Source organism: Thamnophis sirtalis, unplaced genomic scaffold, assembly GCF_051295495.1.
Source record: "Thamnophis sirtalis isolate CommonGarterSnake01/CBP01778 unplaced genomic scaffold, rThaSir2_p1.2 scaffold_1, whole genome shotgun sequence".
Classification (NCBI taxonomy): domain Eukaryota; kingdom Metazoa; phylum Chordata; class Lepidosauria; order Squamata; family Natricidae; genus Thamnophis; species Thamnophis sirtalis.
The window spans coordinates 114506310-114569938 of NW_028261381.1; the positions used below are offsets into that span (position 1 = coordinate 114506310).

The window sequence follows — 63629 nt, forward strand, 5'->3', positions numbered from 1 at the left end:
TCACACTTGGTCAATAAAAAAATTCTATCTACCTGTGAAAATTATCAGAGAGACTTTGCTCCAGATGTTCCTGACAATAGGGATTACTTAGGAAGACACTTAAGAAGACTACCACCCTCTTGTGGTAGTCTCTGAGATGTGAATTCAATATATTTGTAAGGCCAAACTTCTTAATATTGGACCTACATTACAAGTAAAAATCATTTCTTTTTTTATTTCCATACAAACCTCTTCCTGCTCTCTGCCAGGCAGAGAGTCTTATTTTTTCAAAGCTGAAAACCTGATATTGTGAGGTTATACTTCACTTTGTTATCCTTTAATTATTTTTTTAATGATGTGGCCAGCCATTTAAAAAAAAATGTACATTGGTGTACGCATGTAACTGGGAGGTGACTTGTTGCTGAAGGAAATAAAAAGACATTTGTGGTTGAAAACAACTATGGAACATGCACTGCTATTTGCAAGTTGGCTAAAGGTGTGCAAATGCTAATCAGTTTCTTAAATGGTTTTCTACGGTGCATTTTCTATCATACTTGTTTGACCAGTTCTTCAAGGCTGTAAAACTTTTTATTTTGACACCAAGGGTCAAAAAGAGGTTGGGACTTGAGGATTAGATTTGATGTGATTAGAGAAATACTGTAGACTGTCAAAAAAAATGAAGGAAATATTAGATCTGAAGATGAGCCTGGAAATGTTTTTCTCTTGAGAATGTCTTTCTTTTACAACCCTGCATTTTTCTGGCTACATATTGCAAACCAAACTCATAACTGAATTCTGAATATGAAAGAAACAAAATCTCTATTAATCCTGACCTCTACTTTTCCTATTTCATCAGCATCTATATTCTCAAAATAAGGCCTCATGGGCAGACTGACCTGAACATAAAAGCAAATATCATATAATGTTAAAACAACAAGAAAAGTTGTTATGGAAAAATTCAAGAATCTGTATGATATTAGATGTTTTCCCACTCTTTAGAAGGAATTGTCAAATTGGGTGATGCAAAGGTGATACAGCCAACTTCACTAAGTTATCCTCACTAACTTAATCTAAGCCAGTGTTTTTCATGCTTGGCAACTGGAAGATGTCTGGGCTTAAACTCACACAATAGGAATTGGGTGGATTGTGGGAGTTGATATCCATACATCTTAGAATTAGAAAAAACACTGTCTAAGCTGTAACAGCAACTATAGATAGTCCTCATCTTATGACCACAAATGAGCCCAAAATTTCTGTTGCTAGTGGGACATTTTAAAGTGAATTTTATGACCTTCCTTGCCACAGTTGTTAAGTGAATCACAGCGGTTAAGTTAGTAATGCAGTCGTTAAGTGCGCCTGGCTTTCCTAATGGCTTTGCTTGTCAGAAGGTAGCAATGTCCCTGGGTCACTGCAACCCTCATGAATATGGGCCAGTTGCCAAGGGCCTGAAGTTTGATCAAGGAACAGTTGTAAAATGGTGAAAAACAGTCATAAGGCTCTTTTTCAGTACTGTTGTAACTTCAAACAGTCACTAAATGAACTGTTGTAAGTTGAGGACTTGTAACTGCTGTCCAATCTTGAAAAGCTAAGTAGGGCTAGATTTGGTTAGTACTTCCAGGAAGATTGGCAGGCAATATCAAGACTCGAGAGAAGAGAATATTTGTATCTCAAATCTGAACTGTAGAGTCCTTTGTGCTCTATGACCTTGGTTGTTTCCTTGCAGATGTTTCATTACCGAACTAGGTAGTATCATCAGTAGTAATAGGAAGTTGGGTTTGCTCTCATTTTGTACACTAATGGTTTGCCCTGCCAGTGTTGGTGGTTCCTCTATTACAGTGATAACAAACCTTTTCGTCAACGAGCGCCCAAACCGGAATGTGCATGCATGCACGTGCACTGGAGCACTGGAAATTTGAAGACCAGCTGGCCTGAAAAATAGCCTGAAAACGGCCTGAAAAACAGCCAGTTTTGGGGCCGTTGTTTGGGCCTTTTCGGTCGTTTTCTGGCGCTGTGGCACCCATGAAGACCAGCTGAAAACTGGAAGAGCGGCTGGCGATGGTGCACTTGCCCAGAATGGGCTCTGTGTGCTACCTCTGGCAAGCGTGCCTTAGATTCGCCATCACGGCTCTATTAGATAGTTGTTTACTGTTAACTTGTTTGTTTAAGTTGGTGGTTCCTTGATTGGGACATTGTGTACTTCTTGATTGCTAGTCTAAACATTGTTAGTGTTAATCTCTGCTCAATTAGATGTTGATTGCTGGTGAGGAGGTGTTTTGGTCTGTTTGATTCCTTTTTGAATTTTAGATTTGTATTTTGAATGGCATGTAGATGTTGTTTATCTCCATGTGCTGTTGATGGCCTATATGTCTAAATGTCATGCTTTCAGGAATTCTCTGATGTTTTTGGACTTAGCTCGATCTTGGATGCAAACAGTTTCCCAAATGAAACTATGGTTGAATCTGTCCATGAGTTATAAAATTAAGTTTTCAAAACGTCTTCTGATTCCTAGTTAGTATTCATCAATGCTCTCTGCTAGTCTTCCCCGTTTGTCCTACATAGTGGCTATTTGCAGTTCTTACACTGTATATTGTAGATGATTCCTGTTTTGGGGTGGGGGGTTGGTAGTTTTTTTTTTTGTTTACTTAGGATGTTTCTGGGGGCTTTAGTTGGTTTGTGTGCTATGCTGATTCCATAATAGTTTGTAGATTGAAATAGTCTGTTGATGTTTTCTGAGATGTTTTTGATGTATGTCAGTGATAACCTTTTCAGTTTGTATTGGTTGTGCTATATTGGATTGAGTGATCAGGTACTTTTTGATAAAGTTGTTTTGAAATCCATTTTGTTGGAAGATGTTGTTTCCTTCCTGTTTCCTTTTGCTGACGTTCATGGTTGCTGCAGTGTTTATGCTTGTTTAGTGTTCTTGCATAGCTTCTTTTATGCGTTGTTGATTTGTTCCTCCCTTGTGAATTTTATTGTTATATTTTAATATCAATCCATAACTGAGTGATTTTTCCAAAGCCCAGTGTAATTATTGTTGATTTTTTTGAAAGCTTATTTATTGGTTTCCTGGGGGATTTCAATGATTTGTTCATTGATTTAATCTTTGTGATATACTTTTAGTGTTCTAATGTGCTTAAATGTGTAAGTAAATTATTAACTTTCAAACTAGTTTCCACAAGCATTGTAAAAACTTGCCATTATTTCCCAATACAGAACCATCAATTAAATATTTGCCATTTTTATGTGACACATAAAACTTGCTGCTCTTTGAAGTATTTATTGTGCCTTTGGAAGATATCCAAACCTGATAATACGTACATTGCTACAATGCTAGAAATTGTGCAGGCATTACTGGATTTATTTATCTTGCAATTACCATAGAACCTGGGACAATTTGAATGAATCTCTTTGTCTGTCCATATCTAATTGCATTGAGATTCTTGCTAAATTCATGACTTGGCATAGAAGGTTGTCCTTTAATTCACCCAAGTCACAATTACATGCAAAGGACAAAAGTTTCAGTGAGGATATTATTACAAGATCAGCTACTGATAGATATAAATTAATGCCAGAGTGTTTTTGTTGTTGTTGGCCTTTTAAGTTGCTGAACACAATCTTAACTTGTTAAAACAGATAAATTTAAGAGCCAAGGTGGCACAGTGGTTAGAGTACAGTACTACAGGCTACTTCAGCTGATTGCTAGCTGCAGTTTGGCAGTTCGAATCTCACCGGCTCAAGGGTGACTCAGCCTTTCATCCTTCTAAGGTGGGTAAAATGAGGACCTGAATTGTTGTGGGCAACAATGACTCTGTAAACAGCTTAAGAGAGGGCTGTAAAAGCACTATGAAGCAGTATATACCGCATAAGACGCACCTGTTTCCCTAAAAAAAAAGCGGCTGAAAATCTGGGTGCATCTTATATACTGAATACAGCATTTTTTGCCTCCTGAAACCCCGCCCCTTCACCAAGATGGCCGTGCAGAGCCTTTAGGAGGCTTCCAGAGTGTTCCTGGGGGCTGGGGAGGGCAGAAATGAGCGAAAACAGGCCATTTCCCTCCCCCAGCCTCCAGGAGCACTCTATAAGCCTCCTAAAAGCTATTCATGCCCTCTTTTGAGAAAAAATGGGCCATTTTTTTTGCTTGTTTTTGGCCCCACCCCCACCCATTTCCCTCCCCCAGCCCCCAGGAGCACTCTACAAGCCTCCTAAAGGCTATTCATGCCCTCTTTTGGGGGGGAAAAATGGGCCCATTTTTGTGAAAAACAGGCCATTTTGGGGAGGTCTGCAGGATGCAAAACCTTTTTTTTTAATTTGCCTCTTCAAAATCTTGGTGCATCTTATACTCCAGTGCATCTTATACTCCGAAAAATACGGTAAGTCTAAGTGCTATTCCTATTGCTAAATTCAATTTCTGCAGTTGTCAATCTGGGAAGAAAAGTTAGTTTATTGCCCTAAATTCAGATATGTAGAATAATTTGGCCATATGGATTCATATATTCAAGACTAAGTTAATTTGGAGAAAAGCAGAACAAAAAAGGGACATGTAAACTCATTTATTATTTTGTGTGATTGTCATAGCAATAGCAATAGCAGTTAGACTTATATACCGCTTCATAGGGCTTTCAGCCCTCTCTAAGCGGTTTACAGAGTCAGCATATTGCCCCCACAGTCTGGGTCCTCATTTTACCCACCTAGGAAGGGTGGAAGGCTGAGTCAACCTTGAGCTGGTGAGATTTGAACCGCCGAACTGCAGCTAGCAGTCAGCTGAAGTGGCTGCAGTACTGCACTCTACCCACTGCGCCACCTCGGCTCCTTTCATCTGAAATATTCATTTTAAGGGCTGCTTTAACCTTTGAGGAACATACTGAAGACCTTACCACAAGACAGGAGGGGATAAAGAAAATTTAAAAATAGATAAAATAATGAAATTTAAATAAAATGAAAAAGAATGACTTAGTTTAATTATTTAAATTGAAAGTGCATTGTATATTGGAAATCATACACTAATGGAAATCGTTTGTTGATTCCCAAGTTTAAAACAAGAAACAAATCACTAACAAAACATACATCCCATTCTGTTCTATAAGCTATACCTACAGAGAGAATCTCTCATATAGAAGAGATGACAAGATGAGGAAATAACTACAGCAATATGAGGTTTATGGTTAATTGTCAAGAGAATTTGGAAGGGTATCAAGAGCCATCTTGGCTCCCTCCCCCATCCCATATATTGTGCATGTATCGTAAGGCCAACAATGAACATCAATGAGGTAGCAGTGGGCTGAATTAATACTGTGTTTCTCTGAAAATAAGACCCAACTGGAAAATAAGCCCTAGCATGGTTTTTCAGGATGTTCATAATATAAGACCTGCCCCCCAAAATAAGCCCCAGTTAAGATTGTCAGTCAGGCACATTTAGTACTGTATTCCCCCCATAGTAAGACCTAACCTGAAAATAAACCCCAAAACATTTTTTGGAGCAAAAATTAATATAAGACCCAGTCTTATTTTTGGGAAAACATCCTAGCTGGATGTTTATGCCTTCCGATGCCTGAAACCTGGAGGAGAAAGGCAAGTGGACACAATTCTCTTCACCAGGTGCTCCAGGAGGAACAATTCTAGTGAAACCTGACAGTGAGGAGAGGAATGACATACACCTGAAATGAAAAAAATGATGTCTCAGGAATTAAGTATCTGAAAAGTCTCAATTTCATAGTTTCTTAAACACCTTTCCCCATGTGCATTTCAACAGATGATTGATATAACTGAAAGAAAAAAATAGTGAATGGAGGCATAGTTGGGTTATGAGAGCAGCATAAGGTAACAGAAGCCCTTTTACAGATATCAACCTGGAATGGCACTGACTATTTCGCTTGGTCTCTGCAAAGACTTTTCCATATCCTGTAAAGCCCCAAACACTTCATGATCTTGAGGAGTCTCAATGGGAGGCATGCTGGAATGTACATGAAGCAGATGTGAACCTCAATCCAATTAGGCAGCCTCAGGAATGTCAGTGGACTGCCTAAGGCAACAGTTTCTTTCTGAGGACAGTACATAATTTTTAAAGTGACTTAATTTTTTTTGATGCTGCTAATAATCAGAAATATAAGGCTCTAATTTTTTTTGTAACCGAGAAACAGAGTACAAGTTCATTGCACCATTTTCTTCGTATCCTTTATTATCTTTTTAAATATTCATATTATATTTTTCCACTAATCATAGTCCTCAGGAGCACAATAACCTTCCTATTTAACCATATCCCTCTCCATGGTTTATTCACAAAACAAACCAGCTTCAGTGTCTCATTTAACTTCATTGCGAATGCTTGTTCTTGCCAAGTGTAGGTGTGTCCTTCCTCAGGATTCCACAGTTGATTTTTGTGGCCCAGCTGATGCACAGAGGAAAAATTTCTGGCTGATGCCTTTTTCAAACCTTTCCCATCCTGCTCTTTGGGTTCATTTTTGCTGGCGGGGAGGACGATAGCCAGATGTTCTGTGCTCCTTCCAATCATACTCATCGTGGCTTTCCCTAAAACCAAAACAGGAAATTTAGCCAATATTGGGCAAACGTTGGCTATGCCAATCAGAAGAGTCGAGTACTATAAGCAAAGTAACCAAACGTTGACTTATGAGACAAACATATGAAGGTAGTCTGTAGTTTTAACACTATATATTCCGGCAATTATGCTGATTCATTTATGGAGTCTTCAGTTCAAGAGGTTTGCTTCAGCCTTTCTTTGTCCTAAAGAACTAGCAAGAGAACTTGCATCTTACCCAATAACACTTGGTCTGTTACCTGAAGCAGCGCTGGCAATAGAGGTCATCATCACAGCTGTGGCAACGCACAGTGGCATCTTCATTGCAGATACAGCACCAGGGTAATTCTTCCTCATCACTGTCTGGTACTTTGGCCGGCCAGATTAGCTGTTTAGCAATAGCTGGAGCTGGGGCCTAATGGAGGAGATACACAAATGCGACCACATTATGAAAAATCCATAGTAAGGGTTCCTCCTGGTTTTAAAGGACCAGGTGTGGACATAGGCATCACTGTCTTCTTCCATACATTTCCACTACATCTATTCATCAATGAAACCCAAAATGTATTTCCGAAATAGCTATTTGTGTAACATGAGTGGACATTTAACAAGAGGTTGTCATTTCATATTTTATTCCATTCAAAAATAAATGCATTAATCAGATGGTAGGAAGGAGAAAGATGAGCTGGGTACTTAGAAGGTGTAGGCCAGGGGTCGGCAACCTTAAATATTCAAAGGGCCATTTGCATCCTTTTCCCACAGAAAAGAAAACACCAGGAGCCACAAAGGTCCTAACCGGAAGCCCCCTATTCAATTCTGGAGCCGACTGGAAGTCCGGTTCCCCTACCATTGAGTCTCCTCCTAGTGCAGTGTCCTTTTCCTACCTGTCCTACTGAAAGCCCTATCAATTGTGGAGCCAACCGGAAAACTGGCCCCTTGCCACAGAGTCTCCTCCTGGCATGTTATGCTCCCCACCCCGCCTCCACAAACTGGAAGCTCCTCTCAAAATTGTGGCGCTGACTGGTGACAGGGAGCCACAGCAGAGGGATGAAAGAGCCACATGCGGCTCCAGAGCCATGAGTTGCCAACCTCTAGTATAGGCTGAGAAACCAAAGTCAGAGGCAAGAACATAGAAGAACAGAGAGTTCAGGAACTCTGGTTTCTAATGCTACGTTTACCTACTCAGAAGTAATTTAACTGAATACAGTATAAGATTGCAGCCTAAATGTATTTTGAATGTATGCTAAGCAAATATCCAGGTTGGGTATTTGACAGGAAAAGCAGTCTGCATTCTGAGCCAAGATGCCCTGCTTTAAGGCTTGCATCTCTTCTACATAGCCTCTATCCAGTGCAGTTGTAGGATTACTAAAATACCTATAATAATTCTTTAGACAACTGAAATGTACCTGTTTTTAATGCCTGACAATTCAAGAATGCATTCCCATTCACTTTCCCGTGCTTACATGAACATCAACCATACTATCCAAACCTGGCAGGCTGCTGCCAATTCTGTATAGAAACTGACCAGCCCTGTGCAAAATGACGGTTAAGTATTAAGCTTGGGTCAAGTTGACCCTGGGGAAACTATTTGTCTTTCAGCTTCAGGATAAGATCCACGGGTATTTGAGGGATCTGACTATTTGTTGGCTCTTAGTTGCCGTCCTGAAGATACAAGCTTCACAATGCTGTGCCTGCGTGTATCCAGGGGTGTTGCTCACCTTGGTTTTCTCAGTAGATTTCGACTGCACAGTTGCAGACTGATTTGGGGAAATATTGAAGCCGCTTGCTTCATCCAGAGCTGCTTCTTCAGTAAGCTGGTAACAAAAAAATAAAATATACAATAAACTTATTTATTAAATTTATTTATCATTCATCTCTCTTTCAAGGAACAAGTTCCCTCAGAGTCTGCTCCCTTCTACTCTCTTAATTTTCAGTTTAGCAAACGTCCATCTAAATAAGCATTTCAAATTTCAAATCCTTATTCAGCTATAAAACTTAAGGTAAGGTATGTGCTACGTTCCTGACTCTAGGGGGCGGTTCTTATCTCTGTTTCAAAGCCGAAGAGCCAGCGCTGTCCAAAGACGTCTATGTGGTCATGTGACCAGCATGACTAAACACTAAAGGCACACGGAACACTGTTATCTTCTCACCAAAGGTGGTTCCTATTTTTCTACTTGCATTTTTACATGCTTTCGAACTGCTGGGTTGGCAGAAGCTGGGACAAGTAACGGGAGCTCACTCCTTCAGGCGGTGCTAGGGATTCGAATCGCTGAACTGCCGACCTTTCTGATTGACAAGCTCAGCGTCTTAGCCACTGAGCCACCGCGTCCCTCTGCAAAACTTACAAAGCCACATTTTATCTTCTGAACCCACTCAGGAGGTTAAAAAGGTTAATACACAGGGAAAAACCAGGCTTGGGTGTGAAGTAGATTAATTCTGCAGAAGTAATGTCAGCTGCAAGAGACCTGTTTCAAAACTCTCTGGATGGCTTCCTCCTCTTCTTCATCACTATTAGGGAGTTTGTAATCATCCAAAGTAACTGTTGAAGAAGGAAAAAGAAAACTAAAGATATAATAATGATTTCATAAAGGTAGCTTTTCAACATTTCATCATTTTCATCATTTCAAGTTACTGCAAACATTCACAGATCGTGCTGTACAACATACTGCCTTGCCTTCCATAAATTCTCTCATACAGTGGGACCTGTAATCTTTCAAGTCCTTATAAAGCAGAAGAGAGAATAAGGGACAGCCCAACTTCTATCAGTTCTGATTTGAAAGGTCCTGAAAGATCTTCAAATAATCTCCATCCCATCCTCTGATACACACATTCTTTGGTCTCAAGGCAGCCAGTCGGCCATCCTCCTCATCTTTGTTTTCCTTGATCCTTTTCTCAAAAACATTATTTTCTCCTCTGTAATTGATCTGTTCTTATTTATCCTCAAAAGCGTTGTGTTACTTTCTCTTTCCGGAAGGATTCAGAGTGGTATATCACTTCTGACACCACCTTCTCAAAGCCAGTGTGATGTCTAAGCATCAGAGGTTTGCCTTTTTCCATTGCCAGAGATAATCTAACATATTAATGTTGGCAGCTCACTGTACATGTGCCACTCACAGTTTACCTGCAATATCACAATTCATTTTAGCTCTGTATTAATTAAAAAAATCCCTCCATACAGGATTAGAAAATTTTGGTATTAAATATTATGGATGTTTAGCTAAAGCAGGATATGAAGATATAATGTTAATGGAGGATTTTATAAATAAGCAAATGAAATGCCAGCATGTGGTTATGTATTAAATCTTGGTATATTTTATGATGAAGGAGTTTAAATAAATATAGTCAAATAAAAGTGGAGGTATGATGATGGTAATATAATAAATATCTGAGTTAAAATATTAGAATTAATATGCATTATATTTGATGACGGTGGAAGAGATGCACAAAAGCCTTTTGTAACCAACTGATACACTTTCTACAGTATGTAAAGGAGGATTTGTATGTTTGTTTTGAAAATAAAAAAAAAAATTATAAAAAAAAATCCCTCACTATACTGATTTCTACATATTAGGTTTCTACTAAAAGAAAAGGGCCAGCTTTGTTTTCTTCAGTTTCTTGGCTTCGTGAGTGAAATGACTGTGGTATCATGTTCCCCTGAAAATAAGACAAGGTCTTATTTTATATGACCCCTGAAATATGGTCATGGCCTTATTACTGGGGGGGGGGAATGGGCTGGGTCATGAGACTTTGCTTCAGTTTCTGAAAACCAGCACTGCCAAGCGAGCGAGGCTGGCTGGCTGGCTGTGATGGCTCGGACTCGGCGGAGCTCATCAAAAAACAAAAAAAGAGAGAGAGAAGGGCAGGAGAGGAAGGGAAAGTGTGTGTGGGGGAGGCGCAGCTTAATGGGGTATTCAATATCCTGCAAGGTGCATTTCTTGCCCTTCATTTCCAGGGACTTAAAAGCTCCTAATGCACTTCCTCTCGCTAATGTCCACAGAGAGTTTAATGCGAAGGCTGATCGATGGGGATTCTTCTCTAGTGTCTGGGACTTTTTTCCCCCTCCTCCACCCCTCCTTTTCTTTTCTTTGCAAAAAGCAGAGCCACGCCAGCTGAACAGGGTGGAGATGAGGCAGGTGGATGCTTGGCATCGGGGAGGTGGGGACGACTGTTAAAGAAAAAGAGGACTTTCTTAGCGCCTCTCCCCTCCTTTAACCTCCAAGCTTCCCCACTCGCACAGCCTCCTCCTCCCATCGCTGCAACTATCCAGCATGGGACTGAAGGAGACCAGGGTGCAAAATATGACACATTTAAACGTGCAAAAAAACAACAACCACAACCCTCTCCTTTCTCCTCACCCATGCCCCACACCTACCCTACATTACCCCTACCTTTCGGATTTGGTGAATTTCCGAAAAGCCTGCCGTCTCTAGTTGCTCATGTGTTTAAGTAGTTTTTTTTGGGGGGGGGGGGGTTATTCGGAGGGCTTATTTTTACCCATGTACTGAAAAGTCTGATTGGGATTAGTATCAGGACATGTCGTATTTTCGGGGAAACACAGTAGTATGCTGCTGATATGCCAGTGGGACAATTATATGAGCAATATTAGGGGTTAATATTGAAGTGAAGCTGTTTTAAAGAAAGTATACTTGAGATGTAAAAATCAATAAACTTTAGGGTGGAGGAAGCATTTGCAAAACCTCCTGTGGAGGATTAACCCAAGGTCAGAACCTCCCATTTGGATATAGACATATCCTACAGAAAACAACAGCAGTGAGCCAATCAGTTGTGCCACCATGATCACTATGCCCTAAACTGACAAGTCATCAGGATGATTGCATAAATCATAATCCAAATCTTGAAAAGCAAAAACAAAAGAGCGCAACAGCCCATCAGCTGCTGAGCAATGCCGCATGCTGGTGCCAGGCTTGGAAAAACCCCATGAATGTACTCTGTCTAGCCCGTTGGAACAAAGAGAGCTTTGGTTTCACAGCTTTACTTCTGAAACAAACAATTTCTGTTAACATCTCTTCCCAGCTATCAATACCTATTAATTATCTGCTTTTAAATGAATCAAAATCCTAGCACCAGGAAATGGACGTTCTTCTGAGAATTATGACTATTAGTCAACCAAGATTTGTTGTCAAATAAACTAAAGCAGGGGTGGGATTCAACTGGTTCGGACTGGTTTGTGCAAACTGGTAGTTCTGGCGATCAGTTGATCCCGACCACACACTCCAGTGCTAGTCTGTCTTATATTTCCTTTGTTTGAAGCCCAATTGATAGGCATGGCAGAGTGAATTGCCATGCCTCAGCCGTTTTATTCACCAGGGCTACAGTAGAAGGTAAGTTTTAGAGCTGTTTTCAAATACACTGTGCACATGCTCAGCAAACCTATTGTTACAGCAGCTGAATCCCACCACTGAACTAAAGTCTTCCAGAGCTGACCTGAATACCTTTTTGTTACATACTGTACCTGTCTCAGGATCTTTGCCTTTCAGAACTGCCAATCGCTTGGCCACTTCCAAAATCTTTTCCTCCCTCGTGTTCTCCTCCCTGAGTTCAGCAGCAGCCTGTGCCAAGAGTTTAGTTTTCTCCTCCTCCAACTGCCTGAGAGACAGATCGGAAATGCCCGCAGTGCCATCTGTTTGATTTAAATCATTCCAGTTCTGTGTCCTCACTTCTGAAACAGCAGAAACATAGAGAATTCATAGCTGCACCACAATCACTCAGCCATTACAATGATTTGCCAAAAATAAAACACGTCAGGGTCTAAACATTCTTAATTATGCCACAGTTTAATCATACTAGAGTCAGTTTATTCATTCAATTGCTACTTGTCTCATAATAAATTAAGTTAGAATATGAGATTTTAAAAGACACGAGATAATTCAAAGGTTTATAGCCGGTTCACCCGTCTCTTCTGTCTTTCCCATACAAATTTGAATAGTATTTTTTTAATCTTCAGTCAGCCTCGATCTAAGAGTTTTCCTCCTGTCAGCACTCAGCACTCAAAAAGGCTGTGTCAAACAAGGCAGGAAACAAGAATCCCTATAGCCTACAGAAAGAGTTTGTCTTGACTGGGGATAAGACTATTAATATGATAGCTCTTTTCAAATATCTGACAGGGTGTCACATGCCAAAGAAAGTAATAATCTACTCTCTACCTTCCCTGAATGCAAGCACCAAATAATAACCATGTTAGGAAAATGCAAATTTCAGATGAGCCTTAGGAAAAAGTTTTTGACAGTGAAGTGCTCTTTGATAATGGAGCACAAGATGGCAGATTATTTTCTTGCTGGGTGTCTTAAAGCAGAGACTGAATAGGCAATTATTTGATTCATCCATTAATAAGTAGTGACATTATCTCAATAAAATCTGAAGACAAATAGAAACCGTAGGATTTTAGTGGCAATTCTTCACCAAAATTGAACTGAGTGCTAAAGAAAAGGCTGAGGTGGCATTCAGCAGGTTCTGACCAGTTTTGGAGAACCAGTAGCGGAAATTTTAAGTAGTTCGGAGAACAGATAAATACCACCTCTGACCGCCCCTGCCCCCATCTATTCTCTACCTGCTAAGTCCCATCTGATCAGAAGGGAATGGGGATTTTGCAGTAACTTTCCTCTGGAGTGGGAAGGGAAGGGAGATTTTACAGCATCCTTCCCCTGCCATGCCCACCAAGCAATGCCATGCCCACCAAGCCACACCCATAGAACCAATAGTAAAAAAAATTTAATCCCAACAATGGGAGGAGGGCTTGGAATCAATGCAAAACTCTGGAAGGGCCATCATTGCAACCCCTTGATCAAGAACAGTGGGGGGGGGGGTGGCACTTTGTTGCACAAGATTTCAGGACTACTTGCTTCCATTTCTACGTCAAAACTAAGAATCCATATTAAAGCTAAAGAGAAACCTTGTGTTGTAATCTTGAAGCCTCCACTCTCATCAATGGCGACTTCTTCAGCCATCTGGTTCAGCAGGTCATCTGATTGCTCCACCTGGGTCTTGCTGTTGGAGGCCTCGTATACCTGACCAAAGCAATAGAGGTAATTACATTTAATTAATTAATTAGTACAGTTAAAAGAATGACTGCCTGTATATGAATGATTTTCCTTTCTGTCCCATTTAAACATAGCAATCTGGGGGAAAACAGCCAGATAATTTTCAACCATTTTGCCTGGCTAGAAAAACTCTGGGAAAGGTTTGTTTTTAAGCAATGGTAACTTACGGGTCTGGGGGCTGCAGATGGAAGGGTTCTGCCTTTCAAGGCTGCCAAACGGTCCTCCATCTCTTGAGCTGTCGGAATGGGTCTTCCAGAGTTCACTTTCAGGGCCGCCAGCCTAGATTCTATCTCCGCTTGAGATGGAATAGATTCTGCGCAATTTAAAAGCAGATGTATTTGCTAATAGTGATCAAAAGAAGCAAAAAACTATTTTGACACATATAAGCCAATGGCAAAATGGCACGTTTTAAAATGAAGAAACTGGCAGTGTTGATTCTGGGTTACGGAACTGTCAATATTGGCCACACCATGCACCCATCAAAAATCTTCTCTGTTAAATAGCAAGTTGCTCAGAAAAGGGCACGTAATCTTTCAGCTGTAAACAGAAAAAATTACTGCATTGTTCTCTCCACTCCCCCCTACACTGATGATGTTACTCAGCCCAGTAACAAAACATTTTCAGAATGTAATACAAACTAAGAGAATAGCAACCACCCAACATTAAGTACTTGTAAACAAAAATTTACGGGGGAAAGGAGGGAAGAGAATATATGTATCTAATTTCACATGCTCATTGTTAATCTGCTATGGCAAGGGTGTCCAAACTTGGGAACTTTAAGACTTGTGGACTTCAATTCCCAGAATTCCTCAGCCAGCCATGCTGGCTGGGGAATTCTGGGAGTTGGTCCACAAGTCTTAAAGTTCCCAAGTTTGGACACCCCTGTACTATGGAAATTCTGTTTCTGAATTCTGAATTCTGTTCCATCTGCAGCAGACCCCAGCATGAAAATATGAGCAACTCACTAGGCCTTGCTGCCTTCTTGAGCCTCTCCAGTCTCTCTATCAGAATCTTATCCTCTTTTGATAACCCTCGATATCTGGCGTCTGTCTGACTCTGAGATTTCACCAAGCCCTTCTGAGGGTTCTGCGTCTGGTTCTGCTTAGCTTCAAGAGCTGCAATCCGCCTGCAAAAACAAGTCCTGAATTAACGGGATTATCAGAAATGCTTCTCTAAGACTTGATTCGCACACACACACAAACAGAGTTTAATCACTGGGTGACAAATAACATGTGAGCCTTGCAAGACACAGAAGCAGAGAGATGTTTGCCAAGTTCATCCACATGTTTCACTGAAATAAAACAGCACTGACTCATCCAGCAACCTACAAGCACAAGTGAATGGATCAGTCCTTACAGATAGCAGTTGCAGTTAGAATTATATACCATTCCATTATGCTTTACAGCAATCTGAGTGTTTACAATGTCAGCCTATTGTCCCCAACAATCTGGATCCTCATTTTACTGACTTCGGAAGGATGGAAGGCTGAGTCAACCTTGAGCTGGTCAGGATCAAACTCCTGACTGTGGGCAGAGTTAGCCTGCAATACTGCATTCTAACCCAGGGGTGTCAAACTCAAGGCCTGGGGGTCGGATCCAGCCCACGGGGTGCTTAGATCTGGTCTGCAGAGCTGCCTCTATCAGCGAAAACAGAGCTCCATTTTGCTGGCAGAGGGTTGCTAAGACGCTGAGCTTGTCTATCAGAAGGTTGTCAGTTCAGCCGTTTGAATCTCTAGCGCCGCCTAAATGAGTGAGCTCCCGTTACTTGTCCCAGCTTCTGCCAACCTAGCAGTTTGAAAGCACGTAAAAATAAAAGTAGAAAAATAGGGACCACTTCATTGGGAAGGTAACAGCGCTCCATTTGCCTTCGGCATTTAATCATGCCGGCCACATGACCACAGAGATGTCTTCGGACAGTGCTGGCTTTTCAGCTTAGAAACGGAGATGTGCACTGCCCCTAGAGCCGGAAACGACTAGCACGCATGTGCAGGGGAACCTTTACCTTCACCTATAGTGAGAAAATTGTTGAAAAGTCGTGCTCTAGTTATTTTGAGAAAGAAATTACATTTTTTTGGATTGTTAATACAAGGAATTCAAATCCTGCAACAAGTAAAGGAATTTTAAAAATGGCTATTAAATGGCTAAGGCCACTGGTGATTCATCACAACACATATATACACTTTGCTTTACAAATATGTAAAGATCACGAAGCAAAACTGGCTTTGTAATTATTGGAACTCACTTCTTATAGTTCTCTGGTGGAGACCATCGAGCTGAATTTGACTGTGATGGTGCGCTGAAAAGAAAAATAAGAATATCATAATATAGAGGCTAAAACTGCTTCACTATAAAATGTATAAACATTAGTACTAATTACCAATGTTTTATTTGGCTGAATCTATTTCTCTAACACTTGGATGTCAGAATATGTGCAAAATAAATATATTTATAGTGCATTAGTATTGTATATAGCACAACCTTGTCTACATTCCTTATGTCACACATAGTCCGGTATCATGAAAGTTGATATATCTCATACAACCCACCCACCCCAAATGAGAAAGAAACTCTGAGCCAATAAGCATCTGAACTTAATTCCAGAATTCATCACCCAGAAAAATCTTTTAGCATTGTAGAATAAGAAATATGGTGGTGCATTTCCAAAACGATTGTGTGGATTTCAGCTAATGCACAGAATGCTAGTGGCAACTCACTTGAAAGAAGAGCCAAGGTGGCGCAGTGGTTAAATGCAGCACTGCAGGCTACTGCTAGATCAGCAGGTCAGCGGTTCAAATCTCACCGGCTCAGGGTTGACTCAGCCTTCCATCCTTCCGAGGTGGGTAAAATGAGGACCCAGATTGTTGGGGGCAATATGCTGACTCTCTGTAAACCGCTTAGAGAGGCCTGAAAGGCCTATGAAGCGGTATATAAGTCCACTGCTATTGCTATTGCTATTGCTATAATTGATTGAGCTCTGTAATTTTGTCAGTCCATCATTGGATCAGAATTCAGTTCTGTTCTTACCTTGTTAACTCTACATGGCACTGCTTGCAAACCTTCTGCTGAGTGTCCCCACAACGAGGAACAGTGGCACTGAATCCAAGGCAGCTTGAGCAAAATACTCGACCACAACTCTTGCAACCATTCTGAGAGGGGGGGGGGAATCAATGGAGGAAAGCACACTTATCAGACTGCTGCAGGACGACTGGAAGGTTCCTCCTTATATAAGACTAGCTGATAACCTGGCATTGCCCGGGTATTTATTCATCCTAATCCATACATTTGTCCTCAAAAATAATCCCAGACCAAACGTAATTTCTAATGTTGGATTTCTCCCCTTGCCTCATGTGGAGTACTGTAAAGCCGTTACCATGGCAACTCCACTGCGCTGTAAAGTAGAAGCCATTTTAAGGCACAACAGGCTGTATTTTAACATAATGCACACTCTGAGGTGTTGGGGTGTCTTACCCCCACAGTATTTGTTTCATATGTGGCACACAGTCATATGTGTACCAAGTTTTGTTGAAATTGCTCAATGCATTCCAGAGTTATACTAGAACACACACACAGCCATTTTTAGGTAGGTAGGTAGGTAGGTAGGTAGGTAGGTAGGTAGGTAGGTAGGTAGGTAGGTAGGTAGGTAGGTAGATAGATAGATAGATAGATAGATAGATAGATAGATAGATAGATAGATAGATAGATAGATAGATAGATAGATAGATAGATATACTATCTATCTATCCCATCTATCTGATAGGTTAGACGGAATAGATAGAAGATATATATAGATATAGATATATAGATTCATAAGGAGGTACTTCCATACTGTGGTGGTTACTGGAGCTGGGTCTAGCTTAGTTATCTGGGGAGAGTTTGATCCTGTTCGGCCTGAGAAAGTGACCAGGGTCCTCAGGATGGATAGGACCTTGTATTACATTTACGTCACTCCTGGCTGGTTAAGGCCTCCTGGGGAAGAAAATGTGGGTCTTTGTGCCTGGGTTAGAGATCCTGGGCATGGTTAGAGCTCATTTCCTGGTTGTGTGGGTGATTGATTATATTATGCCTGACTGCTATATGTTTTACTTTGATTTTTTATATTGTGTATTTTACATTTTATTTTGATTTATTGTAAACTGCCTAGACCATGTAAAAGTGAGATGGACAGCTATAATAAACAAACAAATAAGCAAGCAAGTCAGCTTGAAACCGAGTTCTCTTGTTGTAGAAAGCCAATATGAAAACAAGGTTTTTTTCCCCCTCCAGGCTCCTTTAAAGCACATGTTTGACGTACAGGAGCACGGAATATAACACCTGTATGCTATATTGTTTATTTTATTCTGTTCACATTCTATTATTTTTTAAAAACAAGTAATGGCAAGAAATATTGAAACAGTTATCGATCAAAACAACAATGCAAACAATAAACAAAGAGTAGGGAAAACGAAAGAATTGAGGTGACACAGCATATACTATAGTGATCATTAGCTAATCAAAATTCCCCAAGACATAGAGATTTTTGGGAAGAAGTCTTTTCATATTTTCCTTAGGGAGAAGTTGGTGTCATATGCTATTATTTAAATTATTTCCCCCCACCATTTATGAGTTCCTCCCACCTAGTTTTAAGAAGGATAAAACATCATTAGTGATGCACTGGCAGATAAAACATTGATATTTACTGGATAACTTCTTAAAAGCAGTAATATGCTTTCAAACTCTTCTCAAAATCTAAGTTATTTTCATCCATGTAACGAAAAAGATGACATGGAATCATGCATCAGCATATTTTAGCATTAATATATGTGTTCATCATTGTACTTCACATAACCTATTTAATTCATTTTATGTGAATTCTCCACTCACTGTGCATCAAAACAGACAGATCACTCTTCAAAGTGAAACCAGAACCATCCTCTGGGACCTTTTAAGGAAAGATCCCTTATTGGTTATTTTATTATAGAAAAACAAAACAATCAAACAACTGAAACTGAAAGGTAGAGACTTTGCTCATTTATTTATTAATTCAAATTTGTTATAGCTGCCCAACTCCAACAGACTCTGGGCAGTATATAGGACCAAACATCCATAAAAACAAATACATATAAAATATTAAAGTAACTAGAAATATTTAAAATATCTAAAACTGATTACAGGAACCAAAGGAAGCATGAATCTGAAACATGAAATCTGTATGAATTCTACTGGAAGAGAATTTCATATTTTACTGTATGAGATCGCATTTCTCTCGACAGATTTATCAAGTTACATTTCTGGAAGTGTTGACACTGAGTAGTGAAGAAAAACTTGCCTGTTTCTTGAAGACAGTAAACTTTGATGCACAGCCATAACACCTCTTCTCCATAATGCCAGCTGAGTTGGTTCACAAAAAATACCAGTGGAGACGTGATTCTATTTTGTCTGCAAGCAGCTATCCCATGGTTCGCTATTCAGAGATAGAACAAAGAATAAGAGTGAAGTATAAAATGCTGATAATGATTCGATAAAAACATGATCTACTGAAGAGGTGACAGTAGAACTTGATTTTTTTTTATATTAAAAAAATATACCATACATTTGGTTACCTAATAACAAAATCATGGAGAAAGAAACAAAAATGCAAAGATTAGGCTTTCTCAACCCAGTGTCTTTCAAATGTGTTAATCCTAAATTTCCTAATTATTAACTAGAACAATTCCTGTAATTCATTTTATCTTTACAATATTCAAAAGCATGCCCATAGCAGATCAACATACAACAGTCTTTTCCAAAAAGCAGGTTCTATTCACAACAGAATAAAACAGCACAAAACTTTATTAAGTGGGGAATCATTTATGATCATAAATGATAATTTATTATTATTATTATTACATTAACTCTTTTGAAAAGATACAAGTTTACTTTTGGATATTTTTTTCTCTCCCTTCCTTTCTTGATTGACTGCCACGGTCAATTAGGGAAATAAATCAGCACACTCCCCTATAAACAACTTTTCAAGCCTGTCACCCCTTAAAGATGCAGATCAAATCCCCACCCCGTCCAGTTAGGTATGGAAAACTACAATCACATTAGGAATTATCGGAATTGTAGTACAACACATCAGGAGAGCCTTGGATTGGGGAAGGATTACCCCAAGATGTTTACCCCCCCCCCCCAAAAAAAAAAGATTAAGGAAACTTTATGAAAGGAATGACCTGATACTCTAGTCTAGTCTAATCCAGCAGGCCTTTTCTGCCTTTTTCAAAGTCTGGCTACTGCTCCTTTTACCGCAAGCGACGACCAAGTGTATACTTACAGCCCTTCTACGACCCTGGGGGGTCTAAGTGGGTGACATGCAATACAATACAGTACTGTTCTGTGATTACATTTCCTAGAGACTCTTCCACGCCCACTATACCTGACGCAACGCTTGCCGGGGGTTTCGGCAAGTTGTCCAATCGCGGCTCCGGAAAGTTCTAATGGCATCACGATGACAAGGGCCGACCAAGGCATGCTGGGAATTGTAGTTCACTCGACTTCCATCTTCCGCCCGGAGAAGAGGCGTTCCTAAAGGGAAAAGCCCACGTTTCCCAGAAGCCAAATCGCTGTCGGGGTCGGGTGGGAGGGGCGAGTGGGGGGACGGACGAAGGAGTGGAGGAAGGGAAGGAAAAAAAAAAAAAAGCTCGAGCGAGAATCATCCCGGTGGGGAACTGTCTGAAAGAAGCGAGCTTTGAGGGGAAATGGCGGTCGATAAAGAACTGCTGGAGTTGGACCTCTACGCGCTTCTGGGAGTGGTCGAGAAAGCGACGGATAAAGAGGTTAGGGAGGCCCGAGCTGGGGGAAGGGAAACCATAGTTCCGAGCCCCGTTTGATAGACGTTGGAGGAGGTTCGAGTTTCGTTTCCCAAGCCATGCGTAAAACCCGGCGTCTTATAGATAGAGGTCCCTGCCGATAAGTGAGCTCCGGGGCCTGGTGTCTGAGGCTGGGGCCTCCAGATGCATTGGATTCCAAGTCCCATCGTTCCCAGTTGTGGTAGATGGTCGCGGGTGCAATGCACGTGGAAATGGTCCACGGGGTGTAAAGCAGCCCTGAGTAAGCTTTACTACAGGAGTAAATGGGGCTATTCTGCATATGTTTAAAAAGTGCCAGGACTGGTATCAAGGTCTGTCCATTGAGTCCAGGATAGGGATTCTTGGTTTGTCCTAGGCTGATGGTTTTCCTGTCTTCGCTAAATGTCTGTGGAGATTCTCAGTCATCCAGGTCATGGTTGTCCCAAAGGTGCTTTTTTCAAGAGGCAACTGGACTTTCTGGTTTTTTAATTTTTCTTTGAAGACTTTTCGCTTCTCATCCAAGAAGCTTCTTCCGCTCTGACTGGATGGTGGGGAATATAAATCCTTCTGTTCCCCGTCATCCAGTCAGACCCGAAGAAGCTTCTTGGATGAGAAATGAGACGTCTTCAAAGGAAAAAACAAGAAAGTCCAGTTGCCTCTTGAAAAAACACCTTTGGGTTTTCCTGTCTTCCTGTGCCAATATTTGGTTGAGCCTTAAAAGGCTTGAGGAATAAGACCTCAAGAACAAGCTTTGTGGGGGAGAAGCTGAAGTCACGACGACAGGATGTGCAATCTTGGAGCTCCAAGATCGCAGTCGATATTTCTGCCGCTGGACGGTCTTTTTGGACTAAACCGTCTCACAGAGACGGTGATAGAGAAGAGTACGTCCAGCTGATCTCAGGGATGCCGCAAAGTCCCTGACTGATCTAGGAGAAGCTCTTATTTCCAATGACAGAAACGCAACCATTGAAGCTGCTGAAGTTGGGACAGCTCCGGAACGAAAAGGAAGTGGAAAGAGAAAAGTGTGTCGAATTGGTGAGGAATTTTTTATTATTAGAAAAGAGACTACCCCAAAAAATAAAGCTAAATTAAAATTAAAGACAGAAGAGAGCAAGTGGCGAAATTAAACCACATTAAACTTAGTGTGTTATCTCTTTTTTATTTTTATGGATGGATTTCTTGCAATGTTTCCTATTTTTTAAACTGATGGATTAGTTTTTCTTCTATTTTTTATCCTTTTCTATAACTATAGATTAAAAAATTTCTTTTCTTTTTTTTACAATGCTTCATTGGATTATTTTTTCTCTCCATTTAAGAATCTTTTTTTTTTAAAGTTTGGAACATAAAGAAGATATAAAGAGGAATACAAAGAGGGCTGTAACAACAGAGGGAAAAGAAGTAGCACTGCCACTTAGAGGCTGGAGGCTTGGAAACATTTTTTTTTCTTTTTTCTCTTTGATCATTTGACACCTCAAGGCTTTTCAGCTTGTTTACTGAGAGTGGTAACAGGAAGAACACAGGTTGTTTACACAGGTGTTCTTTGGGAGTTTTATCAGCAGCTGGATTGGAGGGAAGACAAAGCCTTGACTTGAAAGATTATAATGAACTTGCTTGAAATATAACAAAAAGCCTTGAATGCTATAGTGGCAGTGTTTATAAATTGGAAGAATGGCGCAACAGGAAAAAGACATTTTAACATTGCAAATGATTATGTTTAAAATTCAAAAATTATTAGTAGTAACAGAGAAAATTGAGAAGAGATTGGAGAATATGGAACACAAAACAGAAAAAATTGATGAAAAAATTGAGGATGTTTATCAAATGAAGAAAGTGGAGGACAGCATTCTAAAAATTGAAGAAAAAAATGATCAAAGAGATAAGAAAATTGTGGATACTGACAGCAAATTGAGTGTGGTTGGAAATGGCAAGAGTGGAATATGGAAAGGGGAGATAGAAGGACTGGAACTCTACCCCAGATTTCAAAGCATAGAAGAAGAAAAGAGAGAAAAATTGATGGAGGTAAGGAGAGAAATCTTGACAGAAGCACCAGTGATAACCAAAGACAAGCTGATGGAAGGAGCAGATGGAGGGTTTCGAGTTTTCATAAGATACGAAATGAACAACAAGTTGCAAAGAGAAGTCCATACAAGACTTACTAAGAAAGTAATCAGAATATTAATGCTACAAATGGCAAGAGACATAAGACTGCACTATTACTAGAAAGATACAGGCTGATGTAATGAAAATTAGTTAAACTTAGTTAAATTTAGAGTATTATGTATAAAATGAAGCGATAATAATTATAGTCAAATAAATGATTAATAATGATAATAATGCATATATGTGTCTGTTTGATAATATGAAATTTTATATAAACTATAAATGGAGACTATGAGAGGAGGTTTAAAAGTTTTATTATTAAATATAACCAATTTTTATTTAGAACATGTTATAAAGATGTAATGTTATTCGATGATTTTAGGAGGATCTAATGGAATGCCATTATATAGTTTTACCTTAAATTTATAATATTTTATGTAAAAGGATGTAAAAACAATCATAGTCAAATGAAGGTTGAGGTACAACAATAGTAATATATATAAATATATTTGATTTAAAAATATGTGATTGATATGAATTGTAAGTGATGACTATGGAAGTGATGTATAGAAATTTTGTAACCAATTGATACACTTTCTATAATTTGTAAATGGAAGATGGTTTTAATTTTTTTAAATTTTTTGTTCTGTCTGTTTTTGCTTGTTTAAAAATAAAAAAATAATAATAAAAAAGGACAAGCTTTGTGGAGAAGGTGTTAGTGATTGGTGGGAGCGTGGGGACAGGGCTAAATCCAATATTTACCTTGTCAAAATTGCAAGGTGACGGCTCCTGTTCCTATGATGCCCTGCACTTGAGATCAGCATTCCTGCGAAGCTATGGTTGATCCAAATTTCAGTGGAAAACATTTCTTTAGCAAATGTATATACCCCTCCCCATCTCATTGAACATGGCTCTGGCCTGCCTCACTGACAATCAGAACAATAGAAGAGTGATTAAAACAAATTGAACACATTTTTAGAAAAATAAATAAAAACTAAGATAGCGGAATAATAACAATCACTAAATAGAGTACAGTCACCTCATAGGCTTCCTGTGGGATCCCTAAAGGTGTAGGAGAAAACTCCATTTTAAGAAGAGTTGTATGGGATCAGATCAAAAGTCTCTGATCCATCATTCTGTTTCCACAATGACTGATGATCCTTGTAAAAAGACTAGGAGTCATAATCTTGTGTCCTTTAGAAATTGTGTCCTGCAATATGTTTCTTGATGTACTTGCAAATGTACTTAAAAAACTGGCAAATTAATGTAAATTGGAATATATAACAATCATTACCATTAGAAGTCGTACAGTGTTGGTGGTTTCGTGAAATGAAGTAGATCTGCAAAAATATATATATGCTTGTTTGGGTTTAAATTTGCTTTAGGATGGAGAAATCAATTTTCATCAAGTCATTCATTAGGAAAAGCCTGTTTTTCTTATCTCCTTTTTCACTGACTATATTCCATGGATATATAATTAAAAATAAGCTTTACTGAACATTGAAATATTAAGGTCCAAGAATTGTTTTACTAATTTCACCCTTTAAGCATCAAAACAAGTGGTGGGGAGATAGATGAATGGATAAACTTTTTAATCCTTTTTTCCATGTTAGTTTTTTAAATCGATTTCTCCTGCTTCTAGCAGCCCTGAATATTTTACAGTTAGGGCAAAAACATGTAAGATACCAATTTGTTTTATCTTCCATAAAATATAGGTCTATTATTTTATCTCATCAGTTCATTGAGTCCTCATCAGATACGTCTCAGAGCTCAGCTGCCTCTTTTTTAGATTTCACTAAATTGGAACACTTCTGTCTACAATCACATTTTGTTCCACTACTCAGTTTTGTCAAACACCCCTCCCCCCTGCACTTGGAGGTTTTTGCACTTGCAAGAGCTTCTATGGACATGGGATATGCTGTCTTCACTCTTCCTATGGTAGTACAGAGCTGGAAATCTGCAGTGTTCTCAGATATAGGCTTCTCCCTCTATCCTGTTGTAAATTACTAAAGTGAAGGAGATTATGCAAAAGATTTCGGTTTGTAGCTGACTTTCTCCTCAATCTTTCTCCAGTATTTTTTACCTCTGAACATGTATGAGAAGAACAATAGTGTGATTGATAAAGTTTGAAAGAGAGGATGTATATGACTGTACAAAAGAGATTAATGTGCACTCCAATATTAAATGCTTGCTATGAATTGTTATATCATGATCATACAAGTAGTCTTTGTTTACTGACCATCGAGTTGACAATTTACAGTTACAATAGTGCTGAAGTAATTTCATAACCCATTTATGACCTACGGTATTTATATAGTCCACTAGATGGTGCTACATTATCATAAACATTTGGATAGTATATTGGTATTAATATCCCATTTCTGAATAATTTAATTTCCTTTCCTGTTAGCTGTAATATTAGAGAACATTACAGTTAATAAAATAAATAGAAGTGAAATTTTAATTTATATTTGTATTTTAAAAAATCGTAGTTTTTAATCTCAGAGAAGCACAATGCTGGAATTGAGATTAAAAATATACCGGTAATTGGATCCATCAGCCTAAACTGAGACACAATTTTGGACAGACATAGGAAATCTAAATTCTTCTGTATATTTCTTTTATAATTCTTATAAGGTGCATTCATGGCCTTTGTGGATTAGGAAATTTGAGAGTATCTCCCTTATAAAAATTAATGAAATAAATGTGATTTTGAACTGTTCCTGATTTGCCCACAGATATGTAAATACGTTTTTTAATTTATTTACAACAATTAGATTTGTAGTGCTGATCCATTATTTGCCAAATATATATTGCAAAACACCTCCTAAATTTCTTTTCAGGCAAATACAGTAATTCTAAAAAGATATGTTGAAAGCAGGCTAGATTGAAAATTATTCATACAAGTATACCCAACCTTCATTATTCACAAAAGCTGTTCCAGACAAATATGAAATGAAACTTAATTGTTGCATTTAGTAGTTTTGGATCAAATGGCATTACTTTTTTGAGTTATTTGTCAGTATCAGATATAGTACTAGATAAGAAAGTTGCCTTCTTAAATATTTTATGTATTTTCCTGAACAATTAGTTTGGATGGTTACATTATGCTCACTTATGCCCCTTGGATTTCTCTGCAAGAAATATTTATATAAGATAAATAAGTCACATCTTCACAAATATTTATCAGATACTTGAGTCCGTGTGCCAAGGACATATTTACTGTAGTACAGATTAGTACTACAGTTTTGCCTTCAATCTCAGGTTTAATGTTTGAAACATTAAAAAAGTGTTAAGTAACTTTTATGGAGATTGACATATTTGTCCACCTTGATTCATCCCATTGTAAGGGAGTAAGAGTAAATATTAAATGTTTCAGTTTATCCTAAATATTGTAATAGATCTAAATACTAATCCATTTAAAAAGTAGATTTTCCATTGCAATGAAATCAGATATTTGTAAAATGTTGGTATTTTGTTTAATTATGCAGATATGTTTGGGCAACAACAATACATGTTTGCCAATTTTTGAGATTATTTATATCACTTTTCAGTCAGTAGTTGTTTACCATTACTTTGAAAGTTGATACACTAAGATGTTCACACTGTTCATTCTATCTTCTTTCTGTTACAGATTAAGAAAGCCTACAGACAAAAGGCCCTGACCTGTCATCCAGATAAACATCCAGATAATCCCAAAGCAGGTATGGAGACTTGTGATAAAAATCTGTCTGACTTTTCCATGTGATCCATCAGGAGAAAATAGGTCGTTTCCCCCCCCCCCAACATATAATGGCATGTAACAATTCTTCTGAAATCAGTAAGAGTTAGGCAAAATGGTAGTTTCTATGAGACAGGTTGCAAGATAGTCACTTGATATAAAATGGTTCTCTCATAGCATTACAAGTCTGATACTGATCTCTCTCTTACTCAACACCATTATTTAGGTGTTTACATTCCCCACATGTGGACAGTAGGCAACCCAGGGTGTTGACACTTTTGCTACAAATTCACTCTAACAGGGGAGAAACTTCCACTGATGGCTAAGAGAAGAGCAGAGCCAGTCTCAGTGTTGCTGCCATGAAACATTTTGAGCAGCAGCAATTATCTTTGTAAGCTGCCCAGAGTCAGAGTAAATTGGGCAGCCATGGAAATTTTGATAAATAAATAAATAAATAAATAACATTAATCTGCATTGTTGAACAATTGATTATCAGTAGTTTAGTTGGTGTATCTCCATAGCTTCCCTTATTTACGAGGGAGATCCAGTTTGGTCCTTAGAGTAGGTCCTCCTAATAGATTACCTCTGAGGCCTACCTTGGCAATGATCTTTACTACAGATGTGATATGATGCTTGGTCCTATTGTGTTAAATCTTTTATCCAAGTAAAATGAATAAATGATATGTAGCTAAAATGATACTAAAAGTACCTACTCTTTTTTTTAATGTTCTATAGCTGAACTCTTCCATCAATTGTCTCAAGCATTAACAGTTCTAACAGATGCAGCAGCAAGGGTAAGGAATTTGATTCTGTGTTATAAATGCAAAAAAATGTTTGATTTTGTCATTGCAAATTAATGCTTGAGCAAGCAGATACCTTTATAGGCACGTTTTTCAGCTGCTGAAAATCTATCTACCTATAGCTATTATGCAGGAATATCCATTTTCCTGCACACTTTTCAGGAAAGAATATTAGTTAGAGAAAGGCTCAGAAAAATATAAAACAGGTAGACAACATTTTCTTTACATCTCCCTCCCTCCAAGCTTTCTATATTTATTTAATGTTTTCATATGTGTAACATTCCGTTCTGTGCCATAGATGTCTAAAACTAAATTTATTAGTGAATCAAATATGTACTTAAAGGCTGTATAAAAATAACACTGTAGAGAATACATCTACACTTCTTCCTTCACTAATATATTCTGGATCACTTCCTTTTGATCTTTGGTAATGAAAGATACTGAAATATATAGAACTATCAGCAATTCAAATGGATCAATTTTATATTTTAAATAGGTGATTATAATTCTTACCTCTTTCAGTATGTTTTGTCCTGTTACTTTTTTTGTAGGTAGCCTATGATAGAGTAAGGAAAGCCAAGAAACAAGCAGCAGAAAGGACCCAGAAACTTGATGAAAGAAGAAAGAAAGTCAAACTTGGTATGTTATATTAGACTGTTTATATTGAGAAAATAAATTCCAAGATTATAGGATCTTTACAATAATATCAGATGTATAGTTCATTTACAAATTGCATATTTATATACCATTAAGACTATAGGTACAGTGAAGTATGCTTACAATCAAAATAGTTTTTATCTTGTTCCATTTTTAAAAAAGGTAAGTCTTAATTTTCTATACATTTTAAAATTATTTTTATTGAACTTTTTGACATAAAGATAAATATATCCATATAAAGAGAAAATAGAAAAGGTAAAAGTGTTAGATACACTTTTACATTAGATAAAGAAAGAGAAAATAAAGTTAAAATTATGACTTCCAATCTTTACCACAGATACAAAACAATTTTTTATCATTTCTCCCCCTTTAGAATTATATGTGTCTTATGTTCAATACTTCTTAATGCAGAAATCACCACTACCATTTTTGTCCATTTTCAGTAAAAAGGTTTCCAATCTTTTATAAACGTACATATTGTTTTGTCCCTAAACAAACAGATCAATTTTGCCATTTCATCACCTTCACAGCCTATTCCTCCAGTGTTTATACTTCTATATTTTCTCATCTTTGTGCTATAATAACCTTGCTGCAATTACAATATAGAATACTAGTTGTTCATGAATCTTTTCTAATTGTTTATCAAGAAATAATAGTAAAGTTTTTACTTGATTTTACCTGAATATTAAATTTTAAAATTTGTGTCATATGCACCTGTTTCCAGTACCTTCTCAATTTTTCACAGGTCACCCATGCATGATAAAATGTTCTTTCATGCTTTTCACATTTCCAACTGTAATTAGAATTACCTTTATCTATACTACACAATTTGTCTGGTGACACATAGAATATCATTTCAAATTATAGGACACTGAATTTCAAACCTTTTTGACTACATTCTCTTTCATTGATCCATTGTAACTCAAGTTCTTTGCCCATTTTATCATACACTTCTTAATTTTCAGTTTCAAATCTTAACAAAAGTTTATGCATTTTAGCAATTACATGTTAATCATTTGTATATACTTCATTTTTAAATTGTTTTGTGGTCTATATGTGGTACTTTCTTATCTGTATTGAATTTTTCTCTTAATTGTATATATAAAAACCATTGAAATTAAATCCCTCTGCAATTAATTGTTCTACTTTGCTGTAGATCTTGAAGCTCGTGAAAAAGAAGCTTACTCCCAGGTTAGCAAGGAAGAAGAGATTGAGATAACTAGGACGTTAGAGCAAGAGGTAAAGTTATTGTCGTAAACAGATATTATTTTATATGAAATACATTGGTTGATATATTCATGTTTAGGAGCACCAATGTAATTATTGAATTATTGAATTCTACAAAATAAATAAATGATGCTGGGATCCTAGTTAAAATACATTTGCTTTTCAGGCTTCAATGCACAAGCAAACAAGCAGAGAAATCTATTATTTAATTCAGAGGAAAGCACTTGCAGATGTCAGTTTTTACATCTTCCAATATAATTTTTGTTTGCAAACCTAGGAATTCTCCAGTAAATGTAGAGATTGTTTAGCAAGATGATAAAATAATCTGAAGATATAGACAATTTTCTATGTTCATACTTCACACGTTAAAAAAAACTCTTTAGCTTGTTTAATTGTGATCAGTAAATAGAATGTGGAGCTAAATAAATGATAGGTCAATTTCTTATGACAGTTCCCCCAAAAATTGTAAGTAGATTTTTTTTTATTAGAGACAGTTCTTAAAGCAATATTGCCATGATTTTTCTTTTCTGCTACTCACCCCAGATCCAACGGTTACGTGAAGAGGGATCTCGGCAACTGGAGGAACAACAAAAACTCATGCAGGAACAAATCCGGCTTGAGAAAGAGCGAATACGAAGTAAGGCCAAGCATTCTTTTGCTTGCTTTTTAGAGCTTGAATGTTTTGCATTAATTTTGATATGAAGCTTTAAAAAAAAGAGTTAAATTGGGAAATCCATCAAAGAACCTTTGTGTCCATTCAGAACAGTGGTGTGTTTCTATTTTTTTTACTACGGTTCACTTGTTTGTGCATGTGCAACTCTTCTGTGCATGCGCAGAAGCATCCAGGCAGGTGGGTGGAGCCTCCCACCGCCGCCACTACTGGTTTAGCTTGGTGCGAGCAATCTACCTCTGATTCAGAAGTAATTTTCCTTGAATTCACTAGAATGTTTTCAAAGCTAAATGCACAGGATTGCATCTTACGCTGTAACATTACTTTAGACAGTTGTTTATTTCTCAAGAACTTTATACCTATCATAAGAGTGTGGAAGTGAAAATTAGTTTAACGAATGTTAATTAAACAGCTTTGTGATTAACTATTTGTTGCAGCTTCTCCAGTTCCGACTGACATGAGATATTTGCTTTGCAGTATTTCTGTCAAGGTTTTTTTTTTCTTTATTCTTACTGACAATGATGCTTTATTTCTGGGTGTACAGAGAAAATTAAAACATCTGTTGACTTGTACATCAAAATAGTATGCATTTGGTCTTTAATAAAATAGTTTAGATTGGGAGATCAAACTGTAAACTGAACTAGAACACTGGATTTTGTTTAGCCAAAAGATATTATTTTTAGATTCAAAACTATTGCAACCATAATTTTCATTTTATTTTATTTCTTTGAGGTAAACAAGATGGGTATGGAGGGAATGGCACAGGAACACCCAAGCTCAAAGTAAGACATCCCCAAAAATTTGAGCTATGAAGAAAGATGAACAACTAATTTATCATTCCATCAGTAGAAGCCACATGGATCGCCTGCAGCCTCCCACACAGTTGGACTGCCCTTGGCATCCTCGGTCCTTATGGGAATTGTCACTTACTTCACCTTAATGTGTTCCTTGCACTTTAATCTAGGCTCTAGGCTCTAGGATAAAGGTAATTAGAAGTTAAGTCTCTGTCACTTGGAATATTGACAGATTTCCAGATGCTACTTGGTGTATGTAATAAGTTTTCGTTATTCTAAAATGTGAATGCTTCCATATGCCTCAAAGTTCATTCAGTATCTGTACAAATTCTAATCTATTGTATTTATAGCGACATTAGACAACCTGTAACCCATTGTTTTCTCATTCTGTGGCTTTTGTTGTCTTCTGGAGATGTCCAGAACTCTCATCCTTGATTTTTTCATCTTCTTTGCTCTTTGTTTTTTTGTCTCTGTTCCTGAAGTTTACTCCTTTGTCTCTTCCCTTCTTCTCCTTCTGTGCCTTTTGTTATTCTGAAGACATGCATGCCTCTCTCCCTCTGACTCTCCCTCCTTCTCTCATGTTATTTGTGATGACTGTTTGATCCTGGAAACATATGGCCCTGATCTCATCCATTTTTGTATGCTCTTCCACCTTACAGTTTCTCAGTGACATTTGATGTCATCTGTTGACCATGTTGTTCCCCCTCTTTCCACATGGCATAATGAAACTGACAATATTTAAAAGAAAATATTTTATTTTTTAACAACAATGCTGTACGGTACCATCATCACCTTAGAAGAGTTGCAATTTTTTGCTGGCTTGCAAAAAGCTGGCAGAGTGTTTTGGAAATGACAATCACCTTACTTTGGCTGATTGTGGCAGTGCAGTAGCACAGCTGACTACAGCAGTGTAGCAGTGCTGAAGTGACCACAACTTTGCCAAATTTCATTCCCATAAGAGTAATGGAGCCCAAATTTTGGATATATTCTTTAAGTTAATCTGTTTGAGATACATTGGTCCAAAAATGGTTGCTCTTATGATGCACCATTTTTCCCAATTGAAGGTTGAAACAGACAAACAGAAGATTTTTTGGAATATATAGATAGAAATGAAAGTAAATTGTGGGTGTTGATATAGTAGGTCTTGGACCCTGCACTATGTGAAACTAATTTGTGGCTTTTCTCCATCAGCTTCGATGGAAGTGCAAGAAAGAAGATGAAACTAATGGAGGTTACTCAAAAGAAATTCTACTGCAAATTCTACAAAAGGTCCTGTTCTAATGTCTCCTTACCGTAATTGGCCTTGCTTAATATTATTCATATTCATATGGAGCAATAAACAAGGCTTGTGGTACATTCTGCTGTGGCTTGAATGAGCTATATGTGGGTGCATCCAGTTTAACCTGGTTCACCGACAAATGCGCGATAGACATGTGCACTGACAAAACCGCGACGGACAAATTAGCGCCGTCAAAATCGTGAATTGATGTTCGACAAAATCGTGACAACAAATGTGTGACGGCAAAATCACATCATCAACAAACTATAGACAGCCCAGTGAGTGTGCTGGGTCTTTAACATAGTGGGACGCGTATACGTACGTTATAACCCTAACCCTAAAATTTTTCCGATTTTATTGTGCTTGTCATCGCGCTTTTGTCTGTGCGATTTTGATGTCGCGAATTTGTGGGCGCGATTTTGACATCGCGTTTTACTCGGTACTATTTTGTCGCCATGCCTATGTCTATCACGCAATTGTCGGGTCACGGTTTAACCTATCATTTGAACTAAAAATCCTGGTTTATTTTCTTCTGAAGAAAAGCTGAAGTCCAGGATCTGGTCTTAGAGAAATCTGGGGATTGTTTTAACTATATACAGTAGTAGGAATAAACAAAAGCAGACAGACTAAATTCATTAGCATATGCATATTGTAGAAGGGTCACCAGAATGCCACATTCTGTATAATTATGGCAATTATGTAAAAATAATAAAGACATTTTATATAATTTTGCATAAACCAATGAGAAGATGCCATGATCATTATAAATCTTTTCCAGACAAGTTAACAAGGATAGGCATTGCTTAATATGTATTAATATCTAATGTCACTTTGGTTAATACAAATTCACGATAGGCCTGCTTCATAGAATCCTTTGCTTAATCTAGCAATTCCTCTTTAACCAAATATTCTAGCTATTGATGCAGAAGATTTTTTTTCTTCTTTTCTCTTAAAACAAAGATGCTTCTCTTAAAAGCAATAATAGCATGATCTCACATATAGGCTTTATAACTGTCCCATACAATATGTAGAGTGGGTGACTCATGCTGAATTTTTAAAAAATAAGTTTAATTATATAATACAACTCAAAAAGCTATCCTCTTACAACAAAGAAAAACTAAAATATCATCTTCCTTGAACTGGCTTAAGCTTTTAAATTGAAGGCTTAATGTGACCAAATATAAGAAGAGGATGCATGGAAAAACCTAAAACAGTCCAATAATGAAGAGGAAATGAAAAATAATTTAGTCAAAGACACATTGGTTTGTGTGTGTGAGAGGTGGTGGGGAGAGAGCACATATAAATTACCCAATATGATATGGACTGTTAGTGAAGCAGAATTATCAAACATTAAGGTAAATATTTAATTTACATAATAGTTTGCTGTGTTACTATTAATACTTAAGGAGCAACTGCTCAGACAACTTATAGTTCTTCCTGATAATATACAGCTGTCCCTCTGCCCTAGCTAGAATAATCAGTAGGAGTTGCAGTCCATTCAGTTTTAAAAGGCCACTTATTGCCTATTCTTCCACTAGAATAATTTGACTGGTGCCTTTGTTCTTAGAGTCTGCATCACTTCTGGACTATACTATTTCTTTTGTGAACCAGTGTTCCCTGTAAAATCTCTGAAACCTCAGCCTGTATCTTACATTATGTTTCTTCTTGATTCTGATAGTATGGTGAAGTTCTTAATTTGCTGATCTCTAACAAGAAGACTGGAAGTGCAGTTGTGGAATTTGCAACAGTAAAAGCTGCTGTAAGTTACTTTAGTTTGTTTTTTAACTTGGAAATATGATGGTGTACCACAGGAGCTATAATAATGCAAGAGGTTCTGCAGACAATTATTAAAGAAGGTAGCATTATAAAATACAGATAGTTCTTGTTTAACAACCACTCATTCAGCAAACATCCAAAGTTACAATGCACTGAATGAGACTTACCGCTAGTCCTCAAAGTTGCAAGTGTTGCAGTGACTCCATGGTCATGTGATTGCAATTTGGATGCTTGGTGACTAGTCTCCAATCACGATGACTGCAGCATCCCATAGTTATCACCATTTGTGACCTTCATGAGCAAGGTCAGTGAGAAAGCCAGCATGAGATCCAATGGTGGGTTCTGGATCCCAATGTAACCGGTGTGGTGCAACAGGGCTCGGCGTCCACCACATGAACATGCGCAGCAGACGCGTGCAGCGCACACATGCATCCTTACTTCCTGAGATGCTCCGCAATGCTCCAGCTGCTTGGCAGAGTGTCACGCAGATGCCGTATGCTCCGTGCGCAGAAGCTCCAAAGAGCTCAAATAAAGGTAAGGACGGTGGGCAGACAGGTGGGCCCTCTGGAGCACCATATCAGAACGGTACCCAGTGCTCCCAGCAGGCACCAATATGCCCGTACTGGGGCGTACCGCCTACAACCCACCACGATGAGGTCCCAAATGGTGATCATGTGACATCACAGCTATCAGAAGAATATAACCCCAACTTTGAAGAAGGTTTTCAGAACTCAACTCACAAGGAAGCTGGTTAAAAAAAATCTCATAGCCCTTTTCTCCTCACTCCCTCATCTTTTGGTATGTTAATTCTGGTGCTAGGATAATTAGCAAGAAGAGAATTAATGTTTGAATTTACATTCATTGGAGAGGAAGATATTATAGCAGTCAGGGCACTTAATATACATTCAAAGGAATGCACTAGCACTGTTGTTTGCCTAGTGTGCTAGTGGCTACAAGCAGTGAGTTGCTTAGGAGGCAATCAAAAGCATTTTGTAAAACTGATTAGGGGTCCCCTCCATGTCAGACAGCAGTGCTAGCTAGCTGGAGGGTTCTAATCAACTAATTAAGGTCACAGAGCTGAGCTTATTAATTTGTCTGTAGAGCAGTTTAGCTATGTGCTACACAGAGAAAAGCAGCTCTGGAGAAGATAGCTTGTTTAGGCAATCTGTTATGCTAAAGAGGAGAAGGAAAAATGGGCCAGGCACAGGACAACACCTATTAACTGACTGTAAGGGTGAATACTTGATGGAGAGAGAGAAAGCTGCAAAGGTTGTAAAAGCAGGAATTGGATGCAAAGTTTCCTCAGTGTTGTAACTGCAAATGGTCACTGTCTGAGGCAGTTGCTAAATGAGGACTATGTGTATAGAACTGGTCTTTAGTGAAGTTACTGCATGTAAAATACAAAATGTTTACAATAGTTGAGAAACCACTCTCAAGTACCTCTGTGGGTGAATGTCGTTACTGTTATTATTCTTTTTTATCTGTTTGTAAAATGCCCTCTTGTTTGATATAGGTATCTATTGATATTTATTGATAGATATTGTGGTCTATTGAAAGAATTACAATATATTGTAAAATGATACATCCAACTGGATTATTGTCCTACTGTCAGTTGATATCCTATATCAAGTGATACAAATTAATTTGGCAACTCGGGAGGGAACTCAAAGCAAGCCTGGACTGAACTTCTCAGTTCCTTTTCACACAGCAATTCATTATTTGCCTGCAGCCATTCTTCTGTTTGCTCAAGTTAATTACCAAAGTAGAGTTCAATGAAATACAGATGATCACATGATGCTGTTTGTTTTTATCTGTTAGGAGATGGCAGTGAAGAATGAAGTTGGCCTAACATACAATCCTTTAAAAATCACCTGGCTGGAAGGTCAACCACAGAGTAGCACAGTGTTTGCTGATGGCAGTATTCACCCACATATATCCCAGGTAACACCAATACAAACTGCTTCTATTCTGTTTTAAAGTATAATTTTATTTTACATGTATTTGAGTGCTGCCAACATATTTCTTATATTTCTGATTTGGAAGACATTATTTAAGCCCCAAGTTTTTCTTTTCAGATTTATTCTAACTGAAAAAAATATACATTTGTTTATAGTTTGGAATTCACATACACCCACTAGGCTAGAATTCATACAATTACTGCTAATTAGGAATGTGGAATGAAATATCCACAGTGTTTACTTTGTTGGGGTTACAGAAGAAATAATAGCAGCTGAAGAAATGGGAGCCTTTGAAATAGATAAATGTGGTAGTGTTTTTCTGGTAAGGGAATTAGGATAAACAAGTAGCCCTCAAAGGTTCCTTATACTGGGAGCTCATGCTTTAGACAGAAGTTGGGCAATCTATTTGATGCTGAGAGCTGCTCATGTTATCAGATTCAGAGCTACATGCATATGCATGTGGATTGCAGATCTACCTCCCCCTCCCTTCCCAGCTATCTCAAGCAGAATTGCTAGAAGGGAAACAACATAGCTTCTCTGTCTTCTGTGGACCATAGTTACCTTGTTCCTACACTCAAAATAAAAATTATGCCTCTAATTATTGGAAACACTCAATATTTTTAAGCAACTCATTAATTTAATACTTTTTTTTTTGCAAATATGCAGTATGAAATATCTCAGATACCATCTCCCTGAAATGTAATTCCTCTTAAATATCTTAACTACACTTTCAAATCTCCACATAGACTTGTAGACTTTAAAATAATATTTAAAAAGACAATTTTGTTCTATGGTTTATAGCATGATAGTTTTTTTTTTCTTTTGTTGATGGCAAAATGTGTTTTTGTGAAATATGTCTGCAAATACAATGTTTTATTTTTAAGTGTTCATTTATTTTGATTTTATATCTTCCATCTATTTGACACAATTAGAAAATAATCTGTTAAATAATTTACAGGCACAAAGCCAGATAGGTGTCACTAGGTGATGGTAGGAAAACTAAGGAGAATCTGTAGGTACATTGTAAATGTGATCTTTATTATATTATTGTAAGCTGCCTAGAGCAGCCACATAGCGAGATAGGCAGAAAAAAAATAGTAAATTAATAAATAAAAGTAATTCTACAGTAGCCTTCCCCCCAATTTGATCCTTCCTTGAGTACGACTCCCATAATTTCCAACAAGAATTGTACATATGTGAGCTGGGAATATATTCCTGTCCCCATTTCCCACCTGAAGTGTTGTGGCCTCTGCTCAAATGTAAACAAACAAAATTAAGAGATTTTGGTCTTAGTTTGGCCTCCTTTCTGGCAATATGTGGGTGAAAAAAAAGTTGTTATGTACTTAATGAGCAGGTATATTGCCAGCTTTTATTAAAGAAGCATTTATTATGTGTGATAATAAGTAATAATTACTGATTACTTTGTTAATAGGGAATTTGGTAATTTGGGCTTAATTCACAGTGACTGGTCCTGAGAAACTGCTTTGCAATGACCCTGAGGTTTATTGCGCCCTGTGTAGCTCCACCTTGGACATATTTAGAGCTCTTTAGAGTGATTGCCTTTCTACTCCTATTCCACAGGACTGCATTTACTGCCATAGCTTATCTTGACCAGAATGCATTAGAGAAAAATGCTATGGCCAGCAATACTCAACTGGATAAAATCCATGAGAAACCCCAGGTTATATGGGTTATTTGTTACTAACTTAACAACTGCAATTATTTACTTAACAATTGTGACAAGAATGATTGTAAAATGGGGCAAAACAGCTACACTACTTTGCTGATCAATGGAAATTTTGGGCTCATTTTTTTTTAATGTTCGAAAGATTGGCAGAGCTATCGCAAGCAGTCCTGATATATATTGTTGGTTCTAAATCCCATTCTTAAGAGTGAAAGTGGATCAACTGATTACAATTAAAAGTTTTTGCTCATGTTTTGGTAATAGAACCCTGGTGTTAAGTAGAGGTAGTCTTTGACCTATAACCTCAATCGAACCCAAAATTTCCATTGATCAACAAAGCAGTTGCTGAATTTTGCCCCAGTTTATGCTCTTTCTTGCCACAATTGTTAAGTGAATAACTGCAGTTGTTAAGGTAATAACACGGTTGTTAAGTGAATCTGGCTTCCCCATTGACTTTGCTTGTCAGAAGGTTGCAAAAGGCAATCACATGATCCAGGGACATGTAACTGTCATAAATACATGCCAGTTGTCAAGCATCCGGATTTTGATCATGTGACCATGGGATTGGTGCAATGGTCATAAGTGTGAAAACTGGTCATGTCACTTTTTTCAGTGCCATTGTAACTTCCAGTGGCCACTAAAGAAATGGTTGTAAGTCAAGTACTACCTGTATTGCTTGTTATGTCATTGAAGATGGCAACATCTAGCTGAATTGGCCTGAACTCAAAAAAGCTAACCAAGTCAGATCTGATTAAGATTTGAATGGGATTTAACCAGATTATCTCAAGAGTACAGTTTAAAATGAGAAATTCAAAAAACATTACAGGAGAACACAGAGACAGATCTCTTCCATATGTTGCCAAAAAACATGGGTGTGTATCCATGGAGTCACTAGGAGTCAAGAATGATTCACGAGAGACGTTAGCCATTGCTTCTTATGAAGTCTTTTCTTTATTACTTATTTTGTTTTTTCTTCTTTTCAAGGGGCCATTGGACATGTCTTTGCTAAAAGGTTTTTTTTTAAAATTTAGACGCTCCAATTAAGTATATAGCTTATAGTGGCGAGGTAGTTGTGCTAAATAAATAAAGTCCTTGTTAGATCGCGGAGGTTGGACTGTTCTGTTCCAATATTATTAGGTGATCCATTGCTGAATTACGTTTTTGACTACACAGCAGCAATTTAATGCAATTATATTGCAATTTATATCAGGTCATGTACAGTGGGGCAAAAAAGTATTTAGTCAGCCACCAATAGTGCAATTTCTCCCACTTAAAAAGATGAGAGAGGCCTGTAATTGACATCATAGGTAGACCTCAACTATGAGAGACAAAATGAGAAAACAAATCCAGACAATCACATTGTGTGGAAATAAGTATATTTTATATCAGTATATTTTTAGATTAAAAGAACAGTATTTTATCCTGAAGGAATATCTTGAACCTGAACCAACTGAGAATAATTAAAGAGATAAGCCTCTGTTCAGTGCTGAGTTAGTTTGGAAGATCGGGCTTCACTTAAAATTGCAGAATGGCCCTACATTCAATTAAAATATCCTTTAATCACATAGTATGGACTGTATGTGCAAGCAGTTTCTGAAATCCCTAAATTACAGGTGGGCCTCTCATTTAGTGACCAAAGTTACAATGACACTGAACAAAAGAGACTTATGACCAGTTTTCATACTTATGAACATTGCAGGAACCCCAAGTCAGATTTGTGTAATAACTGCATGATTTGCTTAACAGCTGCAGTGACTCGCTTAACAGTTGTGGCAAAAAGGTTATAAAATGGGGTAAAATTCACTGCCTTGCTTAGCAACAGAAAATTTGGGCTCAGTTGTGGTCATAAATCAAGGATTATCTATATTAGAATAATTGAAAAAGAATAACTGAAAAGATTCTATACCTATTGTTTATTTTTCCAAACAATTGAAGAATATTATCCAGATAGGAATTAGTTTTGCAAGAATTTCAGAAGAAATAGCTAACATATTCTAACTAACGGATTACAATAAAATCAGTAAAACATTAAAGATTAAAAGGTGGCAACTGTGACTAACCAGATGGAATTAAGCGAGGGGTTTCTGTCTCTTGCCAAAGGCCTGGATGAACAGCCGAGTCTTCATGGCTCTTCTGAACAATCACAGAACAGGGCCATCTGGATCTTGGGAGGAATCTTGTTCTAGAGGGCAGATGCTGCTACAGGGGCGGTGTCCCTCCTGCATCCTGATAGAGGACTTTTTTTTAATTGAAGGAACTCAGCACATCTGCTTTGCAGGATTGAGTTGCCTGGGCAGATGCTACGAGTGACAGATAACATAATAACCAGGTACTATGTTATATATAGGATTGTATAGGTAACTACATCTTGAATGACACCCAGAACTAAATGGCAACCAATGCAACTTGAAAAGCAGAGGTGTTACATGGGTATATCAAGGTATTACTGCACATATCGTTGCATTCTGGACCAGTGGAAGCTTCAAGGGCAGTCCCATGTAGAACATGTAGTACCGTAATCAAGTTCTGAAGAGATTAGAGCATGAGTGAACATCTGAAGGGCCCTGTGATATATTAATACATTTTTTTCCTTTTGTGTTGCTTTATTTGGGTTTTGTTTTTTATATTTACTCTGTTTTTTTAATGTTGTGGTAGTTTTTTCAGTCTGTTAAGTATATTATGGCAAAAAGAATAAAAACTAAAATAAAAAAGGGCAACAGATGTCATCGATTTGTTTTGTAGTAAACCACATTTAGTCATGTTTATGGTAATCATTTTGGTGGAATAGGTGAACATCCCCTATGGATTTACAGTATTGTGATGACACATGCCACGCAATATGTTAAAAGAGCTCAGTAGCTAAAAATAATACTTTCCCCCAAGTCATTCCTCTTCTGGGCATGCAAGTTACATTGTGCTTGGAACTGGAGCAGTTTGTTCTACCTTAATTTTAATGAGAGGAAAATGTTTTACAGTTACACTGCTCAAAGAAACCAGTGGGAAAGTACCTTCCTACAACTACTTGTTCTAGATTTTGTGAGGTAGTTTCACTACAGATTCCTCTCTTGTGCCTCCTTTTTTTCTTGTCATTCATGGGGTTGATTTATCAATTTGATGGCAATTATAGGCCTATATTGTATAAATGTTGTCATTCTCATGCATCGAGGAGGGAACATCTTGTGGTTTGAACCTGTTTGTCGGCAATACTTTGAAGTATATAATACTATTGATTTTTGTTTGTTTGTTTGTGTGTGTGTGTTAGAAAAATGAGATAATTGCAAAGTCTGGCTATATTTGTTCTCAGTCTGAGGAAATAAACGAGCTCATTTTTGACACTGATATACTCATATCACCTTGAAGTTGAAAAAACAATGGAAGCCCTTCTTGTATCACATATTCATGTCACAATTCAGTTTTAAGCAATAGGTGGAGTTCAGAATTCAGAAGTATTAATAGCATTAGTCATCTGCCTGACGCAGCTGCTTTAATTTAGCAACAAAACGGCTGTGGGACTCTGATCCAATTTGGATGAAGTCCCTTGCTGCTCTCTTCTGAAACTATGGTTTCCTCATTCCAGCTGTTTGCTTCTTTAATTGATGTTACTATAAGCCACGATGATGTCTGCAAATGATTGCTAGTAGAAGATACAGTACTTCATATAGTAGGATAACCTACTATAAGAGCCAAGGTGGCGCAGTGGTTAAATGCAGCACTGCAGGCTACTGCTAGATCAGCAGGTCAGCGGTTCAAATCTCACCGGCTCAGGGTTGACTCAGCCTTCCATCCTTCCGAGGTGGGTAAAATGAGGACCCAGATTGTTGGGGGAAATATGCTGACTCTCTGTAAACCGCTTAGAGAGGCCTGTAAGGCCTATGAAGCGGTATATAAGTCTATTGCTATTGCTTCCCCCCCCCCCCCCCCAATTTAACATCTTTCAGATATGTTTCATCACAGCAATGATCAAATTGGTTGAAACTAGTAGAACCAAATAATTTTGAAGATGCCAGGCTAGAAAGGGTAATACTAAGACTTTCCCCATTTATCTATTAAATGAATACTGGTCACTGGAAATTAAAAAAATGTGCAAAGGAAATAAAGCAAATTGGTTTAATAAAGAATAGCATATGCATTCACATTTTATATTCATAGTATGATGTAATTGCAATTATTAATTCTCCCAATCAGTTCCTCCAAATTGAAGGAAGAAATTAGAAAAATTCTGTACTGGCACAAAAGAAGATAAATTTCATATTTAGAGTTCCCATTTCATTATTAGTAGATCAGGACTCTTGCCTCCTGTGTCCTATCAAAACCTTATTTATAACAATTGAGTTCTGAGATATTTAAGATTATTTTACCCAAACAAATCCAGAGATGCAGCGTTCCCAGCCAAAACCATCGTCTTCTTACACATACTCATACTGTCTAGAATTTCTGATTGATTAAATATAGCAAGTATATTGCCTGCTTATCAAAATGAGATAGAAAACATAATTTACTTAATAGCAACTTCTAACCTTCTTTGGGGAAAAAATATTTTAAAAAGAACCAAAAATAACAGTCCATGAATCAGATGAGTCAGTATGATTAATTTCTTGGTTTTAGTGAGAATTCCAGCTAATTTAATAGTAAATTCTGTTTTCTGAGTGTTTGTAAAACATCATCCAGGAGTGAGGGTCCCAAATCTAGTGTGAAGGAAAAGAAGGGGTCTGATGGATCAAAAGGAGACTTACTGTTCCTGGAGAGTGTTTCAGAGTTCATGGTTTGGGCTTTGTATAATAGATCAGGTTGCGTTTGAGTAGCCTTATGAAAATGGCAGGAAGTGCTTGAAAAGGATATATCTGTAGAGGAAGATTCTCTGTGGTCTATTATATTGGGGCAGCTGGCAGTGTCCAGATATAAGCGAGGTGGTTTGGGAGGTGGTTGTGTTTTAGTGGTAAGATTTTGTTCACTTTGACATGGAAAATAGTCTTGCTTGTCTTTGAAATTTCTTAGGAATCTCTTTTTGTCGTACTGTTCATTGGAGTCTAATGTTTGGCTGTTCTGGTTCAAGATAATAGTCTGGTTGCCCAATTTCTTGTTCCTTCTGAATGAGAGCCGCTTGAAGAAACCTGAGGACCTAATAGATCCTCTCCGCCATGTGTCCATGTTGAGAGAAGCAATAAAGTGATGTTTGCTAACTAATCAATGGTCTTCAGGTAAATTGAGGCTCCTGGAGTAGAGAACTTCTTTCTTGTTTGCTAGAAGAAGAAAAGAGACATTAACAAGCAGGTATGTGTATTCAAAGTTAGGATTTGCTTGCATACTTAAAGAAAAGAATGTGTACGGAATGCCCCAAAAGTAATTTTCACAATAAGTCTCATTGCTAGAGTTCTGCAACCCTCCAAGTAACTTAAGGTTTTGAGAAAAATACTGAGTAAATGTAGTTTCTGATATCAAAGCCCAAATGTAAGAAAATGCATCTCCATCTTAAAGAGAAATTTATCTCAGAATTAAAAGTTTTATTATTAGTATTTTTATTTGGTACAGCTTTATATCTAAGCACAGTACAAGACCTACAAAATATTTACAATTTATACATTCCAGATTCTTTTATTTTTTATACCCCTGAATGCTTATTCAAAGTCCAAATTTACAGAAGTACAATAGAGGCGCTTTCAAGTCAAGCTTGTGGTTGTTGTTGTTGTTGTGTTGTGTTGTTACATTAGCCAGGAGTAGTAGTTTGGCTGCCAGTTTACTAACTGTGTTGTGGTACACGCTCTCATGTTTCTCAAGATGCGCCACAGGAGAGCAAGCTGGCTTCACACCAGAAAGAAAGCTGCTCCTCCTGCAGGATCATCCAAGGCGCCCCTCCCTCTACTGGAGCTGCCTCATAAACAGACATTGCAACCGGGAAAGTTCAGAGCCTGTAGGAATCTGATAGCCTGCATGAAGCACCTATTCTGACCTAGGTTTTCCCAGCAGCACGAAGCTTCAGGGATGGGTTTCAGCAGGCACTTGCTAGTTTGCTTGTGTGCAGTAAAAATTGTTCTGTGCATGTGCAGAAGCGAAAAACAAGATGGTGCTGCCTATGGCACCGCCTGGAGAACCAGTTTGGGGGTGTGGCAGGCCTGGTCACTGCCAGTTCCCGCGACCCAGGCTGCCAAATCACTACTGGTTCGGCCAAACTGGTCCGAACTGGTAGGAACCCACCACTGCGAAGCCCTCATCCCGATAAACCCCTTTTATTTAATTTACAGTGAATTCCTCTCTAGCAAAGTCTTTTCTCTCTCAGTCTTTCAAGAGAGTTCACAATTGCCGAACTTTATCAGGCTTGGAGAATGGCCAGGCCTATATCTTTCAGATGCTGCAACATTTGGCAAGAATGCTGGAATGGATTAATTATCTTCTGCAAACACCCCTCCCCCTTTTCTCCTCTCTTATTCCCTATGGGAGGGGCCATTCACCATCCACCTGTGGCCTTACTCCCAAGTCAACCCTTGTTCCTTAGCTGTTCCCTTTGTCTGGCAACTCTGCACCTGCGCACACTGGGAACAAGCTCCAGCTGTTCATCTGCCTCACTGATGTCTGACTCCAAAGGTAGCTAATAACTGTCAGACGGCCTGGCCCCATCTCTGCCTCCGATGCAGAGCATTCATCAGAGCCTTCCCCAGACTCCAGGAGTGGCCCATGTTCCTCCCCAACCTCCTCCCAGTCCGAATCTGCTGCCAGCTCTGCTGGCTGCTGGCGGGCCACAAAAGCACCAGCTCATCTCCCCACTCAAGTGGTACCTATTTATCTACTTGCATATAACTTGCTTTCAAACTGCTAGGTGATCAGAAGCTGAGGCAAGTGACAGGAGCTCACCCCATAACGCTAGGATTCGAACCATTGGAACAGACACCACCTCCAGCATTATTCTTAAAACCACTGAACCATGGTGCCTCTAAGTCAAACTTGATTCTTTGTGACTTCTTGGATATATCTATGTAGTTTTCCTGGCAACAGTACAAAAGTGATATGCTATTAATTTCTTCTGGGTTATTTTCCTACTTTCCTGTTCAGCCCTATTCAACCTGACAGTCTCTCATCTAATATTAACTAGGTTCAACTCTACTTAATTGACTAGCTGCTGCCATCTAGCTAGATATTTATACTATAGTTGGTCCAGCTCTTACAAACTTTAGATAAACATCATAGCTTTAAATTCTACCTGCAGCGGTAAAAGTATGGCATTTTTTGGGCGTGAACTTATTCCACAGTTTATACCCTGTTGGTATGGATCCTTTTGCATTAGTTTGCGTCATCTTTCTGTTTCATTAGATTATATCTCCCCTATTCAACATCCAACCCTCCTCCTATTATTCCAGTTTCGATGCTCGCTCTCTCTTCCACAGCTTTCAGTAAATATCTGCCTCTTTTCACTTCCTTACACTCAATTCAATTCTTATTTCCTCTTTTGTTGCTTATTTCGGCCATAGCTTTACTTGTTTTTCTCATCAGGCCTTTTGCATTTATTCACATTTCTTATTTGGGTCAAGAACTAATACCTAACCTGGGCTTGCTCCATTTGATCGACCTATCAGTAAGCTGTCTTCCCCGTGTTCCGCTTTTCAGTCTTCATTCACAAGGACCAGATGATGCCCATTGTATATAGTAACTAGGCAGATGTGGAAGATATGGAAATTTGCATTGTTTCTTATTTGTGGACTGCCATCCCTACATTACCTATCTTTAGTATGGGAAGTTGTTCTGTATCTTGGCTTCCAAACTGTGCTGATATATCGAATTTGAATGAAAGTATAAATACTTGTAGAACGCTACACCTGGATCGCAGAGTTGAACTATCACAATAATGAAAAGCATTCAATTTCCTACTGTGAAAAAGTTCTCTATGGCCCCCCGAGAGACAGGCATCTATTAGCAAAAATAACCGAAACATTTATAAATGAAGTAATTGTGGCTTAGAGCGTTAAAACAAAACAAAATTTAGAATTAATACTTACAGTGAGATGGACCAATAGAGAAGCAGCCAAGTGGGAAGCATAGAAGGAAGCCCATCCAGTTCAGTGCACATTGTGGTTTTATTCCTTGGCAGTTGTTGAAAGATCATAGCATATTTTCAGATTTCTTTGTTTCAAGCACCTTTTCTTCAGCACGTACTTTTCACTTCTCGCTCAGCCACTCATATGTTCTGTGGGTGGTAATTCCTTTGTGTGTGTTCTATGCCAAGCCCTTGCTGACTCAGTGACATCAGAAACTGGGATTTATACTATTACCTAATTGCCTAGGTTGCAGGAAATAGGTGTGAATGACTCTGAAGCCTCAGCCCACATTACTTTGCCTCAAGAGAAACTAGAGCTTCTGTGGAATCTTGGAACCACAGATTTTTATTCTTCAGGAGTGTTAATGGAAGAAGGTACAGATACGGAAATAAAAAAGGATCTAGCAAATTTAGTTCTGTTGGCCAAGCCATTAATTCAAGAGATTTATGTAATTCCACATATGGTTTCAAATAGAATGTCTCTTCCTCCCTTCCCCTCCCCTCTATTGAAATGAGGATGGTGCAATAAAACACAGAATTCTAGTGCTGAGGACTTACATCAGAAACAACATGGCAAATGGTTAGGAAAAAAATTATGGCCTGAGATATTTTAAATTGTCTTTGCCTGTGTTTTTGTCTAATGCTTTTGCTTCTCCGTTGAACTTGATCTTATCTTTGTGGAATTAAAAAGCAATTTTTTGTAGATTCTGTAACAATTTTTCAACTGTTTCCCCCAAGTATTTCCTTTCCTCTGGTTTCATGGCTGTTTTTAATATTACCCTTTTTGTAAGTATATTAATTTATTTTCCTAAAAAGTTATTTTTTCATTCTTCTTTTATTGTCAACATGAATCAAAATAAGACTTGAATCAACATTGTTGACCTATCAAGAAGATAAATTCTAATTTATTTTTCTGTTCCTGTAATCACTCTTGCCTTCATTAACCTATGCAGACATATTTTTCCAGACATCCTAATGGTGAGTCAGTATGATATACTACCTGATATTTGGGTAGAGGTACCCTGAAGTCTGTTTCAGTTCCTGCTTATCTATGAAACTTGCTGTGCTAGTTAAAGTAAAATCAGGGGTGTCTGCAGTATAGTGTTGTGTATAAAGGTCTAATTTCCTTGGAGCCTGGAGAAACTTCATGTTACTGCAGTATAATTGGAAGCACTAATGCAGTTTCCTAATAGCTGTAGGAGCAGAGGATTCAGTACATTAAATTTAACAAATGAATATCAGATCACTTTCATTTATCATAGCTAAAATGGCTGTTATAAATATTCATATAAAGTTTCTCTTTATATGAATATTATAGCTGCTTCTTTAGATAACAAGATAAATTGTACTATCTTTCAATCTTAGAAATAATGTTCCTGCATTAAGATTTCCTACATATTTAATATTCAATGAAACAATAAAATCAACATTCTGAAACCTATAATTCAATTAGTGAGAGATGTAGAATCCTACAAGCCTACTCGGACTTCTTCACTTTATAATTTCTATAACAATACTTTCTTACAAGTCCATATGAGTAAATTGGGAACTGATACAATCCAATTGCTTCTCTGTGTAGAGTTTTCCAACTAATCTGATTGGCCAGATAATTTAAAAAAATCTTACAACACTATATAGGTATACTTTTGCTTATGTAACATGTCTATATGATGAGACAATTAAGAACTTTACCTATCTTTAAAGATTTAGGTCAGCTTAACTCTCCAACAAAGGACAGGTAGATGCCTCTGGACAATATGTGATAGCCATTTATTGCTGTGTTTTGCATAGCATCTGATACTGAGAAAATCACTGCTTGCAAAGTATCATTTAAATCATTATTAATATGTTATGTTAGGCTCCCTGCCTTAATCTTCTTAATCCTAAAAATATATGATTTAATCTGTCAATCCTATTTCCTTTGGTAATGTGTTCCATCATAGAAGAAAACTAATCTAAATGTAAGATGTTTATGGCAGTGTGACATTTCTAAAATGCTAGCAAGGTTAAAGCAAAATAAGTATACAATCTCACAGCATTTTAAATAAATATATGAGTTTTAAGGTGAATTGCTTTAGATAGCCTTTTTGGACCTATTTTGGCATTTCCCCCCCTTTTTTTATCCATTCCGTTTGTTCAATGGCACTTCCTTTGTACCACACTCTAGACCCAGTCTAAAAGGAAAACCAAAGTCCTTTTTGTGGATTAGAGCAGATTAGATTGTTCAAACTTGTTTTCATTTTTGTTGGGGTTTTTTATAGTCTTAACGAGGGTGTGCCTGGTATCCTAATTTTGTGAAATGCAGTGGTGTAGGTTTGCCAAGAAAGATTCCATTCCCTTGTATTTATTTTATTTACATTCCACCATTATTATCTGTAACTTAGGATGGCATACATACTTTGTACACCTTTCTACTCCTATTTTTCCACCACAACCACCCTGTGAGAGGTATGTGTGTGTGTGTGAGAGAGAGAAAGATGTCACACAGCCAGTTTTTATGCCTAAAGAAGGATTAGAACTCACAGTCCTCCGGTGTCTAACCTGGTGCCTTAACCACTAGACCAAACTGGCTCTATAACTACAGGGTGTCTCCAAAATCTTCTCTGGAAAGAAGCAGAATATAGCCTTGGCTCTCCTATCCCACCATTTCCAAATGTGCTAAAGTTTCTATGGGTAATTTGTCTTGCTCAACTTTAGCAGTATTAAGATGTATGAACATTAGTTCTAGGAGTTGGAAGTCCACACGCCTTAAAAGCCACAAAGGCTTGAGAAGCACTAATTTTAGATTATAGTTTCCTATTGTATTGGCCTCTCAGCTAGGCATTTCTTTTCTATAGCTCCCTCAGAAATCCTCCAAACTTTTCATAGTTAGAGGCATACATACAGGTTGGTCTTGACTCATGACAGCAATTGAGACTGAAATTTCCATTGCCAAGCAATACAGTCCTAAAATGTGACTACATCGCTTAGTGACCGCAATCCCTGCAGTATCAGTTGCTGATTTTAACTGATTCCCACAGTTTAGGCAAGGCAACTTCTTGCCAGCTTCCTACACCCAAAATTAGTGGGAGACTCTGCAAGTTCCAAATCAGCAGGCAGGTAAGTGGTTTCTGCTGGTTGGGGGAGGAAGTGAGGAGATGTGCAAGAGAGGCTGCTCAGGGAAAATGGGTGCATGAGAAGTTCCACGAGTCAGACAGGGTACATGAGAAGCACCACATGGATCAAGGAGTGTGCAAGAGCTGCTGTGTAGGTGGGGACAGGGATGGTGTCTGAGAGGAGCAGCACAGGTTGGGAGGCTCTTTCTGAGGAAGCTGGCAAGAAAGATTTCAAACGGTGATCAGTTGATTCTTGGCAACCAGTCCTAAATGTGAACAGGTTGCCCAGTGCTCAAATGACCATGGGGGTTCTGGGATGGCAAAACTCTTGAGCAAGGGTTATAGCTTAACTTCAATGCTTAACTTCAAATGGTTGCTGAAGAAGTGTAGTAGATCAAGGACCGTACATTCAAGAAATACAATGCTTTAATAAACCACTATTCTTTAAACCAACCATAAGGTTTTCTAAAAAGAAATATACCTTGTACGTAGAATTTTTAGAACATAATCTATTATAATTTATTCTAAGACACATTTTAATATGTGGGATCTTAAGCTACTTAATTTTGAATAATTTGTATGACTATTAAGCATATTGGGATATAAAACATTTTTTTCTTTTTAGCACTTTCCAGCTGATGAATAATGCTATGTACTGTGCAAAGTTTGTTTTGCTGGTAAAGAGTAATTTTAATATCTATAAAATCTATATAATTTAATATCTATAAAATCTAAAATCTGAAAATGCCTGAGAGCCAATTAAATTGCCAGTATACAATAATTAGTAGTATTATATTTGTGTTAACTGTAAATTCTGTATTTCAATAGACATTTGAAAGGTACTCTTGTATGGTGATGGTGATGCTTTCAATAGTTCATCCAGAATAAGAAAGACCTAATGGAGCTTTGAATCTGACTGCGGTCACTTCTTTCCACAGGACTCAGTGGTTTCTGAGAGGGATTATGAAAGCCTTGTGATGATGCGTATGCGGCAAGCTTCTGAGAGACAGAAGCTAATTGAAAAGATGAAACAGGAAGATGAAGAAGAGTCTTGTACATAGTAGAAGGAGAAATGGCATTATCATGCATTTTGGCTTATAATTCCTAAACCAATAAAAACTGTTGAAGGAAAAACTTCAAAACTACTGTAGATTTCTTGGAAGAATAACTGATCACCCCAATTAAGGGGATATATAAAGTGAAAATCTATTTCAAGTTTTTTAGTGTTAAATTACCCTAACATCTGGAATTTATATAGCAGCAGCAAATCTGCCTTTTCAAAATCCATATCCTTCCTTGTTCATCACCATGTTTCCCGACTCATTGAACCAATATGACCTCTACAACACATTTCCTATGATAGAAAACATTTTCTACTCATCGCAACTCATGGCAAATCTGACTTTAAAAGATCATTGTACTTCTCTAACTTATTCTTTATAAATCCACATAGATATAACATACCCTTTTGTTTAAAAGAGTTCTATAGTTACCTTATTTTTATCTTTGTAATAAATCTGTGAAATTCATTTGGTTGAAAGCTAGTTACAAGTTTACAAGCTCAATTTCATGGCTAAATTATGATCTCATCAAGGACTCTAAATATTACTGGTGGTCATTCGTAGCCACCTACATCACAAGGAAATTGAACCACCTATCAGTATTGACAATGCAATGTAAACAAAAATAAATTGTTACAAAGAGGGTTAATTATTTGGCACTTCTGGTTCAGCAATAAAACTATGTGAAACTAACACAGCTCCTTGAGTGAGGGAGAAATGCTGCATTAGATCAGTGTATTAGTCCCATTACCTGCCAATATACAAGTTGTATATATTAGTGTACCCTTTGGGATACTCATCATTTCAGACTTTTGCTCCAGATTGTCAATTGGTATGTTACAGGCTTTGATGCCTGTAACTGCCTGGTAACAAACAGTTTGAGATATGTTAGATTGCTTTTACTATTTTTTTATTATTATTTTATGAGCTACTTAGGAATGGTTTTCAGCAGACATAGTGTAAATAATCCCAACAATGAAAAAGCAAATTGGTACAATTAAAAATTATACGGAACTATTTAAAGAATCTTTTTTACTATTTTAATACATACCATGTATGGATAATAGAAAAACCACATATCACAATCTCAAGATCCTAGTCACACTCTTGAATGGGGACCTTGTAGTATACTTTAAGCACATCATGTAATTTATAGAGGTAAATTTGTATGGTAATGTCCCTATCAATATTAACAGCCGTTTTATGCATGAGCATAAATTCTCTGCTATGTCACACCTGATCTAACCTGAGACTGTTACTGATATAGTGGATTTAATGCCAAGTTGTCGTCGTTGAATAAAGTGGAGATAACAGTTAATACTGCCAGTTTAAGATTGGCACCTGAAATAATGCTTAACAAGGATTAATCATCTCAGGAAATTTCCAGCTCCGGAGCCATGAAGCTTCTTAGAATGATGCTTCTTAAGATGATGTAGCAGTGCTTATGATTTTAAAGCCAGGTTTTGATAAAAGTCTCATTTTAAAATGCCCGAAGATCAGCAATGCAATCTCAAGCTTATGCTGGGTGGTTTACAGCAATGTTTTGGGAAGGAAGAAAAGCACAATTCTCTGTCATTTCTTTGTGAAGACACCACACCAGTGTCTGCCCCACTCCTGTCATGCTGATCACTCGATAACCACACTTCTCCAGCTTGTCCAAGACGATCCGTGGAGCATCATTCACATAATATTCCCAGCTGTTGTAAACAAGACATAAAAAATGGACATATTGTTTTAAATTTCATATCATTTGTTTCCATATTGATGAGAATGTAAATTGAATGTTACTGTTCCAAGAACAAAGTTATAAAACTAGAAAGTAAGGGAGGCTAAACAGAAATTTAATATGTTGATCAAAGTTTAAGGTTAATTTTCTGGGTCTTTGATGCCCTACATTTTTGAAAGCTTGATAATACAAGTTTTGGAAAGTAGCAATGCAGTCTAGAGACAGCTTTATTCACACTTATAAAGATTTCTGGGGAATTAAAAGCTTGCCCATTTTATATACTTTGTCCCAATAAACAAATAAGTCAACTACAGATTATTTATAATATTGTTTATAAGAGATTTAAATGTTATGGCATTGTTACAAATACAGCTCAATTCCTAAGTTGCTTTGATATTTTATATGGCATTATTGGATTTGTATTTCTATTTTCATCTGTGAACTGACCCTTCTGACTAGTATTTTTAAAATGCAGAGTTTGCAGCCACAATTGTTAGATCTCCCTGAGGCTCTGTTCATTTCTCCTCTTTTAATTATGTCAAAAAGGAGGCAGTCACCACTGCAAGGCAAGAAGGGAAAGGAGAACAAGTATAGCAGAGGCATATGAATGGCAAGGGTGGGAATGACAAAAAACATTGTGTCATTGGGACACATAGCCTGCACTTTTTGCATGGGCATCATGATGTAGCACCCAAATATGAAAAAACAAAGCTTAAGGTATGACACTATTTTTGGCATTGTTGAGAAATGCACCCAAATATGCATCTTGCCACCAAGAAATTGAATAGTATTTAAAAACTCAGGAGCCAAAGACCTTTGCAAAAGCTGCAGAGGAAAAGCTATTTGATGATAAGATTTGGAAGAACCGCTCAAGAGGAATTCCTTATATAAGCCAAGAAAAAAGCATAATTTATTTAAAGCAGGCTTATGCTAATTTTCCAATATCCATAATTATCCATAACTTTATTATCCATTATCCATAACTTGCTCCCCAAGAGGTGAGAAGGGCCCCCACATTCCTGGCTTTTTAAAAAATGCCTAAAGGCCTGGTTCTGCCATTTTGCTTGGGGCTGATTGAGCAGCATGCAACTGTGAAGCTGGTTAACACTTTGAAGGGCTTTCCCCTCTTTGTCTTTTATTTCTGAATTCTGACAATCTTTGCCGCTTCTATCATTTTTATATACCATATTTTTTGGAATGTAAGACACACCTTCCCCCCCTAAAAGAGCATGGAAATATTGGTGTGTCTTATAGACCGAGCACAGCCATTTTTGGCTTCCCAAAGCCACGCCCCCCCCGCATCCCATTTTTGTGAAAAACGGGCCATTTTTTATCAAAACCGGGGTGTTTTTGCCTTCCCCCACCCCCCAGAAGTATTTTTCAGGCTTCAGCAGGGCTGGAGGAAGGGAAAATGTCCCCGTTTTGGTGAAAAATGGGGGCGCTTTTGCCTTCCCCCAACCCTGCTGAAGCCTGCAGAGTGCTCCTGGGGGCTGGGGAGGACAAAACCTTTTTTTTTCTTACTTACCTCTTCAAAATCTTGGTGCGTCTTATAGTCCGAAAAATACAGTAGTTTTTATGTTTTAATTAATTAATTAAATTAAGTAGTTTAATTAATTTAATTAATTAAGTAGTTTTTGTGTTTTATTTGCCCACAGCCCAGAGTCCCTCTGTGTGGGAAATAGGCAGATTTTAAATTTGATAAATAAATAAAAGATCTTAACATTAAAATAGAACATATTTTGCCGCAGTTGCTGGGGGGGGACCCCATGGACCTATTTAAACTGCTATCCAGGGGTATATTAGTGGCCCTTTGCCCTTCCACTGGTCTGCACAACCTTTCAAAGAGCAGATACCCTCAGAGATAATTCATCTGACAATCTTCCAAATAGAAGAGCCATCTTCAAAGTAAGACCTATCATTATTTACACATCAACTCCACACTTGAGCTTTTAAGCTTGCTTGCATGTAAAAGCTCTGAAATCACTAACAATGGAAAGTCAAAAGATGCAAAACTCAACATGATGAAAAGTTTAGAATGACTTATAAAATAGCATGCTTTTGAACTTCATAAGTAAATATGCTTGTGATTTCTTTTCTTCATATTTTATTTCTAATACCTGTGGAGAAAAGTTAATAGGAAAGGAGAACACTCCTTATTTCCCACCTTCAATCCTAAAACATTGCTTTCAACTGATTTTACATTTTTTTAATAGATTTTCAGACATAAATAGTGCCTTGAAAACGAATCCAATTTACATATTACAGTAAGCCAGGCTTTGTTTCATCCATAGTTCATTCAATAAAGAACAACTGGCTGAGTTGAACTATTGTTAATATTTTATAAATCACAATGCCTGGGTTAAACATGATGTCTTAAGCCAAAACAACTATATTGTAACTTTAAGAAGATGTATATTTATGTTCACATTTATTTATGATGTCACAAAGGATAACATTTTGCACTTCAATCTCTAAAGTTGCATAAAAATGGAGAAAACAGATGACATAAAACTGGCTGGAGGCCAAAGTATTAAGTTGGAAGACAGACCCAATCTGGAGTAATGATGGGGTTTGAAGCAAGAAAAGAACTGAAGGGAAATGGCTAGGTCACTGCACCTGGATGAAATTTTCTCTGACATATCATTAGAGTAAATAATATTCTAGTATTCCTGTCTTTTGGGCTTTAATTTAAATGATGAATGAAAAGCTTAAGAAATATCTTAGATGCATCAGAATTATCCATCCATCCCGAAGAATGCACACAATTTTCCAGAGCAAAGGAATAAAGATGACAAAAAAGTTATGGCTAGGAATATATAGTTTGTTAGTAAAAGGTTTCCACCCAACTGGGCATCAGATTTGGGGAAGCTTTCTTGTGTTGTCAAAATTACAGATGAGCAAACAGTGATGTAAGCAAGAAGCAAAAAGAGGAATACTTACAAATGATTTCCCAACATGTTTCTTTTAATGGCCCCTAGATAGTTCATCAAGTTGGGATCTGAATGTTCATCACCAACCATTGTAGGTCCAACTTCCTGCAGAGAGAAATGACCACTTCTGTATTAGCACCATCCCATTATTTCATTATACCTCTTATCTATTTGCAAAATTTGAACACCAGGTAATGATACTTGGCAGAAACCACAGTTCAAAATGGTTTATGAAAATCTCCAATACTATACTTTTGTCCTCAGGTTGAGACGGGCATATTACCCCTCAGCTTTGCACACTTGCCCATATTAGTATATTCAAATTTACTACAATGCATCTTATTTTTTCCTTTTTATTGTTGTAACATTTCATATATTTCATTGTATTATTTCAGTATAGTGACATTTATTATATAAAATGTTCATTTATTTATTTAAAGTATGACAATGTTACATTACCAGGAGACCATAGTGTTAATACAAAGTAGTTATTCGACTGCTGACAATTGCTAGTCTGTTCAGTTCATACTCGCACACAATCCAGAGTGCACCACAGAGCGGACTAGCTCCACATTCAGAAAGGTTCAACAGCATTCTTGCAGTGACATCTGGGGTTTCTCCCTCCACTGATGTCATCTTGCATTCAGGAGTTGCATTGGGGAAGGTCCAGCACAGGCTGATTTCATACAACTGTACAAAACACCATTATTTTCCCACCAAAGTGCTACCTATTTATCTATTTGCATTAGCATGCTTTCAAGTTGTTAGGTTGGCAGAAGCCCAAGCCAGTGATGGAAGCTCATTGCACCACGCACTGCAAGGACTCGAACCATCAGAGCAAAGACCATCTACAGCATATTTATATCACTGAGCCATCGTAACTCTATATAAAATAATTAATTACTGACATTCTACTACTTAAAGTATTGAAAGTAGACAAGAGAAAGAAACAAGGTATTCTATCACAAGCATTATTTAGCTTTTTCATTCCAAGTTCAGTATAAGATTGAAAAGGAAAATCAATGCAACTCAAATCAACATATCTGTTATATAACAAAGGTTTTCATTATTGGTGTACACACACACACACACACACACACACACACACACACACACACAGAGTATATACACGAATGCATAGACCTGTTAAAAAATAGGTGAATGGAGCAGTTTTAATGCTACAATACTTTAGTCAGACATTATTCAGAACATGAGAGGATCTTCCAATATATTTGCCGAAGGTCTCCATTAGCACTCAATTTGATGGAAATTCTGATCTCAGTGTATTAAGGTCACCCATTATGTTTTAGAATCAAGATGTCTGATCAGTTGACTTTACCTAGAGGAATTTGTCTAGTTATTAAAATAAGACCTGGGGCTCCATCTGGTACATAGATGGGAACATAAATATGAATTTATTTAGTAAATAAATGAAAGGACAGCAATGTGTATGCAGTTTACTAACACTTTAAGATCACATTACCATTTGGCACCCGAATTGGTCACAATTTTGTTTTTATCACTCTAAATGATGACAAGGGTGGGAGCCTGTTGGGGGCATTTTTATATACTGTATTTTTTGGAGTATAAGACACAACTCCCCCCTCAAAAAAGAGCGTGGAAATATTGGTGCATCTTATATACCAAAACAGCCATTTTTGGCTTCCCGAAGCCACGCTCCCGTATCCCATTTTTGTGAAAAATGGGCCATTTTTCATCAAAATGGGGGCGTTTTTGCCTTCCCCCACCCCCAGAAGCACTCTGCAGGCTTCAGCAGGACTGGGGGAAGGGAAATGTCCCCATTTTGGTGAAAAATGGGGGCGTTTTTGCCTTCCCCCAACCCTGCTGAAACCTGCAGAGTGCACCTGGGGGCTGGGGAGGACAAAAACTTTTATTTTCTTACTTACCTCTTCAAAATCTTGGTGTGTCTTATAGTCCTAAAAATACAGTAGTTTTTATGTTTTAATATTTTATTTGCCCACAGCCCAGAGTCCCTCTGTGTGGGAAATAGGCAGGTTCTAAATTTGATAAATAAATAAAAAAACGTATGAATTGATGATTGCAATTTTGTTTTTATCACTCTAAATGATGGCAAGGGTGGGAGCCTATTGGGGGCAAAATCTTCCCATTCCACTCTTAATACCTACATATTCCACAAATGTCCTAAAAATCATACCCATAAAAATCAACAAGTTTGTTGTCAAATTTTCATGAAACAATTTCAGGTAACTTTTGCACAGAACCATAGAAGCACTAAACAAATGGTAGTTATGACCAGTCCTTGAGGTTATGGCTCTTGCCCTGCAATCACATGATCAAAATTCAGGCGCCTGACAGTCCATCTTTTTAAGAGTTATTTTAATTTCTGAACCACAAGACTTCATGTTTAGGACCCAAGGAATGGTTTCTGTACATAAAATCAAAGTAAAATCATTGGCAAAAGGTTAGCAACAATATGGTAGTTACTTTTACCTACTTAGAGCTATGTATCATATATGTTAATTTTTATTTATTTATTTATATTTTTGTCATATTTATGTAATATCTATTGGCCCCTTTGAGAGTTGTATGCAACAAAATTTCATTTTAATATATGCCAATTAGTATACATTTCAAGTGACAATGAAGTTATTCCAAGTCTAGTTATTTGTGTGCAAGGCTACACAGGTACATAAAATTACACATTGTTATAGCTCCCCCTACAGGTTGAACATGAGACAGCATGAAATGTTTTCAATCAAACTTAGGGGTTTTTCCATACATTTCAAACCATTATTCAGAGTTGGCTGGCACAGATCCCTCTATAGCAGGGAAAGAACTTCTTGCAATTGAGAGCATCATCTTCTTTGAAAAAGGTTATTATCAGTAGCTGAGTATTGTAGTGGATATAAATATAATTGCTCAACATTCAGCTTATTGCCAGAAAAGGAGGAAAGTGTTAGATGGACACGAACAAGAAACTTAATGCATCTATTTCACTTTCTTCCTTTGTTGGTTTCTAGTTTGCTGAAAATCCACAGAAATTCAGTTTTTGTGCATATTTTTAAAAGGCAATGCAGGGTCCCTGAAGGGTGTTGCCACATCATTTATGCCTGTGGATGCTGTTTGAGGAATTTGGGGAACTGAAGTCCACACAGCTTAAATTTTCCAAGTTTGAAAAAAGATTACCTATACCATGCATGCACTGGAGAAAAAGGGCTTTGCTTGTTTAGCTTAGGAATTTTCTCCTAAGAATGGGATGATGAATCTCCACAGCCTCTGTATCCCTGTCTCCAAACTAACCTGTAAGTAACCAGAAGATGTAACTGACCATCAATTTTTTGCATACCTGTAAGGTTAAAATTCCTGGACACATAGTTTTTTCCCACATGTATCACTATACTGATCAGATTATCTATATAAGAATGGCCAGTCACATCTGAAATGTACGTAAAAGTAAAATCCATTATGATCAGAGATTCTTGTTTTCCAGAAAAAATGGATAGGTTCACACAGTGGCAAATCTAACAAATGTGTTGCCATATAATTGTGTCATAATCCAGTCAGATCTATGATTTCACGAAATGGCTGTGAGCCACAAAAGCGTATCCAAAAACACATAAGCACTGTGCAAAAGGCACAGTGACTTTTGATCCTTTTTCCCTCAAGAAAGAGATTAATCAACCCAGAAATTGCAACTCTTGACACTTTCTAGAGCAATCTTCCCCAAAACTCATGGCCACCAGAGGTGTTGAGATAATCCAGTGTTTTTCAACCTTTTTTGTGCAAAGGCACACTTTTTTCATGAAAAAAATCACGAGGCACACCACCATTGAAAAACACTGAGATAATCACTTCCAAAAATTCCAGCCAATTCCATTTCTGGAAGCTGCAGCCTCTACACATCTAGAAGGCATCACGTTGGGAAAGGCACTGCTCTAGAAGCAGTTACAGGTGGATCCTGCCAACACTGAAGGAGCATCATCGGGAATCTATTGCTATGAATGGCATTCATGTACCTGCACAACCAAGCAAATGGCAAATGAGAAAAGAAAACAATGTCCAGCTGCAGAACTGCATCCTAATTACAAAGTGACTTCAGATATTTAATCATCCCCCCCCCCCAAGTCTCTACTCTAGTACTTAAGCCAGGCATGAAGGGGGTTAGACCAAATGTATCCAAACATATGACCAAGGAAAGAAGTGGGTGTCCGTATATTTCAGTCAGGCAAGTCTCTGTCTCTGTCTCTGTCTCTCACTCACACACACACACACAGACGCAGGGTTTCTTGATTGGGGGGGGGGGGGAATGGGAGCTAATCAGGAAAAGTTCACCATTCCAAAAATAACTACATGCTTGATCTCTCGCGTTCTTTTCTCTCCCCTCACTTTGCAGCCCCAGACCCGAATCGCTCACCATGCGGATCTGAGTGCTGATGAGAACGTACGGCATGATCCCGCCAGCGCCCACCAGGGTGTTCAAGGTGGCCGCCGCAACTCCAGCGCCTTCTGTTTTCCCAGTCCAGTCCCACACGTGACATCCTGCCTAACCGGGTTAACGCCCTCCTCCGGCACAGCCAATCGAAGAGCGAGCTACCTAAGGGCGGGGCCGGCACGGAAGTGTTGCACTAAGCTAAGTTTTTCGGCTGTGCACAGCGGGAGTTGCTTTAGTGTGTGGGAATGCTGGACTGTGGCCAGAAAAGACTGAGCCAACATGTACTCAATCTATTCTTTATATTGGGTTTTCCACTGTTTGTAGAGCTGATTTACCAGAATAAGGAACATTTCGACAGGCGGTCACCAATAAAACGTCAATGTATTATCTGCATTTCTGCATGGTATTCATCTTTCTGGAAACATCCACAGAATGTTTGTAAAGGGAAGGTGTTACTTGCATTTAAATTCTTTTATAGCACCTTTTTATCATCCTCTACCCATCACATTTGTTTACCATCATTATGCACTTCAGCACCTGAGAGATTATGTTCCTGAATGCTTACTGCATCTATTTCTAAATGATTGTAATTAGAAGTATTTATGCTTCTCATTTTATAATCTTAATTAGGATATGAGTAATACCTGATTCTGAGAAACATGGCAGATATATGATGGCTACCAAATTTGGGGGTTGAAGGAAAATTTAGTGGAATAAAAGCAGATAGAGGCTTCTGTAGGATACCAATAGCACTTCTATACCACTTCATATTGCTTTACAGCCCTCTGTAAGCGGTTTACAGAGTAAGTGTATTTCTCCCAACAATCTGGGTCCTTATTTTAGAATAGAATAGTATTACAGAGTTGGAAGGGACCTTGGAGGTCTTCTAGTCTAACCCCGTTTAGGCAGGAAACCCTACACCACATCAGACAAATAGTTATCCAATCTCTTCTTTAAAACTTCCAGTTTACTCATCTCAGAAGGATGGAAGGCCGAATCAATCTTGATCTTACATTTTAGTTAAATTAATGAAAATGGCATCATGCATTTCACTGTAAGCTTCACTCTCTCCGTGCTGGTCCATGCAATTTTCTGGTCCATGCAGCAGCATGATGCATGGACCAGAGTGGAACTTGTAGCTTTGTCTTCATCATGTGCTTTCATTTCTCTCATACCTTTACTGACACTTCTCTGCCCCTACCCAGGTGGTAGCAGTTGGCTGGTGATGGCTGACCTCTAAAAACTCAGAAAGAGCACTCCTGGTTATATTTGAATGGGAGATTAGCACAAATAACAAGCCCTGTAGGTTAAACTGAGAACAAATATCCCAGAAGAAAGTTATAAACATCTTCTGTACTATTGTAAAGAAAATTACAAAAATGTGGCCTTGATAAGAAGTCAAATGCGCCTTAGAGATAATGTTGTGGACATAATGCAGGGAATCAAGTATCCTGAAAGAAAGGGTTAGAAGCTAGGAGATTGTGAGTTCTAGTCCTCTCTTAGACATGAAAGACAGCAGAGTGACTTTGAGACAGTTACGATGTCAGCGACAGGGTTGTTGTGAGAAAAATAACACATGGGAGTATGGAGTATGCATGCTGCCTTGAGATGACAAAAAAATAAAAGCAAAATATATCAAATAAAAAAATATCTGTGAATCTGGAAAAGGTAGAACAAAATAGAAGAGGATAATGAACAGCAAACTGAATGTGCTTGATTACAAAAGTAATTAATGCACAACTGAGAGACCTAAAAGGCCAGGGTGAGGATTGATCATCCTGTTAACACCTTGACAGCACTTAATCAAAGATCAATGCTTTTTTTTCCAGATGGAGGTGAATTGCAACATTAAATACTCTGAGCCTCCTATTAATTAAGAGCCAATTTGATATAATGGTTAAGGCATCAGTCTAGAAATCCAGAGTCTGAGTTCTAGTCACCATCTGGGTGACTTTCTCTCAGTCCTAGGAAAGAGGCAATAGCAAATCACTTCCAAAATCTTGCCAAGAAAACTGCAGGAACTAGTTCACGTAATTGCCAGGAGTCCTCAAAAGTACACCCTTCCCATTGATGAATGAAGGCTGTCACTGGGTGCTTAGTATCATCTTTTGATTTGGCTTCTTCCTGACATTGTCATCATTTTTTGTTGCAGAAGGGAACTTTTATTGTTTACATCATACTGATGAAAGAAATGTCCTTCTGGGTTCGGCTCTAAGTGGGGAAAAAGACACTGGAGACATGGAGGCTGCTTGGAAAGATGGTTTATTGTTGGACAGGACCACATGGCTTGAGTCCTGAACAGAAAAGGTGATCACATGCTTCAATGTTGGTGGAGAAGAAGAGAAGGGCTGAGGGGCTTGCTAGGCTTTTTATAACCTGTTCAGTCCCACCTCTCTGTTTCCTGTTCCTGTGTAAGAAATGTATTCTGATTGGTTGTCAGATTCCCATGGGGTCATGCAGGGGCAACTCTCTAGGCTGTGTTTTGAATCCAGGTTTGGTTGAGTTCTCAGATGCCATGTGGTCAGTTGGGGCCAATATTATCATGCTTTCCTGTAGCTGAAGTGGATAAGTCTTTATTATGTAAAGTGGACTAGCTTGGCCTTCTTAATGGCCCATTAACAAAGTGGGGATGGGCAGGAAGCTACAGGCAGCTATTCTGTCTTTTAAAACATGTTTCTTTCTTTTCACATCCAGAGAAATACTGCCTTTTCAATATTTCCTAGGATATTTCATTTTTCTGGGAGAGGGCTGGGTGATAACTTCCTACAATACTAAATTGAAGAAATAATTTTGGAGACATGCTTAGCTGACTGTCTTCTTGTTCATGGCACTCTGGCTTTGTGATGGGATATGATAAGGGACCACAATGGATAAGATTAGTGGCTTCCTATCCTGAAAAGTCTCAACATGACTGTTTTTATTTTTATTTCATTTTTTTACAGTTTTTACAGTGGGTAAAACAGCACAGATAGTTAGCTCAAGAAAAAGGAGTAAATCATCTATGCTTTTAAGAAAAACACCTAAGACACCCATCCTGATATATTTGTACAGAAGTCTACAGAAGTTTGCAAAGAAACTTATGGTGATTGTTTGCTATGAGGTCACAATTATTTATCCTACCAGAAAGGAAAATTAAAATACCAATAAAGCTCTAATTAAGGGATGTGGTGGCTCAGTGGCTAAGACACTGAGCTTGTCAATCAGAAAAGTTGGCACTTCAGCAGATTTGGCGGTGAATCCTTAGCACCGTGTAAAGGAGTGAGCTCCTGTTACTTGTCCCAGCTTCTGCAACCTACCAGTTCAAAAGCATGTAAAAATGCAAGTAGAAAAACAGGAACAAACTTTGATGGGAAGGTAACAGCATTCCGTGCACCTTCAGCATTTAGTCATGCCAGCCACATGATCACAGAGACCATCTTCGGACAGTGCTGGCTCTTCAGCTTTGAAATGGAGATGAGCACCACCCCCTAGAGTTGGGAATGATTAGCACATATGCGTGAGGGGAACCTTTATCTTTTTACCTAAAGCTCTCATTTACTTGGAAAAAAAATGCTACAAAGAGCAGATAATCTCAGAACAATATTTTTGTATTTTGTTTTATTTGCATTATAAATACCTTTAAATTAAAATTCAATATGTAAATAATCAAACTTAAGTTTGTTTCGTTTTCTGAGGCTTCTCATCCTGTGAGGCCCTACCCTAAGCTGCAGCTTGCTTACTTACCTTTTTCTAAATCTAGCGCTGCAGGCAAGTAAGCAAATGCTAAGTCTAGTATTATTAGAAAGTCTGGTAGCTAAATCTTTGGACAAAGAAAGGTGTGGTTTCCAAATCTAACAATGCTTAAAGCAGATTTAATGTTGTTTATAGTTCCTTTCAAGTTGCTTTCCGAGAACTTTTTAAACAGTAGAAATACCTTAGTTTTCAAGCATGGTTGATTTGTCTGCAAGAGTATAGGAAACATTTTCAACTGGCTCTCTAGGATTTCTTGACTGATAAAATAGTAAACATGCTTTTTCCTGTAACATCCTATAAGCTTTAAATACTGGGATTCTGCTGTATCTTGGAAATAATTTGAAAAAGGTGCTTCAGGTTATGCAGAAATGCAAATGTAGTACCTGTATATGTGTCTTTAAAGCAGCTGCATCTTTTCTTAGGAATGCACTGTTGGTCTTTGTAGCTGTCATATGAAAACAGCTTCTGTTTGGCAATGTGAGACACTGAAGTTCTGAAAAATTTGGGGACAAGTAGCTAACCAATCTATCCATGCAAATATAATCCCAGCCAATCAATAAACTTAATTTCTCCAAAAGTCCTGCATGAATAAAGTTACAAAGTTAGGATGGAAAATAAGCATTTGCAACCCAAAAACTAAAATTTAAAAACTCCAATAATGCAAGATGTAAACCCTGAAATACACATTATTGTGGCTAATTAAAATATTGTGATGTCCTCTTTGACCAGTTCAATGGATATGGAACATCATGTTACTTAATAAGCACACAAACCAATTAAATTTTAATGATGTCTCAGTTCCAAAGTTACAGAATTTTAAAAAATAGTGTGTGAAATATTCACCAGGTTATTCTTGGTATACATGTTTTGTCTCACTGTGAGAATTATTTGAGATCATAATGCCAGCCCCTCAAACTTTAGATCCAGAATAGTTTAAAGATAACTTTATGAATACTTATCTGCAAAACAAACTTGATTTACTAGAAATCCTGCATTCTAACGGCAAGAATTTTTAAAGAAATCCACAAGGATCATGAAAACAGGGTTTAATTTTATGTATATTTTGATACTACTTTCACAAACGCAGATGTGCTAGCAAGTCTATCCAAATTATAGCAGTACCATCCGAGCTATGATTTATTTGTCTAGATATGATCTTTAATATCCTTTAAAACCTAACTGTAAACTCCCACAGCCTTGATCCTCTATTATTCCTGCACTGATAACAAAAGGACAACAAATAACAATCTGAAGCCTTGGCCTCAGAATCATTTCCTTTTCCCATTCAGCTCTGCAGGTCTATCTAATGAAATCTATTCTACTTGCTTCCACCAAATGATCCTGCGTCACCAGCAAGACCTGACAGACCAAAACAAGATTTCTAATAGCATTAAATGGAATGCTCAGTCTTAAGCTGTGGCTTTGAGCATGAAACAAAGCCATTTTTAAAGCAACTATTATTTGAAAATGAGAACATCTTTCAAAAATAAAAACATGTAGCACAAGTAGAAAAATCAAAAGAAATTTACCTCACGACATAGTTTATTTGTCTCAGTCACATCTAAATCAGTGCATCTCAAACCTGGATAGATTACCCAAAATAGAATGAAA

The 63629-nt window shown here is 37.8% G+C and overlaps 4 protein-coding genes across 5 annotated transcripts; 1 reads left to right on the forward strand and 3 right to left on the reverse strand.

Moving 5' to 3' along the window:
• Positions 1–6128: 6128 nt before the first annotated feature.
• ZFYVE19 (zinc finger FYVE-type containing 19) lies at positions 6129–18952 on the reverse strand. Its single transcript, XM_087722560.1, has 11 exons — positions 18874–18952; positions 16593–16714; positions 15811–15864; positions 14535–14695; positions 13737–13882; positions 13422–13536; positions 11985–12191; positions 8977–9050; positions 8230–8325; positions 6772–6926; positions 6129–6504 (listed from the first exon to the last, which is right to left on the reverse strand). The coding sequence occupies exons 1-11, from the start codon at positions 18925–18927 to the stop codon at positions 6432–6434; spliced, it is 1257 nt and encodes a 418-aa protein (XP_087578686.1). The 5' UTR covers positions 18928–18952; the 3' UTR covers positions 6129–6431.
• Positions 18953–20178: 1226 nt separating this feature from the next.
• Positions 20179–49680, forward strand: DNAJC17 (DnaJ heat shock protein family (Hsp40) member C17). Of its 2 annotated transcripts, none has more exons than XM_014061426.2 (11): positions 20179–20359; positions 26106–26175; positions 26928–26986; positions 27544–27631; positions 28806–28888; positions 29420–29513; positions 30279–30328; positions 31532–31609; positions 33298–33378; positions 35214–35336; positions 49094–49680. In XM_014061426.2, exons 1-11 carry the CDS (start codon positions 20282–20284, stop codon positions 49214–49216), a joined length of 927 nt encoding a protein of 308 aa, XP_013916901.1. In that variant the 5' UTR covers positions 20179–20281; the 3' UTR covers positions 49217–49680. The 2 variants fall into 2 exon arrangements, with proteins under 2 accessions (XP_013916901.1, XP_087578694.1); XM_087722568.1 differs by lacking the exon at positions 20179–20359 and adding an exon at positions 21100–21406.
• On the reverse strand, positions 41131–45244 carry CUNH15orf62 (chromosome unknown C15orf62 homolog). Its single transcript, XM_014061438.2, has 2 exons — positions 45023–45244; positions 41131–42277 (listed from the first exon to the last, which is right to left on the reverse strand). Exon 2 carries the CDS (start codon positions 42183–42185, stop codon positions 41655–41657), a length of 531 nt encoding a protein of 176 aa, XP_013916913.2. The 5' UTR covers positions 42186–42277; positions 45023–45244; the 3' UTR covers positions 41131–41654.
• Positions 49681–50109: 429 nt separating the features above from the next.
• On the reverse strand, positions 50110–58410 carry GCHFR (GTP cyclohydrolase I feedback regulator). Its single transcript, XM_014061448.2, has 3 exons — positions 58269–58410; positions 53883–53977; positions 50110–50913 (listed from the first exon to the last, which is right to left on the reverse strand). Exons 1-3 carry the CDS (start codon positions 58302–58304, stop codon positions 50733–50735), a joined length of 312 nt encoding a protein of 103 aa, XP_013916923.2. The 5' UTR covers positions 58305–58410; the 3' UTR covers positions 50110–50732.
• Positions 58411–63629: the final 5219 nt, after the last annotated feature.

Coding starts and splice junctions, on each gene's coding strand:
- ZFYVE19 (XM_087722560.1), bottom strand. CDS start 18,927: ATGGAGAAGAGGTGTTATGGCTGTGCATCAAAGTTTACTGTCTTCAAG. Junction 14,696..15,810: donor CCACCAGAGAACTATAAGAA/GTGAGTTCCAAT, acceptor TTGTTTTTGCAG/GCGGATTGCAGCTCTTGAAG. Junction 6,505..6,771: donor TATTGCCAGCGCTGCTTCAG/GTAACAGACCAA, acceptor TTTTGGTTTTAG/GGAAAGCCACGATGAGTATG.
- DNAJC17 (XM_087722568.1), top strand. CDS start 21,320: ATGACAGAAACGCAACCATTGAAGCTGCTGAAGTTGGGACAGCTCCGG. Junction 26,176..26,927: donor TCCAGATAATCCCAAAGCAG/GTATGGAGACTT, acceptor AATGTTCTATAG/CTGAACTCTTCCATCAATTG. Junction 26,987..27,543: donor TAACAGATGCAGCAGCAAGG/GTAAGGAATTTG, acceptor CTTTTTTTGTAG/GTAGCCTATGATAGAGTAAG.
- CUNH15orf62 (XM_014061438.2), bottom strand. CDS start 42,185: ATGGACACATGGCGGAGAGGATCTATTAGGTCCTCAGGTTTCTTCAAG.
- GCHFR (XM_014061448.2), bottom strand. CDS start 58,304: ATGCCGTACGTTCTCATCAGCACTCAGATCCGCATG. Junction 53,978..58,268: donor TCAGCACTCAGATCCGCATG/GTGAGCGATTCG, acceptor TTCTCTCTGCAG/GAAGTTGGACCTACAATGGT. Junction 50,914..53,882: donor AACATGTTGGGAAATCATTT/GTAAGTATTCCT, acceptor TGTTTACAACAG/CTGGGAATATTATGTGAATG.